The 72,089-nt window shown below is 45.5% G+C and overlaps 1 long non-coding RNA gene across 1 annotated transcript; it reads right to left on the bottom strand.

Annotated features, from left to right (window-relative positions):
* Positions 1 to 34,840: 34,840 nt before the first annotated feature.
* Positions 34,841 to 47,917, bottom strand: LOC139256458 (uncharacterized). The gene is made up of 4 exons (XR_011592175.1): positions 47,851 to 47,917; positions 45,410 to 45,546; positions 40,363 to 40,475; positions 34,841 to 36,625 (listed from the first exon to the last, which is right to left on the bottom strand). It is a non-coding gene; the product is annotated as an uncharacterized lncRNA (long non-coding RNA).
* Positions 47,918 to 72,089: the final 24,172 nt, after the last annotated feature.

The following is a 72,089-nucleotide window of genomic DNA, read 5'->3' on the forward strand; positions in this document are numbered from 1 at the left end:
CAGTCCCCGGAGGCCTGGCGTGGCATCGATGGTGAAGTGACGGGCGGAGCCAAATGCCTGCGCCGAAAACACTGCCGGCACCTTCGCGCATGCGCAGTAGGGAGAGCAAACTTGGCACTCGGCCATTTTTAAACAGTGTGAAACCCGATTAAAAGCACAGCAGCTTTTCAGCTTCTCCAGTCGCTCGGCGGGCTCTCCCCCCGATCCTCCCCGTTAAAATGCACAGCTCCAGCAGCTGCAACTTCTCTGGTCAACAAATTCACACTTCTCCGGTGTGTCTTCCCTCCCCTATCCCAGGGATACAAGGACCGAGTGTAATGGATCCAAGTTTGCTGATGACACAAAGATGGGTGGGAAAGCAAATTGTGATACAGCAAAGTAAATCTCAATTCCGGGAGAGCAATAACGAAATGTACAGTGACCCCGACGTGTTATAAACACGCAGCCTTCTGATATGGAGTCAGACACACGACCGTTGCATTGTGAGGTCCAGAGTGCAGAGTTTCCATGTTTGTGTACATGAAGGTTCCTGAAACACAGTTTAAATTACCCTGCATTGTTGCAATGAAAGTGCTTTAAAATCCCCGGCCACTCCAACCGTGGGTCAGACAGCATCAGAATCAGTGCCCACCTGTCACTCACCCTCTCACTCCTGCTTTCAGCACCTGCTGCCCGCGGACTGCAGCAAATCCAGTTCATCATCATCACAGGCAGTCCCTCGAAGCGAGGATGACTTGCTTCCTCGCCAAAAAACAATGAGTTGTCAGGTGTTTCAATGATGGACCTAATATTCCATGTCCCGAAATGCATGTTGAAGTGTGGAAGATGCCTGTGCGTGGATTTTTTTAAAGTGTGGTGGCCGTTGCACCCCAACCATCACACGGGCTTGTCAGAGCGAGGTCGTGGTCCAGTGCCAAGATCTATCCAAGACGACTGCTGAGCAGCTCTGCTGCACGGACCCAGTGCACACATATCGCAGTGTTGGCTGGCCCATGCTGCCGCTGGGCCCCTGGCCCTGAGCTCACGCCATCCCTGGGCCCCGATCATATCCCTCCACAGTCTCTCGCTACTCCTGCTGTACCTGCCCACGCTCCAATCACCGACCTGGACTTTGATGACGTCACTCTTCGCTGCCGTCGCTCTCTTGCACCAGCTCGCGCTGCACCTTGCCGTGGTGCAACACCACGCTGCTCCCAGGCCACCGCTCACCGCTCCTTTTATGGCCCCGACCTGCCGCTGGTGTTCTCAGGCAGATCGGGGCCTCCACGCTGCAGTCTAGTTGCGTGCAGCACATCCAGTTGCACGCCGTGTTACCGCACAATTCTCAGCTATGATTGTCAGCTGACTATATTAAAAGCGATCGCAGAGAAAGAAAACAGTATTCCCTAGTAGTCTGTTGGTTAGGATTTGGTGTTTTCACTGCTGTGACCTGGGTTCGATTCCTCGTTAGGAAAAGCATATTAAGAGAACAAGTTGACAAAAATATTTCAAGTCTGTGAAATACTGAATAATTGTTTCAATCATCATTAATCCATCCACATGTATTGCGCAATGAAGCAAATACAAATACGTTTGCTGAGCGACTCTCAAATTTTAATAACTTTTTATACAACCGTAGAATCAACAGTAACACAGGATATTCGGCACATAGTACCTAATATATAGCCCACAGTACAAGAGTAAGGAAGTCTTGTTACAATTGAACAGGGCCCTGGTGAGACCACACCTGGAGCACTGCACACAGTTTTGATCTCCTTATCTGAGGAAGGATAAACTTGCCTTGGAGGTGGTGCAACAGAGGTTCACCAGATTGAATCCTTGGATGAGAGGACTGTGCAATGGTGAGAGATTATGCAGAATATGCCGATACTCTCTAGAGTTTAGAAGAATGAGAGGTGATCTCATTGAAACGGACAATATTCTGTAGGGGATTGACAGGTTAGATCTTGCGAAGCCCGGCTACCTCAGTCGGTAGAGCATGAGTGTTTTACTTGCAGAGTCGTGGGATAGAGCCCCAACGTTGGGCGATTACTTTTCCTGAAAATTTTATGTTGCTTTATCAGGAAAACATCATTGAAATACCCATGATCTTCTTTTGCACGATGATAAAAATGCGAACTGAGGGAGAGTTGATAATTTAATCAAATAATGAAAGCAGCGCCTGAGATCGCTCGACCATCTTTACTGTTCGATGCTGAAGTTTCGTTATTATTCTGGAAAATTTCAGACCGGGTGCTTGCTCAGTGTTGCTGGAAGGCCCAGTGACCAGGATATCCTCTCCTCCGGGGTTTTCCTGAGCCTGTGCTCGATGCAAGGGGAGCTTGGCCCGGGTCCGAGGTAGTTTCTATCCCAGCGATGGAAAATAACAGTCTGAGCTCTGGAACTGGGGAAGAGCGAATAATTAATATGTCGTCGGCGTGTTTCAAATGCAGCTTAGAGCTGCTGGTATAAACCGATCGTGTTGTTTCAATGAATGAAAGAAATGCGAATAGAGACAGTTGAAAATTCAATAATTAATGAAACTTTAATCCTTGATGAAGTTTTATCTCCTATCTGATTTTACACACTCTGTATTTGAGGAGACTGGTTTTAAATGTTAATTGCTCATGCAACAAGGTATCCAAAACAACTTTTCTTCAATTTTATTGCAGACACGTTTTGCTTGAGAAATAATGTTCCTGCCCATGCTTGATCCAGGAACTTTTCACGTGTGAGGGAAATGTGATAACCACTGCACTGTAAAAACTGCTGCTTAGCTCAGTGCCCAGAGAGGTGTTCAGCAATAAGTTGAAATGTTCAATCCGTCACTCTGCAAAAACTTCCTTTCACAAACAACAATGTTGTCTTTTTAAAATCATTAAACTCCCCAATTTCCACATCTGCAATTTTAAGAACAAGACTGAAAACTCTTTGCGATCAGAAAATTGCCGGAAACCCCTGTGGTTAATGACAGGGCTTTTGATGGTTGATTTCTGCATACACCTTGTGTTATGTATTTAACCCTTGGCAACCTGTATCACACAACCACCAGAAGGCCTACCTGGTGGGGTCCCAAGTGATCCCAGCATCCCTTGGGAGCACGGTATATAAGCAGGCCACCCATGCTGTACTTGCGCTCTGGAGTCTTATTAAAGGAGCTAAGGTCACACTTATTCATTGCTCAAATACTCAGTTTCATCCTTTATTATGAGCATATCAATTGGTGGCGAGACAATGAACAACCACTCAAAAATGCATGGAACAGTTGATATCCTGGAGAAGTTCTCAGAAGTGTACGATTGCGAAGCCTTCATGGAGAGACTCGATCCATACTTCGTGGCCAACGAGCTGAAAGGGAACGTGAACGCTGCCAAATGAAGGGCGATTCTCCTCACCGTCTGTGGGACAGCAACCTATGGCCGCATGAAGAATCTTCGAGCTCTGGTGAAACCAACAACTAAATCCAATGAAGAATTGTGTACGCTGGTCCGGGAGCATCTAAATCCTAAAGAAAGAGTTCTGATGGCGAGGTATCGGTTCTACACGTGCCAACGGTCGGAGGGCCAGGAAGTGGCAAGATATTTCGCTGAATTAAGGCGCATCGCAGGACATTCCAAATTTGACGGATTCCAAAATGAATACTGAAAGACTTTTTACTTGGCATTGGCCATGATGTAATCCTTCGCAAATTGTTGACTGTTGAAACTCAGTATCTGAGCAAAGCCATAACGATAGTTCATACAATTTCCACCAGTTCCTTTAAACCCAATAACGTAATTTATTTCTGTTGGACTGGATGGAGGAACATGATCCAGGTATAAAATTGTTTTTCCATTAACTGAATGTTCATAAAAGTATTGGAGTGGGAACTCACTTGATAACAGCACAGCTGGCAATGTTTACGGAATATATTTGTGCAACCAAAACGCACAATAACAACCTGAACTATGCGGCACCGAATCCGCGGGGAAAAAAATAGTAAAAAGCTTCGTCCCTGGTTGGACTCAAAGCACCAGCTTTTCGTTAAACAGCCGAACACACGAATCCATTGCACCCCAGAGACTAACTTAAACGGACATTGCAAGACATCCCACACCACGGTGTCACTCAGTTGAAGCACAGATTGCTCCGACCAGGATGGAACTTGTCCACTCTCAGTTGTACTTTCCCCAAATAAATGGAGGGACATTCATTGTGGATGTGTGGAGGCAGTCATGTCCCGCACACTGCAGACACTTCCATGTCACCACCAACCAGCGCTCCCGCAACCGGTGTGATCTACCTTGAAGCCTTCCAGTGCCTTGTCTGTGACAAAATATACTGATTGTCCCGAAGACGGTCTTATGATTTAATTCCTTTTCAGCTCCTGACTGCAGATATTCCTGTATTTAAATCCAAACAAATAGCTTACAGGGACAGTTGGATTCATCATATCTTCGTTTGGTGAAATTTCAAAGATTGAAAGCGACACACATCAATCCCAAACCTCGTCACCTACTCGCTCACCACAACACGCTGCTCCCGTGCGATGGAAGCCCAGTTGCTGTTTCAAACTTGAATGCAGGTACAAGGAGAACTCATTCAAAGACAGTCCAAGTCCCTGAGGCACCTGATTATTTGCGCCGAACTCCTTCGCAAAGAGTTGATGTTCGTGTGGGGTCATTTGGGCACATTTTTCCCCACACTACAACATTTTAAACATGACTCAACGGCTATAAAGCGCTTTGGGGCGTCATGAGTTCCTAAGAGGCGCTGCAGAAAAGCAGGTCCTCCATTGCAAAAGTTCTATGCATTTTCAAAATTCGCGGCAGAATAATGGGCTCGACCGGGATCTCTCGCAAATTTCAATTAACAATCCAGAAACGAGAATCAAACCCCTTGACCAACGAGCTCACTTTTTGACAAACCTGGAGATAAGTTGTAACTTTTATAAAAGCATTTTTTGTGTGTAGCTTTTCTTGGCAGAAGGAGCACATGAGACCGAATCAGTGACTTTGATTTTTCGACCTGTCTTCTGAAGCGCCGCACGGTGAGCGCAGCAGAGGGGTTTCTGCATTAGTTCTGGGTGGGGATAGTATGGCACCTTCTCTCTTCCTCTTGTCTGTATCCCTCTGCTTTGTTTTCTGTAGTTACTCACCGGCCTTATTTTATGTGTTTAAAAGGGAACAAAAGATGATGTGGGCGACATTCTGGAACAATTTCTCTCACCCAAATATATCTATTTAGTGAAGTGAAATAAAGAGCAATTAAAGAATAAGGGAGAAGCCACTGTCGCCCTTTTGACAGGAGAATAAACTCGCCCATGGCTGTTCATCCACAGCAAGTTTAAACATAATCGTCCTGCACGGGAACTTTCGCGTGGAACGCAAACGTGATAATGGCTGCACTGCGGAAACCGCTCTGACCAGAAGTACAGCAGAGGGCAGCTGACCAGTGAATGCCTTCTGTGCTGATCGGGAATGTGTTGGCTCGCCTTAAACAACTTCTGTCCCTCACTGACAGCGGTCAATCCTTCTCCTCCACTGCCTTTACACAAACATGTCACTGATCCACACCCACCACCCGACATCCCCATCGTGTTATCTTCCATGTTAGCACAGTGGGGCCGCGGAGGCACCTACTCTCTCCCCGCGGTTAGTGAACTCAGTCAGTCTGTAAAATTAAAGGGGAACAAGTGTCCCGCAAATGGCAGGGGAAGAAAGAGATTCTGTAACCTCGGGTTAACTTTTTGTCAAAGGCGTCCCGTCCTGTTGTGTATTTCCAGCAGTTTCCTACTTTCACAGGTGGAGATACCGGGGCTGGACCTTGTTCCTAAAATACAATGGGATAGGGATAAAATTTCCTCACGTGCTCAGGGCTAAATAAATGATTGAAGTTCTACAATGGATTAATTAATGAAGTTTAAATCAATGAATCTTCTTTTTCCACATGAGATGCATGAAACCCTTTCTTATAAGGTTTTAATTTTGATGGAAGTGTAATTTCCCTGGCCGGAAATCGACCCAGTGTCGCGGTGGTGAGAGCGCCGAATCCTAATCACTGGACCACCAGGGAACGCTGCATTGCTGCATGGATGCATCGTAATGCTTGATGTGATGAATTTTTATCCCTATCTCATTTACACGCTGTATGAGAAAGGTTTAAAATTGTAAGTGCTCATGACTCAGTTATATAACCATTGATTTTGTGTGCGTCTACTCTTGATAGGAGGTGCACTTGAGTCCGAAGTTCCAGTTCTTTTTATGTATCATGAGAATCAATTTTCCCCAGTTTCTTTAAACCCAATAAATTAATTTATATTGAGAAGGCTGGATGGAGGAACATGATCCATGTAAAAAAATTGTTATAGCTTTAATTGAGCTGAATGCTCATAAAAGTATTGGAGTGGGAACTCACTGGATAACAGCACAACTGGCAATGTTTGTGGAATATATTCGTGCAGCCAAAATGCACAATGACAACCTAGAACTGTGCGGCACTGAAACCTCGCGGGAAAACTGTTGAATGCTTCGCCCGTATGTGGGGTTGAACCACCCACCGATTAGTTACCAACCAAATGCTCTAAACCATTCCGCCACAGATACTCACTGCAAGACATCTAAAACCAGGGTGTCAGTCAATTAAAGCTTCAGATTGCTCCGTCCGGGATGGAACTTGTCCGCTCTCAGTTCTACTTTTCCCAAGTAAAGTGTGGGACATTTATTGTGGATGTGTGGAAGCAGTCTGGTCCCGAACACTGCAGACACTCCCATGTCACCGCCAACCAGCTCTCCCGCAACCGTTGTAATCTACCATCCAGCCTTCCGGTGCCTTGTCTGTGACGAATAATGTTTCAAATGTTTTGGCATGCTTGCTTCCATGGTGTAATGGTGAGCACTCTGGAGTTTGAATCCAGTGATCTGAGTTCAAATTTCAGTGTAATTCAAGTTCATGTTGTGCCAGCTGCTGAACATTTAGGACACAGAAGTGAAATGCACCTGGTGCTGGTGGTCAGTTTTCTTGACTTTGTCACTGATGCTTGATCGACAAGTCGAGTTGTCAAATTGTGTGCTCAACCTTCAGTTATCTGCTGCAAATCAGCGGAGGAGAAATCACTTCGTTGTCTAATGCTGCCTTTGCCTGCACAATGTGTGCTGAGATTATCTGTGCAACATGCATTCCGTAGGATGAATAAAAGCAATGCTTTTTGAAAGGCATGCACTGCATGTTTTGCACTCGACAAAAAGTTGCATTTTCTTTTCATTAATTTTAAATTAATGCATTGCAATGCCAACGCACTTTTTACGTGTCAAGATCGATAATTAGCAGAGCGTAATAAAGAGATCGCAAAGTTTCTGTTTTAGGAATGGACTCAGTCGAGAATATTTTGTGGATTTTATTTTTCGGAGACTATTTTCCCTATGCTGGGGTCATCCTGCGCAGACATGTGAAAAAGCTGGTTTTGTAAAAACTACAGAGACAGCAAGCAGTGAGCTGGGGCAAAAGACCACTCAGTCATCCATTGACAAAAGAGCTGTCAGCCAGGAAGGGGGGCAAAGAACAAAGCCACTCTAATTTGTAAAAGCACTTCTCACCTCCATCTCAGAAGGAGACACAGAACAATGAACCCACCAGCCTGGCCAGCCAAGGAGGAGCTGGGTCTTTCCCAACAGAAAGACTCAGAGAGATGCCCAGATTAAGGGCCATTAGCCCAATGCATGGGTGGGATGGCCCATCACTGACTAAGTACCCATGCTGAGAAACAAAGGGGTTTTAAAGATTGGTGTGAAAGATAGGGGTAGCAAGACTCCCAGAAAGACAGGGTCCTTTCCACTTTATTTTTTGCTTCGAGCTTGGTGTGAAGCTTTGAGCTTGCAGCTTGCAGCTTCTGTCCAGAGAGAGCTATCTCTCGCTCTCGCTCTCGCTCTCGCTCTCGCTCCACCGATCGATGTGCCAGAGGAAGGGGCTGCAGTACTGCAGAAGAAGCCACCGAGACTGAAGACCAGGCAGTGACTTCCCACAGCTGAGCAGAGCAAGGAAACGGGCTGCGTGTGGTGGTGAACATGTTCGCGAGTGTCCCAAGCCAGTAACCAGATATCCAAGGCCAGCTGGGTAAGGGCTCAGGGTTTACTCAGAAGTGATGCTTTTCTGGGCTATTCTGGGGTAGGGTAATTAATTGGTAGGGGTGGGGTTAGAATCCACCAGGGAATTACTGCGTGTTACTCGGTCTCATTTCTGTACTGTATGTATGTTGTTTGTAATCTGGATTTTATTCTCCATAGAGACAATGATTTCGTTTAGTAGAGCATGTTTTAGCCAGTGTATGCTGGAACAAAAAAATATACGATGATTTATCACCGAAGCATTCTTTCCCTGACTCATTTAATTTACACTCTGATTAATAATTCCCGGATCTAGAACTTTCGTAAGGTGGGGACGAATCAAACCGTCCGTCTGGCAATTGGGCGAGGATCACAAACACTTACAATATTTACCACAGGATATATTTGCTTTGGAAGCAGTTCAGGGAAGGTTCACTGGGTTGACTCCGGAGATGAGGGGGTTGACTTATGAGGAAACGTTGAGTAGGTGGGGCCTCTACTCATTGGAATTCAGAAGAATGAGAGGTGATATTATCGAAATGTATAAGGTAATGAGGGAGCTTGACCAGGTGGATGCAGAGAGGATGGTGCCACTGATCGGGGAGACTAGAACTTGGGGGCATAATCTCAGAATAAGGGGCCGCCCATTTAAATCTGTGATGAGGATGAATTTCTTCTCTCAGAGGGTTATAAATCTGTTGAAGTCACTGCCTCAGAGAGCTGAGAAAGCCACAACATTAAATAAATTTAAGAAACAGATAGCTTCTGAACTGATAAGGGAATAAGGCTTATGGGGAAAGGGCAGGGAGGTGGACTTGGATCCAGGATCGGATCAGCCATGATCATATTAAATGGCGGAGCAGGCTCGAGGGGTCATATGGCCTACCCCTGCTCCTAGTTCTTAAGTTCTTATGTCCTGAATAGCGACACATTAAAAAATGATTTTATCATGGTTACACCTTATCTGAACGTTTGTCAAACAGTTGGCTCATTGGTCTAGGGCTCTTATTCTCCGTTCGGAGTTGTGAATTGTAATTTACGAGTGGTCCCAGAGGAGCCCTTGTATTGCTCACAAATTTTGAAATTGCATCAAACTTTTGCAAAGAGGGACTTGCATTTCTGCAGTGCCTTTCAGGAACTCATGACGCCCAAAGTGCTTTACAGCCGTTGAGTTATGTTTGAAGTGTTGTAATTTGGGGAAAGATGTGGCCAGATCACCAAACATCAACCTCAACTCTTTGCAAAGGAGTTTGGTGCAAATAATCAGGCGTCTCAGGGATTTGGACTTTCTCTGAATAAGTTCTGCTTGTTTCGGCATTCAAGATTGAAACAGCAACTGGGCTTCAATCTCACGGGAGGTTTGGGGTTGATGTGCGTCGCTTTCAATCTTTGAAATTTCACCAAGCAAAGAAACGGTGAATCCAACTGTCCTTGTAAGCATTTAGCTCCCGTTTAATCACAGGAATGTCCGCAGTCAGGAGATGAAAAGGAATTAAAACCTAATACCGGCTTCAGGACAATCAGAATACTTTGTCACAGAAAAGGCACCGGAATGCTGGAAGGTAGATCACACCGGTTGCGAGAGAGCTGGTTGGTGGTGACATGGAAGTGTCTGCAGTGTGCGTGATCAGATTGCTTGCACGCATCCACTATGAATTTCGCTCCATTTATTTGGGAAAAGTACAACTGAGAGTGGACAAGTTCCATAACGGTCGGAGCAATCTGAAGCTTCAACTGACTGACACCCTGGTTTTGGATGTCTTGCACCGTATATTTCCGTCAGTCTCTGTGGCGCAATGGGTTAGCGCTTTCGGCTGTTAACTGAAAGGTTGATGATTCGACCCCGCCCAAAGTCGAAGTCTTTAACTGTTTTTCCCCGGATATTCAGTGCCGCAAAGTCCCAGGTTGTCATTGTGCGTTTTGGCTGCACGCATCTATTCCTCAAATGTTGCCAGCTGTGCTATTATCCAGTTAGTTCCCACTCCAATATTTTATGAGCATTCAATTCAAGTAAAACGTTAAAAATTTTTACATGGATCATGTTCCTCCGTCCAGCCCACAAGAAATATATTATGTTATTGTGTTTAAAGAAACTGGTGGAAATTGATTCTATTGATACATATATCGAACTGGAACTTCGGTCTCAAGTGCTCCTCCTATAAAGAATCGGCACACACACAATCAATGGTTTTACAACTGAGTCATAAACACTTACAATTTTAAACCATTCTCATACAGCGTGTAAATGAGATAGGGAAAAAATTTCATCACATGTAAAGAGAAAATGAATGATTGAAGATACCACTGTTCCTCAGTCATTATATTCTTATTTATTTCATTCTGAAGAAGGTTATCGGCTAATTAACGGTGATGAAAAGAATTCTTACTTTTGCACGTTGGCTGCATGTCGTCAATTTTAAAGGTTTTGAATTTAAAAATGGTGTTACAAAAGTTATTGCCGAGACCTGGAATCAAAGCTGTTTTTCGGTGGCACACGGAGCGGTTTTACCCAATCATTTAAAGATGATTTCAAAGAACCACGTGGCGTTAAGTTCACATCACTGTTAACATTTGTTTTGGTGTGAAACAAGTGGATTGAAAAGGCCAATAATGTTAAACACAGAGTAAAGCTACCACTACACAGTCACATCAAAGCCTCCCAGTGCAGGTACAGTACGCGTTAGACACAGCGTAAAGCTTCCTCTACATTGTCCCATCATACTCTCCCAGGAAAGGCACAGCACGGGGTTAGATACAGAGTACAGCTCCCTCTACACTGTATAATCAGACACTCCCAGGTTAGGTACAGGGGATTAGATACAGTGTAAAACTCCCTCTATACTGTCCCATCAAACACTCCCAGGGCAGGTACAGGGGTTAGATACAGAGTAAAGCTCCCTCTACACTGCCCCATCAAACACTCCCAGTGCAGGAACAGGGGTTAGATAGAGAGTAAAGCTCCCACTACACTGCCCCATCAAACATTCGCAGGGCCGGTACACCTTTAATCAGCTAACGTTAAATTAGGGAATAGTCGGTCTCTGTAATCAATCCCCCAGTGTTAACATAAAATGGCGACCATTAACAAATGTAAAATGGATGACTGAAGATCGGTGTGTGCATTGTCACTGTGGTTCTGGGAGAGTTTCAAAGAGACAGAGGGAGAGAGAAGGAGAGAAAATCAGAGAGAGACAGAGAATGAGAGACCCAGAGACAGGGAGAGAGAGACAGAGAGTGAGAGACAGAGAATGAGAGACAGAGAGTGAGAGATAGAGAGTGAGAGATAGAGAGTGAGAGATAGAGAGTCAGGGAGAGAGAGACAGGGAGCGAGAGACAGGGAGAGAGAGACAGGGAGTGAGACAGGGAGAGAGAGACCTGGACAGAGAAAGTCAGAGAGAGACAGAGAGACAGAGAGAGATAGAGAGTGAGAGATAGAGTGTGAGAGATAGAGAGTGAGAGATAGAGAGTGAGAGATAGAGAGTGAGAGATAGAGAGTCAGGGAGAGAGAGACAGGGATCGAGAGACAGGGAGAGAGAGACAGTGAATGAGACAGGGAGAGAGAGACCTGGACAGAGAAAGTCAGAGAGAGACAGAGAGAGAGAGAGAGCGAGACAGAGAGAGACAGAGGGAGACAGCGTGAGGCAGAGGGAGACAGAGGGAGACAAAGGGAGACAGAGGGAGAGAGGGAGAGACAGACAGTGAGAGACAGAGAAAGAGACATAGAGAGAGAGAGACTGAGAGAGAGAGACAGAGCGAGACAGAGAGAGAGACACACAGAGCCAGAGAGACAGAAAGACTGAGAGAGATACAGAGGGACAGAGAGAGAGAGAGAGATAGACAGGGAGAATGAGACAGAGATAGACAGAGCGAGTGAACGAGACAAGGAGAGAGAGAGGGACAGAGATACAAAGAGGGAGAGAGACAGGGAGACTGAAAGAGAGAGCGAGAGAGAGAGAGCAACAGACAGAGAGAGAGACGGACAGAGAGAAAGCGAGAGGGACAGAGAGAGTTGGGCATTTAATCTCCCTCCACACTGTCCCATCAAACCTCCGCGGGCAGGTAAAGCACGGAGTTAGATACAGAGTCCCTCTCTCTCTCGCTCTCTCTTTCAGTCTTCCTGTCTCTCTGTTAATCTCTCTCTCTGTCTGTTCCTCTCTCACTCTCGCTCTCTGCACTATCCCGTCAAACACTGCCAGGGCAGGTACAGGCGGTTAGATACAGAGTAAAGTTAGCTCTGCACTGTCCTATCAATCACTCCCAGGGCAGGTATAGCTTTAAGCAGCTAAATTTGAATTAGGGAGTAGTCGGTCTCTGTAATCAATCTCCAGTGCGAACATAAAATGACGACCATGAACAAATGTAAAATGGTGACTGAAGATCGGTGTGTGCATTGTCACTGTGGTTCTGGGAGAGCTGCAGAGAGACAGCGAGAGAGAAAGAGAGAGGGAAAGATATACAGCGAGACTGGAAAAGACAGAGTAACAGAGTGGGAGAGAGACAGAGAGAGAGAGAGAAATTGATCGGGAGAGAGAGCGAAATGGAAAGATAAAGACATGGAGAGATAGAGAGAGTGAGAGAGAGACAGAGCAAGAGGGAGAGAGAGACAGATAGACAGAGAGAGAGGGAAAGATATATATAGAGAGAAACAGAGATGGGAAGCGAGAGAGAGAGAGGGAGAGGGAGAGATAGAGGGAGGGGGGAAAGACAGATAATCACAGGAGGGGCAGAGAGAGAGAGAGACAGAGAGAGAGAGCGCGAGGCAGAGCAAGACAGAGAGATAGAGAGACAGAGAGAGCGGCAGAGTGAGAGAGACAGGGAGACAGAGGGGAAGAAAGAGAAAGACAGAGAGACGGAGATATAGAGAGAGAGAGAGACAGAAAGAGAGAGAGAGCGGGAGAGAGAGTGAGCGAGCGAGAGGTAGAAACAGATAGAAAGAGATAGAGAGAGACAGAGATATATCGAGAGGTAAAGAGATACAGACAGAGAGAGAGACCGGGAGAGACAGAGAGCGAGAGAGGGAGAAAGATAGAGATAGACACAGAGAGAGATATAGAGACAGAGATATATAGAGAGGCACACAGGCACAGAGAGAGAGAGAGACATAGAGAGAGCGACAGAGAGAGAGAGAGAGAGTGACAGAGAGAGAGAAAGACAGAAAGACAGAGAGAGAGAGAGATGGAGAGAGAGAAAGAGATACAGAGAGATAGAGAGAGAGAGAAAGAGATGGAGACAGAGAGCGAGAGGAAGACAGAGTCAGTGACAGAGAGAGATAGAGACAGAGAGAGAGAGAGACATACAGTCAGAGAGCGCGGGAGAGAGAGATAGCGAGAGAGAGAGAGGGAGAGACAGAGTGAGAGAGAAAGAGACAGAGAGCGACACAGCGAGACAGAAATAGAGACAGAGTGACAGGGATAGGCAAACAGAGATAGGCAGACAGAGGGAGATAGAGAGAGAGAGAGACAGGGAGAGAGAGACAGAGTGAGACACAAAGATAAATACAGAGCGAGAGAGAGAGACAGAGAGAGACCGAGTGACAGAGGCAGAGAGACAGGGATAGAGAGAAACAGAAACAGAGAGAGAGAGAGAGACCGAGAGAGAGACAGAGAGACAGAGAGAGAGAGAGAGAGAGAGAGAGAGAGAGACAGAGAGTGAGAGAGACAGGGAGACTGAACGAGAGAGGGAGAGAGAGGGACAGAGATACACAGATGGAGAGAGACATATAGACTGGAAGAGAGAGCGAGAGAGAGCAACAGATAGAGAGAGAGACTGACAGAGAGAAAGCGAGAGGGACAGAGAGAGTTGGGCATTTAATCTCCCTCCACACTGTCTCATCACACCTCCCCTGGCAGGTAAAGCACGGGGTTAGATACAGAGTCCCTCTCTCTCGCTCTATCTTTCAGTCTCCCTTTCTCTCTGTCAGTCTCTCTCTCTGTCTGTTCCTCTCTCACTCTCGCTCTCGACACTAGCCCATCATACACTCCCAGGGCAGGTACAGGATATTAGATACAGAGTAAAGCTCCATCTACACTGTCACATTAAATACTCCCTGGGCAGTTACAGCACGGGGTTAGATACAGAATAAAGCTCTCTCAACACTGTCCCATCATACACTCCCAGGGCAGGTACAGGGGGTTAGACACAGAGTAAAGCTCGCTCTACACTGTCCCATCAAACCCCCCCCAGGGTAGCTATAGGGGGTTAGATACAAAGTAAAGCTCCCTCTACACTGTCCCATCAAACACACTCAGAGTAGGTGCAGGGGGTTGGATATAGAGTAAAGCTCCGTCGACACTGTGCCATCAAACACTCCCAGGGCAGGTACACCTTTAAGAAACTAACGTTAAATTAGAGAGTCGTCGGTCTCTGTAAACAATCTCCCAGTGTTAACACAAAATGACGACCAATAACAAATGTAAAATGGATGATTGAAGATCGGTGTGTGCATTGTCAGTGTGGTGTTGGGAGAGCTTCAGAGAGACAGAGAGACAGAGAGGGAGAGATGTACAGGGAGACTGAAAGAGAGAGAGAGAGAGAGAGAGGGATAGATGGAGATACAGAGTGAGAGAGAGAGAGAGATTGATAAAGAGAGTGAGGGAAAGGCAAAGATAAAGACATGGAGAGATACAGAGAGAGAGAGAGAGAGACAGAGCAAGAGGGAGAGAGAGACAGATAGATCGAGAGTGAGGAAAGATAGAGAGAGAGAGAAACAGAAACGGAGAGCGAGAGAGGGAGAGGGAGATAGAGAAGGGTGGGGAAGACAGAGAGATACAGAGAGAGAGAGGCTGAGCGAGAGTGAGAGAGAGAGAGAGAGAGCGAAGGAAAGATGGAGAGAGAAATAGAGACGGAAAGAGAGAGAGGGAAAGATAAAGGCAGTGAGAAAGAGAGAGACAGCGACAGAGAGAGAGAGAGACAGAGAGAGAGAGACAGAGACAGAGCGAGACAGAGCGAGAGAGAGAGAGAGAGAGACAGAGTGAGACAGAGTGTGACAGAGGGTAAAACAGAGAAAGACAGAGATAAATAGACACAGATAGAGGGAAAGAAACAGAGAGAGAGAGAGATCGAGAGAGACAGGGAGAAAAAGAGAGAGAGCGAGAGAGAGACAGAGAGGGAAAGATAGAGAGAGAGAAACAGAGACGGAGAGGGAGAGAAACAGAGACGGAGAGAGAGTGGGGGAGAAAGACAGAGAGAGACAAAATGAGAGACAGAGAGAGAGACAGAGAGAGAGAGTGGGGCGACAGAGACAGAGAGAGAGAGAGATAGAGTGAGAGGGAGAGAGGGCGAATGAGAGAGAGACAGAGAGAGAGACAGAGCGAGAGAGACAGACAGAGAGAGAGACAGAGAGAGCTAGTTTGGGGATTGATACAGGGCTATGGGGAGAGAGTGGGGCAGTTGGATTAGTTTGGGGATTGATACAGGGCTATGGGGAGCGAGCGGGGCAGTGGGATTAGTTTGGGGATTGATACAGGACTATGGGGAGAGCGCGGGGAAGTGGGATTAGTTTGGGGATTGATACAGGACGATGGGGAGAGAGCTGGGCAGTGGGATTAGTTTGGGGATTGATACAGGGCTATGGGGAGAGAGCGGGGCAGTGGGATTAGTTTGTGGATTGATACAGGACTATGGGGAGAGTGCGGGGAAGTGGGATTAGTTTGGGTGAAATTGAGCACCCATTTTACATAAGATGCGTGGTGACCATTTTACACCAGAACACGTGTCTGGGTGATCTGTGAACAAACCTGGTTTGCCTGTCTGGGCTCGGGGCTTTGTGTATTGTTCCTAGTCTCTGGGTCCTTCGTGTATTGGAAGAGTTTGAAGTCCGTCACACCTTGTTTAACCATTTCATTCTTTCAGGGCATTGATGGTAAACAGCTTAAATCCTGTGTATCTGTGACGGGGCAACACAATCGAATTTACACCTTATTCAAACCAACAAAACTTGCTTCTCCATTTCCTGCCGTGCGAATATATCCTCCCATCAAACTCTCCCAGGGCATGTACAGCATGGGGTTAGATACAGATTAACGCTCCCTCTACACGGTCCCATCAAACACTCCCAGGGCAGGAACAGCACGGATTAGATACAGAATAAACCTCCCTCTAAACTGTCCCATAAAACACTCCCAGGGCAGGTATAGCACGAGGTTAGAATAAGAGTAAAGCTCCCTCTACTCTGTCCCATCAAACAATCCCAGGGCAGGGACAGGGGGTTAGATATAGAATAAAGCTCCCTCTACATTTACACTGTTCCAGCAAACACTCCCAGAGCAGGTACAGGGGGTGAGATACAGAGTAAAGCTCCCTCTAGACTGTCCCATCAAACAATCCCAGGGCAAGTACAGCACGGGGTTAGATACAGAAGAAATCTTCCTCTACACTGTCCCATCAAATACGCCGAGGACAGTTACAGGGGGTCAGATACAGAGTAAAGCTCCCTCTACACTGTCCCATCAAACACTCCCAGGGTAGGTACAGGGGGTTAGGTACAGTGTAAAGCTCCCTATACACTTACACTGTTCCATCAAACAATCCCAGGGCAGGTACAGGGGGTTAAATACAGAGTACAGCTCCCTCTACACTGTCCCATCAAACAATCCCAGGGCAGGTACAAGGATTAGATACAGAGTAAAGCTCCCTCTACACTGCCCCATCAAACACTCCCAGCGCAGGTACAGGGGTTCGAGACAGAGTAAAGCTCCCTCTACACTGTCCCATCAAACACTCGCAGGGCAGGTACAGGGGGTTAGATACAGAGTAAAAGTCCCTCTACACTGTCCCATCAAACACTCCAAGCGCAGGTACAGGGGGTTAGATAGAGAGTAAAGCTCCCTCTACACTGTCCCATCCAACACTCCCAGGGCAGGTACAACTTTCAGCAGCTAACGTTAAATTAGAGAGTAGTTGGTATCTGTAATCAATCTCCCAGTGTTAACATAAAATGGCGACCATTAACAAATGTACAATGGATGACTGAAGATCGGTGTGTGCATTGTCGCTGTGGTTCTGGGAGAGCTTCATAGAGACAGAAGGAGAGAGAAGGAGAGAAAAACATAGAGAGACAGAGAGTGAGAGACCCAGAGACAGGGAGAGAGAGACAGAGAGGGAGAGAGAGAGTTTGACAGAGAGAGAGAGAGAGAGTGAGAGATAGAGAGTGAGAGATAGAGAGTGAGAGATAGAGAGTGAGAGATAAAGAGTCAGGGAGAGAGAGACAGAGAGAGAGAGACAGGGGGAGAGAGACAGGGAGAGAGACAGGGAGAGAGAAACTTGGAAAGAGTGAGTCAAAGAGAGAGAGAGATACAGAGGGACAGAGAGAGAGAGAGACAGGGAGAATGAGACAGAGATAAACAGAGCGAGTGAACGAGACAAGGAGAGAGAGAGGGACAGTGAGAGTTTGTGTGACAGAGAGCGAGAGTGGCAGAGAGTGTCAGAGAGAGGGAGAGACAGTCAAAGAGAGAGAGGGATAGAGAGAGATAGGGAGAAAGAGAATGATAGAGAGATACAGAGAGAGAGAGAGAAACAGAGAGAGAGACCGAGTTAGTGAGAGAGAGATACAGAGAGAGAGAGAGAGGGGCACAGAGGAGGGACAGAGAGAGAGATAGAAATGAAAAGAGAGAGGAGAGAAAGACAGAGAGACAGAGAGAGAAACTCAGAGATACAGAGAGTGAGAAAGGCAGAGAGAGAGAGAAAGAGAGAGGGAGACAGGCAGACAGACAGAGAGATGGTGAGAGAGAGAGAGACAGAGAGAGAGACAGAGAGCGAGACACAGAGAGAGAGAGATAGAAAGAGAGAATGAGAGGGCGGGAGAGATATAGAGAATGAGAGACAGAGAGAGAAAGACAGAGAGATAGAGAGACAGAAATACAGAGAGAGAGAGAGAAAAACACAGAAATAAAGACAGAGAGAGAGAAACACAGCGTGACAGAGATAGTCAGAGAGACAGAGATTGATAGAGAGAGGGAAAGAGAGATATAAAGACAGGGAGAGATACAGAGAGCGATTGACAGAGCAAGGGGGAGAGGGAGACAGAGAGAGAGGGAAAGATATAACGAGAGAGAAAAAGAGACGGAGAGAGAGAGCAATAGGGAGAAAGACAGAGAACGACAGAGAAAGACAGAAAGACAAAGAGAGAGTGACATCGGGAGGGAGCGAGAGGCAGACACAGTGAGAGAGAGAGAGGGAGAGCTAGAAACAGATCGAGAGAGATGGAGATATATCGAGAGGGAAAGAGATCCAGACAAAGAGAGCCATATAACGAGAGAGCGAGAGAGACAGAGACAAGAGACAGAGAGAGAGAGAGGGTGAAAGAGAGAGAGAGTGACAGAGATAATCAGACAGACAAAGCGAGAGAGAGATAGAGAGAGATAGAGAGAGCCAGAGAGTGAGAGAGCGAGACAGAGAGAGAGAGTGAGAGAGAGAGAGAGAAAGAGAGAGAGAGAGAGAGAGAGAGAGAAAAAGTGAAAGAGAGAGATCGGCAGACAGAGAGAGATAATGAGAGATAATCAGACAGACAAAGCGAGAGACAGAAAGAGAGAGAGCGAGGGACAGAGACAGAGAGACAGAGAGAGACAGAGAGAGAGACACAGAGAGAGACAGAGACAGAGAAAGCGAGAGTGAGAGAGCGAGAGACCGAGAGAGAGACAGAGAGACAGAGAGAGAGAGGGGGAGAGAGACAGAAAGATAGACATAGACAGAGAGAGAGAGAGAGCGAAAGAAACAGATGGATAAAAGTAGAGGTATAGAGAGAGGGAAAGAGATACAGAGGTGGAGAGAGAGGGAGACAGATAGAGAGAGAGAGAAAAACAGTGACAGAGAGAGTGACAGAGAGAGAGCGAGATAGAGGGGAAGACAGAGAAAGACAGAGAGATAGAGAGAAAGACAGAGGGAGAGAGAGGAAGAGAGAAAGACAGAGCGAGCGAGAGAGACAGGAGAGAGAGAGACAACTAGAAACAGATAGTAACATAGAGATATATAGAGAGGGAAAGAGATACAGAGAGAAAGAGACCAAGAGAGACAGAGAGAGAATTAGTTTGGGATTGATATAGGACTATGGGGAGAGAGCGGGGCAGTGGGATTAGTTTGGCGATTGATTCAGGGCTATGGGGAGAGTACGGGGCAGTGGGATTAGTTTGGGATTGATACAGGGCGATGGAGAGAGAGCGGGAAAATGGGATCAGTGTGGGGATTGATACAGGACTATGGGGAGAGAGCGGGGCAGTGGGATTAGTTTGGGATTGATACAGGGCTATGGGGAGAGAGCGGTGCAGTGGGATTAGTTTGGGATTGAAACAGGGCTATGGGGAGAGAGCGGGGCAGTGGGATTAGTTTGGGAATGATACAGGGCGATGGGGAGAGAGCGGGACAGTGAAATTAGTTTGGGCAGTGATACAGGGCTACGGGGAGAGATCGGGCAGTGGGATTAATTTTGGGATTGATACAGGGCTATGGGGAGAGAGCGGGGCAGTGGGATTGACAGCAAAGAATGACAAAAAATGCAATAAACAAAGGAAATATAGATTACGAAGGTAAACTTGCGCAAAACATACAAACAGATAGTAAAAGCTTTTAGAGATATACAAAACGGAAAAGACTGACTAAAGTAAATGTTGGTCCCTTGGAAGATAAAAAGGGGGATTTAGTGATGGTAAATGTGGAAATGGCTGAGACCTTAAACAATTATTTTGCTTCCATCTTCACACTGGAAGACACAAAAACTATGCAAAAATTTTCAGACCACAGGAATGTGGGAAGGGAGGACCTTGAGACAATCACTATCACTAGAGGGGTAGTGCTTGACAGGCTAATGGGGACTGAAGGTAGACAACTCCCCTGGTCCTGATGAAATGCATCCCAGGGTATTAAAAGAGATGTCGGAAGTTATAGCAGATGCATTCTTTATAAACTGTCAACATTCTCTGGACTCTGGGGAGGTAGCAGCGGATTGGAAAGCAGCTCATGTAAAAAAGGGGGTAGGGAAAAGGCAGGTACTATAGGCCGGTTAGTTTAACATCTGTAGTGGGGAAAATGCTTGAAACTATCATTAAGGAAGAAATAGCGGGACATCTAGATAGGAATAGTGCAATCAAGCAAACGCAGCATGGATTCATGAAAGGGAAATCATTTTTAACTAACTTATTGGAATTTTATGAGGATATAACGAGCATGGTGGATCGAGGTGTACCGATGGATGTGGTGTATTTAGATTTCCAAAAGGCTTTCGATAAGGTGCCACACAAAAGGTTACTGCAGAAGATAAAGGTATGCGGAGTCAGAGGAAATGTATTAGCATGGATAGAGAATTGGTTGGCGAACAGAAAGCAGAGAGTCGGGATAAATAGGTCCTTTTCCGGTTGGAAATCAGTGGTTAGTGGTGTGCCACAGGGCTCAGTGCTGGGACGACAACTGTTTACAATTTACATAGATGACCTAGAAGAGGGGACAAAATGTAGTGTAACAACATTTGCCATGGACACTAAGATTAGTGGGAGAGCGGGTTGTGTAGAGGACTCAGAGAGGCTGCAAGGAGATTTGGATAGGTTAAGCGAATGGACTGAGGTTTGGCAGATGGAATACAATGTCGCAAAATGTGAGGTCATCCACCTTGGGAAAAAAAACACAGTAAAATGGAATATTATTTGAATGGGGAGAAATTACAACATGCTGCGGTGCAGAGGGACCTGGGGATCCTTGTGCATGAAACTCTTTTGTGCATGAATCCCAAATGTTAGTGTGCAGGTGCAGCAGGTAATCAGGAAGGCGAATGGAATGTTGGCCTTCATTGCGAGAGGCATGGAGTACAAAAGCAGGGAGGTCCTGCTGCAACTGTATAGGGTATTGGTGAGGCCGCACCTGGAGTACTGCGTGCAGTTTTGGTCACCTTACTTAAGGATGGATTTACTGGCTTTGGAGGGGGTACAGGGACGATTCACTAGGCTGAGTCCGGAGATAAGGAGGTTACCTTATGATGATAGATTGAGTAGACTGGGTCTTTACTCGTTGGAGTTCAGAAGGATGAGGGGTGATCTTATAGAAACATTTAAAATAATGAAAGGGATAGACAAGTTAGAGACAGAGAGGTTATTTCCACTGGCCGGGGAGACTAGAACTAGGGGGCAAAGCCTGAAAATACGGGGGAGTCAATTTTAAACCGAGTTGAGAAGGAATTTCTTCTCCCAGAGGGTTGTGAATCTGTGTAATTCTCTGCCCAAGGAAGCAGTTGAGGCTAGCTCATTGAATGTATTCAAGTCACAGATAGATAGATTTTTAACCAATAAGGGAATTAAGGGTGACGGGGAGAGGGCGGGTAAGTGGAGCTGAATCCACGACCAGATCAGCCATGATCTTGTTGAATGGCGGAGCAGGCTCGAGGGGCTAGAAAGCCTACTACTGTTCCTAATTCTTATGTTCTTATGTTCTTATAAATTAATGACCCTGGCTGAGTTTTCCCGTCCTACTGGTTGCACACGGGAGAGTGACAGCTCCTTGCACCAATCACCGTGCCGCTTCCCCACAGAGACCCGCCCAGAGGACTGCAGCAGGAAGCGCGCGGGGTGGGGAGGGCGGTAACGTGGCTCCTGAATTGAACCTGCGGCAGTTGAACTGTCGCGCTCAGCACGGAAGTGGTCGGGACATGGCCCCGCCCACCGTGTATGAGATCAGGGCACCGCCCACACAGCCCCTGAGCCCAGCAGCGGGAATGCTGCAATGTGAGAGATAAAGAGAGAAGGTGCTAGGAACAGTCAGCCTGAGAGCTCAGGCAGTGTGTGTGGGGGGAGAGAGAGAGAATGGAGCTGAGGGAATATCATTGTCTTTGGCCTGACATTCAGGGGCACGGGGCTTTACCTGCTGCTGGGGGCAGTGCAGCTGAAAGATTGAGTGACAATATACAGCACTGTTTCCTGACACAACATGTGAATGCAATAACTGGGGAAAACCAGAGATTGGATCTGGTGTTTAGCAGTGAGCCTGACCTCGGATTGAGAATGCATACTGAACATGGATATTAAATGAATACAGACATTAATGTCGAGAAGTTGAGAACGTGGGAATTATATATGGACAGTATAAGCTAACAAAGAATTCATGGAGAATAGCCATGAAAATCTCAGACTCGAGACTGCAAAATGTTACAACACTAACACAGCTTGAACAAAATCCCACAGCTTGCAAAAAACCTCAAAGTCTTATGTTATTAACCTGAAATATTAACAGAAGGTCTTTGTTTAAAATCAGACCATATTAAGGTCGGCTTATGAGTGGACAAAGGGAAAGAGGGATCAAAGGGGAGAGGCTGAACTAGAATGTCACTCTAATTGTATCTTGTTATCTTTTACCGAAAATGTATAACCGTCGTCCATTTACAATGTATCGTCACTTTGTCCGTAGGAAGTGGGTTCGATCTATCAGAGTTGCATTCCTTCTGTCTGATAAGGTCCCCGATCGGGATTTGCTTTTTAAATAAAAGCTTGCTTTGTTTAAAGTACAATCAGTATTCGACTCAGTGATTTCACTGAAACAGATTGAAGGAAAAGAATCCAGAAATCAACATTTGGTGTCAGAAGTGCGATCTCAACGGACGACTGCCGAAAACTTGCGAATTAAGAGCCAGACTAGCGTTGGACGAGACGAGGGGAAAGTGGCCACTGGAGTAAGTATACTTACAATACTACTCCAGTTTTCCCCGGTTTGAAAAGTCTGAGGAAAGTTTAGCCACTCGCTGGTTCTCAGGTAGTGTCCGAACGAGATCCAGGACAATCTGGTGAATACCTTTCAAACTTAGAACAGGGATATAGATAGGAAAATTGCGCGATGACGCAAACCAAGCGGCGACTTGGAAAGATAGGTTAGAATAGGTAAGTCTGCCTGGGTTCGAGGCCCAGAGCCTGCTTGGGTTCGAGGCCCAGTGTCTGTGTGGGTTCGAGGCCCAAGTAAAACCGCGCGGCAACACGGAGAGAGAGACAGAATCGCGCGAACCACATAGGGAAATGCAGAGGTTAGGGAATTACGTAAAATTAAGCCGCGGGACGACGTGGTACTGTGTAAATTTTAAATTGTACTCACGCCACATACGGTGTCGATCTTGTATATCACTTGTTCCACCTCGGCTCTGGGTAAGATAACTGAAACCACCACGGGGCGACGTGGAGACAATCAGGACGGATTAGGACCCTGATCCAACGTGCGGCGACACAGGATGGGTAATTTAGATAAAACTACGAATTCCCTGAAAGGTCATGGATCCAAAAATTAATAGGAAAGAAGAGAGACTCTTGTGAACGTCTATTTTAAATGAGAAATGCTTGTGAGATTTTTACTGTGGAAAAGAAAGCCAGGGAGTTGTGGTTTGTTTTAGCTCCACCCACTTTTTCAAACAGAATGAAACTTTTTTTTAACCCTTCGTAGTGTTGTCCTGTATGTGGGAAGTTTAAGAGTGTGAACCTTATTGAATTCCGTATATTCGGATGATAAGTTACGGAGCCAAGAAACGCACAATGGATAGGTTTGTTGAGTAAAAAAAAAGAAACACTTGGTCCCAGTGGTTAAAAAAGGATTTGACATGCTCACTTACTTGTCGAAAGAAAACATGCAATGATTTATTACATTACAAAGCTTGAATCGGGATTTTGAAATATTCAGAGAAGGCACAGCAAAACAACTGAGATGGATTCAAATGATTCAAAAAAAGTATTGTATTAAATCTGCAGATTAGAAGAAATAGTATAACATGACCTTGAGGCTGGAACAATTGAGATAACGAAAAGCAGTCCACAGCCTACGTGCCAGACTTCCCTCTAGTTATGGAAAAGACGAAAAACAAGACGTAACGTACAAATTAGGTGCTGAAAAAAAAAATGTTCTGAGATTTTAAATTATGAGGAAAGTTCCACTGCAGTCTGGAAAAAAATGCATCACTCCTGTCGAGTTGGCAGAAAACTTCCATTAAATTAGGGTTTTCATTGACAGAAGGAGGACATATTAAAAACCGTAGACATCTTGAAGAAAAAGTGCGCACACGAGAAACGTACTCAGAGTTCCACTGGGACCTCTGAGAAAGGTATCAATAGACTACGTATTTAAAATGGTTGGCTTTGCATTGACCGAGGCTGATGAAGAAATTAAATTTCAGTAAACAAATAGGTATTAAAAATGTGTGGTCTCGTTCTAAATCAATTAAAAAAATATCTTTGGCAAGTACTTGAATAAGAAGTTAAAAAATATTGCAGTTTAATCAAATGCTGCCTTTCCTGATGAAAATATTTTTTTTTCAGATGGTTACGTGAAGTCACGTAATGAAATCAGGTCTTCTTACAAGCCTGTAAATGAGTTAACCCTTTCCATTGACAGCCGTTTCATACTAAACATTAATAATTTGGATTTCTTAATCGAAAAAAGACTCACCGAACAGAAGAATGGTGCGATAGTCAGAATAAAAATAATACTTGCCTGACACAATAAAGAAATAGATACTCAAACAAAACAAATTGAAGAATTAAAAGGCTAAGATAAATAAGCTGAAAGAGATCCACAAACCCAACTTAACCCTGACCTCCGATTTCACGGAGTGACCTCGACATGCATGGATATAATGCAGAATCAAGGGACCTGAGGGCCCTGGTAAAGCAAACCCTGAGCCCAACTGAGCATGCCCGATTTCTAATTCACCTCGGACGTGCTACTCATGATGCATTGGTGGTTGCTCACCCGAAAGATGTCCAGGATCGCCGAAACGCTGTCTTTAATGCTCTCACCACGACCCTTCAGAAGCCCATCAGTATGGCCGCAGTATGAGAAACTAAACCCAAACGGGAATAAACTGCCGATGAATTCATGGAAAGATTTATTGAAATATACGGAAGTCAATCAGGAGATAATGCCTTCAGGGCAGGAGAGGATGCTCCTCAATTCTGCGCTATCCGACTTCAGTGCCTGCCCTATTTGATTGCTCACGCTATCCGGACAAATAATATGAATTGGGCAGATAACAATGAAGCCCAGATGGAAAGGGCGGTTAAATATTATTGGCAGGAAAAGAAAGGAGAGGTGGGAGGTGCACCCCCAACCCGGGTCAAGGCTGAATACATGACGAGAAAGGAAGAGCCGCCTCGGGTGGAAGGACCAAAACCCGAACCAAGGGGATACCAGATGGAACCGCAGTATTGTGTGCAGGGTTGGGTGGATAAACAGGGATGTGGTTATACCAACCACCCAAATGGCCCGGGCCCTGCTAATTACGGACCGCTCTACTGTCCCCGGCCTGGTATGGGAAGAGTTCGGGGCTGGGAAAGACGAGATGGATGCTTTAATTGTGGGCAAGAAGGACATTGGAATAGAAATTGTCCCTCCCGTCGGCACAAAGGAGGAAGAGGAGGGAGGCAAGAGGGGAGAGGACGGGGATCTTACACTAACTTCTCCCAGAACAACCACTTTGTCCAACCGTACCCCGATTCGTATTGACTACGCAGCTTGATTGTGCAGGGACCCTCCCCGGATGACGAACCGATGATATTGTTAAAAATTCGGAATGAGTGGCAACCCTTCTTGATAGATACTTGAGCCTTCATGTCTTCTGCACAATCAAAGCTTAAACTCCCCGCCTTCACTGAAACACAGGGACTGTCAGGATTCCTGGGACAAGTCTCCACATTCCCGGTGTCAGAACCGGTTAAAATGGGTTACCAGGAAGAATCGGTGGAACATCGATTTGTTATCACAACCAATCTGGACTGTAACTTGATGGCTAGAGACCTCCTCTGCAAATTCCAGTTGCATTTGGAGTGTGGAGATGATGGGATTATTGTAAAACAGGGAACCCTTAAGCGGCAGTATTATACCACTAGAACCCCTCAGTTGTGGTCTTTGGACCTGCCGCAGGCACCATATCACGTGACCCTAGCATACGATCCCAGTGCAAAGAATCAGGACCTGCAGAATTTTTATCATGGTCACGAAGGGGAAGTGAAGGAAATTCTATTGAGGACTAGAGTTACTGAATTGGAAGGTAAGGCAGATGGACAGCCCCCAACGGTGGCACCACATATTACTCGTGAAGTATTACCTCCCCACCACGCTAAGGATTTGGGAGTTATGGTGCGCTAGGCTATAGACGAGGATGACTCTACCAACCAGGATGTGCAAATTGTAAAACATGGCCGATCAGTCCAATTCCACGGGGAGCCCGAGAAGGTCTTAACAACTCTGCAGCATCATTCTGGCTCTGACATCCCTGACTATGTGGAGCCTCATGTGTGGGCAGAGGACGCCTCCCAAGTGGATTATACTCCCATTGATCCGAATGACATCCCAGTGCAGGGCAATGTGGACTGGCCCTCTATCCGACAGTACCCACTGAAATCACAGGCAATACCGAGTATCCACCGAGCTTTGGAGGCTAGCCGAGTCGAACCAAAATATTAACCGGCATCTACAATAGCCTTCAATCCGCTGTCAACATCACCTTCCAGCAGGATATTGTTGTGTACACCTCTCACTCCGTAGCTGCCCTCCTGTGCCAACTGCAGACTCAACACCTTACCATGTCCAGGCAAAGCAGATATGAGATCGACATGCTCAACAAACTGACCTTTTGGCACTGTGCTGCAATTAATCCGGCCTGTTTTCTTACTGAGCCACCCAAGATGAGGAAGGACCCAGTCATGATTGTTTACCTTTAATTCAAGAGGCCTCATCAGTCAGGGAAGATTTAGTTGATGTACCAATGGAAGATCCAGACTGTAATATGTATGTTGATCGAAGTTCTTCTATTAATCCAGAAAGTACACGAATCTCAGGATATGCCATAGTAAAACAGGAGAATCAGGTCTTGGAATCTGCCGCCTTTGAAACCGCCTATTCTGCCCAACAAGCTGAACTATTCGCCCTCACCCGAGCCTGTATCTTGGCCAAAGACCTCAAAGTCAATATCTATATCGACTCTCGGTATGCCTTTGGGGTAGCCCATGATTTCGGACAATTATGGAAAAATAGGGGATTCTTAACCTCACAGGGAAATGAGATATCCCATAAGCAACTAGAATCTGATTTGATGCAAGCCCTCATGCTCCCCAAGCGCATTGCCATTGTTAAATGTACCGCCCACACCACCGGAAAATCCCCGGTTGATATAGATAACCATTGGGCTGACGAAAGAGGCCAAACAGGCCCTCGTGACCAACAGATGGTAGTGCCCAAAATGATCAGTCAGAGTAAAAATACTGCAAGGTTAAGTTAGCCTCGGTAAAACAAATGCCAACCATCCAAGATGTTATTAAAGCACAGGAGGCCACTCCTGAAAAGAAAAACTGTTGTGGAAAAATTATGACAATGTTTCTAAACTCTGGACCACTCCCGCGGAACAGACTTGTATGTCTCACAAATTGGCTCTATGGGTTATCGAATGTATACATTTTGCTACTCATTGTGGAGCAAGGACCACGAGTGACACACTTTTGGCTACTTGGTGGCACCCTATACTCCAGACGCTCGCCCAGAACATCAGTAGTCGTTGCCTGGTTTGCCAGCAACATAATCCAGGGAAGGGAGTCCCCTGTGATTGGGGTAAAACGCCTCTACCCGAAGGTCCCTTTGAGATATTTCAGTTGGACTACATTGAGTTGCAAAAAGTTCAGTGTTACAAATATGTGTTAGTAATAGTAGATGTGTTTAGCAGAATGATTGAAGCCGACCCTACCCTGGACAGTAAGGCTCAAACTGTTGTTAAGGTGTTAATGAGGGAAATTGCTCCTAGATATGGTATCTCAGCTCGACTGATGACCATTTATGTTCTTTCTCTGACTCAGGCTCTGCGACTAGCTCTCAACCAGGTTCGAGAGGCTCACCTCAACCTCCCAGTTTTACCCGAATCGTCCCTCGTGGTACCTGGGATGTATGTCCTGAATAAGAAATCGATTCGGAAGGGATTAGAGCCACGATGGGAGGGGCCTTTTCAATTGTTACTCACTACCCCCACTGCAGCCAATTTTGAGGGGGAAAGTGCCTGGGTTCACCTGCACCACTGCAAGCTCACCACCCTCTAATGAACCTATTTTACTGGTTATTCTAATTCCTGTTTCTGTTCCAGATTTCCTCTTCTCCATAGCTGAACAAGACCATTGGCATCCTAATTGGAAAATGGGTCCCGAGGAGACCAGTTTCAACTTCGACCCGTAGTGATAGACAAGCAGCTACACCGACGGTGACCTGAGAAGAGAGACGAGAAAACCGAACTCTTTTAATCAGCAAAATATCCTAAGGGTTATCATGGAATGATAAAAGGGGTGAATGAGAATGCATACTGAACATGGATATTAAATGTATACAGACATTAAAGTCGAGAAGTTGAGAACGTGGCAATTATATATGGACAGTATAAGCTAACAAAGAATTCATGGATGAATAGACATTAAAATCTCAGATTCGAGACTGCAAAATGTTACAATAGTAACACAGCTTGAAAAAAAACCCACAGCTTTCAAAAAACCTCATGGTCTTATGTTACTAACCTGAAACATTAACAGAAGGTCTTTGTTTAAAATCAGACCATACTTAGGTCGGATTATGAGTGGACAAAGGGAAAGAGGGATCAAAGAGGATAGGCTGAACTAGGAAGTCACTCTAGACCTATCTTGTTATCTTTTACCGAAAATGTATAACCGTCGTCCCTTTACAATGTAACGTCACTTTGTCCATAGGAAGTGAGTGCGATCTATGAGAGTTGCATTCCTTCGGTCTGATCAGGTCCCCGATAGGGATTTGTTTTTTAAATAAAAGCTTGCTTTGTTTAAAGCACAATCGGTATTCGACTCAGTGATTTCACTGAAGCAGATTGAGGGAAAATGATCCAGAAATCAACAGGATCAGGCCTCCGTGTGGGGAACATCTGGGCAACACTGATCGCATTATACCATCCCGATTGGCCGGCAGAACCAAAGGGACTGAGAACCTGCGACACGGTCCGCAGTTCAGGGCAAACGTCTCCAAACTGGCAGAGGACTTGTAACAGGTAAGTTGGCCAACCCTCCTCGGTGGTGATGTGACCGCTGTTGAATATAAATGGAAAGGTTTTAAGAACAAGTTTAAAAATGTGGTAAACAAACGTGGTCAAAATTAAAAGACAGAAATATGGTAAGAAAATCCAAGGTGGCCGACTGGCTCTGTACAAAGATGTAAACAGAAAGGTTTACAGTAATTAAATAATTTTAACACTTAAATAAATAGGGTGAATACAAGGAACAACTAATGAAAACGAAGGCTGCTATTCAATCAGGAAAAAGTATCTCGGATTAAAAGGATTGTAGACAACTGGCCGACGTGGGCAGAGAATTTTCAGTTATGTGGAGAGTGCGAGAACTATCAAAGTCTGTATTGGGCCACTGAAGGGTGTTCAAGGACAGGTTACACAGGACTCACTGAGTATGGCGGGAATATTAGTGAGTACTTTGCATCAGTCTTCACCCTTCAACATCATGCTCAAATGTTAGAATTTAATAACAATACTTTTATCAGTAACATTAACATAGATAAGCATGTTGTTTTAGAAAACATTCAGAAGTTAAAAATAGATAGAACAGCCGGACTGGAGGATATCCATCCAAGGGTCCTCCGGGAGATGGGACATGTGTTGTGTGAGTGTCCTCCGGGAGATGGGACATGTGCTGTGTGAGTGTCCTCCGGGAGATGGGATATGTGCTATGTGAGCCCCTCCGGGAGATGGTACATGTGCTTTGTGAGGGTTTACTGGGAGGTGGGACATGTGCTGTGTGAGTCCCTCCGGAAGATGGGACATGTGCTGGGTGAGGGTCCTCCGGGAGATGGGACATGTGCTGTGTGAGGGTCCTCCGGGAGATGGGTCATGTGCTGGATGAGGTTCCTCCGGGAGATGGGACATGTGCTGTGTGAGTGTCCTCCGGGAGATGGGACATGTGCTGCGTGAGTGTCCTCCGGGAGATGGGATATGTGCTGTGTGAGCCCCTCCGGGAGATTGTACATGTGGTTTGTGAGGGTTTACTGGGAGGTGGGACATGTGCTGTTTGAGCCCCTCCGGGAGATGGGACATGTGCTGGGTGAGGGTCCGCCGGGAGATGGGACATGTGCTGTGTGCGGGTCATCTGGTCGATGGGACTTGTGTTGTGCGAGACCCTCCGGGAGATGGGACATGAGCTGTGTGAGTGTCCTCCGTGAGATGGGACATGTGCTGTGTGAGGGTTCTCCGGGAGATAGGACATGTGCTGTGTGAGCCCCTACGGGAGGTGGGACATGTGCTGTGTGAGCCCCTCCGGGAGATGGGACATGTGCTGTGTGAGCCCGTTCGGGACATGGGACGTGTGCTGTGTGAGGTTCCTCTGGACGATGGGACATGTGCTGTGTGAGTGTCCTCTGGGCGATGGGACTTGTGTTGTGTGAGCCGCTGGCATGCATGTTTATAGCTCACACTGAAATAGTTCTTACAGATTGGAAGGATGCGAATTAAGTCCCCATTTTAATAAAAATTTGACAAGGCAGACCCGGGTAACCAGAGGCCCATTAGATTAATATCAGTAATAGGTAAGATGATTGAAAGAATCATAAGGGATGCAATATATGAAAATTGGATAGGGAGGGACATATTAGGGACACCATAACAAATTAGATAGAGTTTATGTCTCACAAATCTAATTATATTTCTTGAAGAAGTTACAAAGTTGGTGGATGAGGGAAGCCCTGTTGACATTGTCTACTTAGATTTCCAAAAAACTTTTGACAATGTACCACACAAGAGGCTTCTCGATAAGATCGGAGCCTCTGGTACTTATAATATATTGAGCCAAATACAGAACTGGCTGGCAGGATGTAGGTAAAGAGCAGTTATAGATGGATTTGGATCTGTTTGGAGATCGGTCACCAGTGGTGTCCAGCAGGGATCAATGTTGGGACCATTGCTTTTCACTATTTTTATTAATGATCTGGATTTTGGGTTGGGGCACAATTTTGAAATGATACCAAGATCTGTGCGACTGCTCGAACTGTAGAAGAGGCTCGTCTGATTCAGGGAGATCTTGAAGTGTGGGGGACTGGCCGCATGACTGGAAAATGATGTATCACTTAGATAAGTTCAGTGTTATGTATGTGGTCAGGGCAAATGCTCAACATTCATACACCCTCCAGGGAAAGGCATTAAAGATGGTGGAGATAGAAAGAGATTTAGACATTCTAGTGAATACATCCTTAAAGGTACATGAGCAATGCAGTGTAGCGACAACTAAAGCAAATAGGGTGTTGGGGTGTATCCATAGGACAATTGAGTGTATGACCAGGAGTACAGTTTTGTCCTTTTACAAGACCTTGGTCAGGCCACACTTGGAATACTGTGTCCAGTTTTGGTCTCCTCACATGGTGGGTGATACAGGTTCTGGAAAGGGTCACTAGACTAATTCCAAGTCCAAAGCATCATAGTTACCAAGATAGGTTAAAAGAGTTGGGACTCTTTACCTTAGAGCAGCGAAGACTTAGGGCGATATGATTGCGGTTTAAAAGATAATGAAAGTGAAAGAGAGTGTTCTATCTGACTGTTTATTTCAATTAAATACGTTAGGCAGCACCAGGGGACACAAATTTCAGTTGTATAAGGATAGATCTAGGTTAGACATCAGGAGGTGATTCTTTTCCCAGAGAACAGTAGACCTCTGGAACAAGCTGCCCTCTCATGTGGTGGATGCAGACTCACTGAATTCCTTCAAGTAAAAGCTGGATTTGTTTCTGGCTGCGGCGGAGATTAACACTTACAGAATGTAGGTACTGCAGGGAGTTTAATGGCCAGAGTGATCTCCTGGACTAGTTTCGATCACTTCGATGGGTTGGAGAGGAATTTCCCAGATTTTATTTTACAAAATTGTCCTAGGTTTTTTTTAAAATCTGTATTTTTGCCTCTCCCAGATTATCACATGGATTCGGGTGGAGTGGAGTGTATACCCTGTGATTTATCGCAATTTTGTGGGACAGGCTTGATGGACCAGATGGTCTTTACCTGTCCGTCATTTTTAGTATGTTTTAAAATGCTTCCTCTACACTGTCCCATCGAACACTACCAGAGCAGGTACAGCACTGATGCGATACAGAATAAATCTCACGCCCCGAATTAGAGCGTACTGACAGGCCCGGGTGAGCGGGGTCACTGGCCGCCATCTTGCACAGGGCGGGATCAGGGCGCATGCGCGGCCTTCTTGGTTTGGGAACAGAGAGTGGGTGGGGCTTCAGAATCTCTGTTCCCATCTGGGTCCCAGTGCCCGGGAGATGGCGCATCCTGGGCAACACACTTTTCATCATCTTAGAATCAGAGACTGGTTACAACATGGAAGGAGACCATTTGGCCCATCGAGCCCATGCCGGCTATCAGCAAGAGCTTCGACTAATCCCACTCTAGCTACTCTGTCCAGACCACTCATGATTTTGAACACCTCTGTCAAATCTCCTCTCAATCTTCTCTGTTCTGAGAATAACCCCAACTTCTCCAGACTATCCACGTAACTAAAGTCCCTCATCCCTTGAATCATTCTTGTAAAACATTTCTGCAAGCTCTCAAAAGGCCTTTGTCTACTTACCAAAATGCAGTAGCCAGAATTGCTCCAGCTCAGTGAACAAGCTCCCCGCTGGAGTGGAACTAAGCTACAGAACCAGTGGGAACTTGTTCAACCTTCGTCGTCTCCAGGCCAGGTCCAAGACCACCCCAATCTCTGTCGTTGAGCTACCGTACGCGGACAATACCTGCGTCTGCGAACATACAGAGGCTGAACTCCAAGTCATAGTCGACGTATTTACTGAGGCGTACCAAAGCATGGGCCTCACATTAAACATCTGTAAGTCCGAGGTCCTCCACCAGCCTGTCCTCGCCGCATAGCACTCCCTCCACCCACCCGCCACAGTCATCAAGATCCATGGCAGGGCCCTGTACAACGTGGACCATTTCCCATACCTCGGGAACGTCTTATCAACAAGAGCAGACATTGACGACAAGATTCAACACCACCTCCAGTGCAACCTTTCGGCCGCTTGAGGAAAAGAGTGTTTGAAGACCACGCCCTCAAATCTACCACTCAGCTCATGGTTTCCAGGGCTGTAGTAATAACCACCCTCCTGTATGGCTCAGAGACATGGACTATGTACAGCAGACACCTCAAGTCGCTGGAGAAATACCACCAACGATGTCTCCGTAAGATCCTGCAAATCCCCTGGGAGGACAGACGCACCAACGTTAGCGTCCTCGACCAGGCCAACATCCCCAGCATTGAAGCACTGACCACATTTGATCAGCTCCGCTGGGCAGACTACATTGTTCGCATGCCAGACACAAGATTCCCAAAGCAAGAACTCTACTCAGAACTCCTTGACAGCAAATGAGCCAAAGGTGTGGCAGTGAAACGTTACAAGGACACCCGCAAAGTCTCCCTGATAAAGTGCAACATCCCAAATGACACCTGGGAGTCCCTGGCTAAAGACCGCCCTAAGTGGAGGAAGAGCATCGAGAAGGGCGCTGAGCACCTATCGTCTAATCGTGCAGAGCATGCAGAAATCAAGCACAGGCAGCGGAAAGAGCATGCGGCAAACCTGTCCCACCCACCCCTTCCCTCAACGACTATCTGTCCCACCTGTGACTGGGACTGTGGCTCTCGTATTGTATTGTTCAGCCGCCCAAGGACTCATTTTTAGACCGGAAGCAAGTCTTCCTCGATTCCGAGGGACTGCCTATGATGATGATGATGACCCAGAATTGGACACAATACGCCAGTTGAGGCCGAACCAGAGTTTTATGTGCATCAACATAATATCAACACTTCTGTACTCTATACCTCTATTCATGAAGCCTAGGATCCCGTAAGTCTTTGTAACTACTTTCTCAACCTGTGCTGCCACCTTCAGTGATTGGTGCGTACATACTCCTGGGTCTCTCTGTTCATGCACCCCTTTACAATTGTACCCCTTAGTTTATATTTCCTCTCCTCTTTCTTCCAAACAAAATGTATCACTTTTGAACTTTTCTACGTTAAATTTCATCTGCCACATGTCCACACATTCCCCAAGCCTGTCTATGTCTTTCTGAAGTCTATCACTCCCTCGTCACTGTTCACTGCACTTCCAAGTTTTGTTTGAGCTGCAGATTTGGAAATTGTGCCCTGTAAACCCAAGTCTTGGTCATTAATATAGATCAAAAAAAGCAGTGGCCCGAGTACCGACACGTGGGGAACACCACTTCCTCCAGTCTGAAAAACAACCGTTCACCACTACTCTGTGTGTATCACTTAGCCACTTTCATATCCATGCTTCCACTGCCACTGTTATTCCATGGGCTTCGATATTGCTGGAATTGGTAACACGCCTCGGATCACTAAACACAAAACCCAGTCTGTTAATCACTTTCAGCTACTGGACTAAGCATGTCCCCCACAGCATCTCTTCTCCCCTCAATATGTGAATGGAGCATCACATCTGTAAACCTGGTTAAATTTATATCCACTCAGCACATCTACTTAAGAAAAGCCTGTAGGTCAATGACACATTGTTAAGGTGCCAGTGTGCTGCTGGTTTATTTGGCATTTTGCCTGTAATGTACTCCGTATTTTGGTATTTGTATTTAAGGAAGGATATACTTGCATTGGAGGCAGTTCAGAGAAGGTTCACTCGGTTGATTCCGGAGATGAGGGGATTTACTTATGAATATAGCTAGAGTAGGCTGGGCCTAAACATATTGGAGTTCAGAATAATGAGAGGTGATTTTCTCGAAATATAAGATATGAGCGGGTTCGACAAGGTGGATGCAGAGAGGATATTTCCACTTACACGGGAAGCTAAAACTAGGGGACATAGTCTTAGAATAAGCGGCCACCCAATTAAAACTGAGACGAGGAATTTATTCTCTGAGGGTTGTAAATCTGTGGCATTCTCTGCCCAGGAGAGCTGTGGAGGCTGGGTCTTTGAAAATAGTTAAAGCGGAAATAGACAGATCTTTGAGCGATAAGTGAGTAAAGGATAATGGGGAGTGGGCAGGGAAGTGGAACTGAGTCCATGATCAGATCAGCCATGACCTTATTGAATGGCGGAGCAGGCCTGAGGGTTCAAATGACCTACTCCGGCTCCTATTTATTATGTTCGAACTGAACATTTCTCCCAGTGTAACCTTGTCTGTAATGAAATATTTGTCATTTAATTAGCCTCAGGTCCTTGCTCATATCTGCTGCAGATTCCAAATTTGATTCCAGAGATGAGGGGATTGACTTATGGTTGAGTAGGTTGGACGAAACATATTGGAGTTCAGAAGAATGTGGTGATCTCTGTGTGGCCCAGAAGGTCAGTGTCCAGGCTGAAGTTCTGTTCCCCCTGGAAGATCCTCCCCACAGAATGTCCTTTCTCAGCTCTAGCCAGGTGATGCTAAACACTCAGGTGGGAAAGATAAAAATCCACAGCAATGTGTTCAAAGCAACACTAATTTATGTGTCTATATCCCAAATATTAAACTCCCATCGATTTCAGAAGTTATTACCATCAGTGTTACAGGAGTTATAAACCCCAACTGTCAGAATGAACACGATTCAGTCCGGGATGTGATTAACAGCAGGTTCCAACCCCTGCAGTCACTTGTGAACTCGCTGATGTCTCAGCAGGTTGCCTGACAGAGAGAATCCCTTGCCACACTCATAGCAGGTGAATGGCCTCTCCCCAGTGTGAACTCGCTGGTGTGTCTGCAGGTAGGATGATGTAGTGAATCCCTTTCCACACTCGGAGCAGGTGAACGGCCTCTCCCCAGTGTGAACTCGCTGGAGTTTCAGCAGGTGGGATGATGTCGTGAATCCCTTCCCACATTCAGAGCAGCTAAACGGTCTCTCCCCAGTGTGAACACGCTGGTGTGTCAGCAGGTGGGATAACTGAGTGAATACCTTCCCACATTCAGAGCAGCTGAACGGCCTCTCCCCAGTGTGAAGTCGCTGGTGTGTCAGCAGGTTGGATGATGTCGTGAATCCCTTCCCACATTTAGAGCAGCTGAACGGCTTCTCCCCAGTGTGAACTCGCTGGTGTCTCATCAGTTGCTTTTGCTTTTAAAACTCTTCTCACAATCAGAAGATTTACAAGGTCTTTCCTCATTATGAACTCGCTGGTGTGTCAGCAGGTTGGATGATGTAGTGAATCCCTTCCCACAGTCGGAGCAGGTGAATAGCCTCTCCCCAGTGTGAACTCGCTGGTGCCTCAGCAGGTCGGATGATGTAGTGAATCCCTTGCCACAGTTGGAGCAGATGAACGGTCTCTCCCCGGTGTGAACTCGCCGATGTATTTCCAGCTGGGACGGGGAGTTGAATCGTTTCCCACAGTCCCCACATTTACACGGTTTCTCCCCAGTGTGACTGCACTTGTGTCTCTCCAGTTTTGATGATTGCCTGAAGCCTTGTCCACACACAGAGCACGTGTACCGTTTCTCCCCACTGTGAATGGTGCCTTCTGCTTCCATGGTCAAAAGCTGATGATATTCCAGTCCCGATGTAGCGAGTGACTGTCAGATTTTGAGGTGATGTTTGGTTTGAGCTTCCGTCTACAAATCCTCCCCTTTTAACATCCTGTAAAGTGAATTTCAAACAGGAAAAGGGAGTGTGAGAGAGAACCTACAAAAACACAAAGGCAGATTGTGAAATTGAGCTTAATGAATCTGGTCATTTGTGGGGCCGTCACAAGAAAAAAGTGACCAAGAAAGCTGCCGGATTGACGTAAAAACACATCTGGGCCAATACTGTCCTTCAGGGAAGGGAACCCACCTCCCTCGACAGGCCCACATTGGAAATTGTTGCTCCCACTGGGCCCAGAATTACTGGGGGTGAAACCCAGCAGCTTCTCCCTCCTGTCCATCCAGCTCAAATTGATGCAACAAGCAGACCCACACAGGAGGCCTGTGAGTGCCTTCCACATCCAGCGCCCACCTGATAGAGCGGCTGGGAATTGCTGGGCCTGCTATATAAATGTAAGTTGTTGTTTTCCTGGTGTGGGGGAGGTGGTGCCCCCGTGGGTTGCTGGTGTTGGCCCGGTGGCTCTGACTCAGGCCCCGAGAGCCGCACTCGGTTTTACCCGGTGACTGAGAGCCACACTCGGTGTTGCCCAGGGACTGAGAGCCGCACTCGGTGTTGCCCGGGGATTGAGAGCTACACTCGGTGTTGCCCGGGGACCGAGAGGCACACTCGGTGTTGCCCGGGGACTGAGAGGCACACTCGGTGTTGCCCGGGGACTGAGAGCCATACTCGGTGTTGCCCGGGGACCGAGAAGCACACTCGGTGTTGTCCGGGGACCGAGAGCCACACTGCGTGTTGCCCGGGGACTGAGAGCCACACTCGGCGTTGCCCGGGGACGCAGAGCCGTACTCGGTGTTGCCCGGGGACCGAGAGCCGCACTCGGTTTTGCCCGGGGACCGAGAGCCGCACTCGGTTTTGCCCGGGGACTGAGAGCCGCGCTCGGTGTTGCCCGGGGCCCGAGAGCCACACTCGGTGTTGCCCGGGGACTGAGAGCCACACTTGGTGTTGCCCGGGGATTGAGAGCCACACTCGGTGTTGTCCGGGGACTGAGAGCCTCACTCGGTGTTGCCCGGGGTCCGAGAGCCGCGCTCGGTTTTGCCCGGGGCCCGAGAGACACAGTCAGTGTTGCCCGGGGACTGAGAGTCACACTCGGTGTTGCCCGGGGACTGAGAGCCACACTCTGTGTTGCCCGGGGACTGAGAGCCACGCTCGGTGTTGCCCGGGGACTGAGAGCCGCGCTCGGTGTTGCCCGGGGCCCGAGAGCCGCGCTCGGTGTTGCCCGGGGCCCGAGAGCCGCACTCGGTGTTGCCCGGGGTCTGAGAGCCACACTCGGTGTTGTCCGGGGACTGAGAGCCAAACTCGGTGTTGCCCGGGGACTGAGAGCCACACTCCGAGTTGCCCGGGAGCCGTGAGCCGCACTCGATGTTGCCCGGGGGCCGAGAGCCGCACTCGGTGTTGCCCGGGGACTGAGAGCCACACTCGGTGTTGCGCGGGGACTGAGAGCCACACTCGGCGTTGCGCGGGGACTGAGAGCCACACTCGGTGTTGCCCGGGGCCTCGGAGCCGCACTCGGTGTTGCCTGCGTACTGAGAGCCGTACTCTGTGTTGCCCGGGGACTGAGCGCCGCACTCGGTGTTGCCCGGGGACTGAGAGCCATACTCGGTGGTGCCCGGTGACTGAGAGCTGCACTCGGTTAAAAATGAGGCAGACAAAAAGCAGGAAACTATAGGCCAGTTCGCCTAACATCTGTGGTTGGGAAAATGTTGAAGAGTTCATTCTTAAAGAAGCAGTAGCACGACATTTGGAAAAGCATAATTCGGTCAGGCAGTCAGCATGGATTTATGAAGGAGAAGTTCAGTTTGATAAATTTGCTGGAATTCTTTGAGCATGTAACGAACACGTTGGATAAAGTGGGTGTGGTGTAATTGGACTCCCAGAAGCCATTTGACAAGGTGCCACATAAAAGATTACTGCACAAGATAAAAGTTCACTGTGCTGGGGGTAATATATTAGCATGGATAGAGGATTGGCTAACTAACAGAAAACAGAGAGTTGGGGTAAATGGTTCATTCTTGGGTAGGCAATCAGTAACTAGTGGAGTGCCGCAGGGATCAGTGCTGGGATCCCAACTATTTACAATCTATATTAACGACTTGGAAGAAGGGACCGACTGTAACGTAGCCAAGTTTGCTGGCGATATAAAGATGGGAGGAAAAGCAATGTGTGGGGAGGACACAAATAATCTGTGAAAGGACACAGATTGGCGAAGTGAGTGGGCAAAAATTTGGCAGATAGAGTATAATGTTGGAAAATGTGAGGTCATGCATTATGGCAGAAAAAAAATCAAAGAGCAAGTTATTATTTAAATGGAGAAAGATTGCAATGTGCTGCAGTACAGCGGGACTTGGGGGTACTTGTGCACGAAACACAAAAGATTAATATGCAGGTACAGCAAGTGATCAGGAAGGCCAACTGAATCTTGGCCTTTATTGCAAAGGGGCTGGAGTATAAAAGCAGGGAGGTCTTGCTACAGTTATACAAGTTATTGGTGAGGCCACACCTGGAATACTGCGTGTAGTTTTGGTTTCCATATTTATGAAAGGATATACTTGCTTTGGAGGAAGTTGAGAGAAGGTTCACTATGTTGATTCCGGAGATGAGGGGTTGACTTATGAGAAAAGATTGAGGAGGTTGGGCCTCTACTCATTGAATTGAGAAGAACGAATGAGAGGTGATTTATCGAAACGTATAAGATAATGAGGGGGCTTGACAAGGTGGATGCAGAGAGGATGTTTTCACTGATTGGGGAGATTAGAACTTGGGGGCATAATCTTAGAATAAGGGGCCGCCCATTTAAAACGGAGATGAGGAGGAATTTCTTCTCTCAGAGGGTTATAAACCTGTGGAATTCGCTGCCTCAGAGAGCTGTGTAAGCTGGGACATCGAATATATTTAAGACAGAGATAGACATTGTCTTAACTGATAAGGGAATAAGGGGTTATGGGGAGCGGGCAGGGAAGTGGAATTGAGTCCATGATCGGATCAGCCATGATCGTATTAAATGGTGGAGCCGGCTCGAGTGGTCGTATGCCCTACTCCTGCTTCTATTTCTTATGTTCTTATTTTCTTATATATTGGATGTCTGGTATGGGAGTGTGGATTTGATTCTGTATCTGTCCATCTCTGGTATATGAATGAGGGTTTTACTCTGCATGTTAGTTTCTGATACGAGAGCATGGATTTTATCCTGTACCTGTGAATTTCTGGTAATTGCCTATGGTTTCATTCTGTATCAAAAAGGGCCACATTACAACATAATTCTAAAAGGACAAAGAGTGTTTATAAAAACAAGCCTGAAAGCTCTGAGTCTCAAAGCGAGAAGCATTCGTAACAAGGTGGACAAATTAACTGCACAGATAGCTGTTAGCGGATATGATGTAATTGGGATTACAAAGACATGGCTCCAGTGTAACCACAGCTGGGAACATAACATACAGGGGTATTCAATATTCAGGAAGAATATCCAGAAAGGAAAAGGAGGTGGGGTAGTGTTAATGGTTAAAGAGGAGATTAATGCAACAGTAAGGAAGGACATTGGCTGGGATAATGTGGAACCTATATGGGTAGAGCTGCGAAACACAAAAGGGCAGAAAACGTTAGTTGGAGTTGTGTACAAACCACCAAACAGTAGTAGGGAGGTTGGGGATGGCATCAAACAGGAAATTAGGTATGCGTGCAATAAGGGTACAGCAGTTATCATGGGTTACCTTAACCTAGATATTGATTGGGCTCACCAAACTTGTCGCAATACTGTGGTTGAGGATTTCCTGGAGTGTATAAGATATGATTTTCGAGACCAATATGTCGAGGAACCAACTGGAGAGCAGGCCATCCTAGACTGGGTCTTCTGTAACGAGAGAGGATTGATTAGCAATCTGGCCGTGCGTGGCCCCTTGGGGAAAAGTGACCATAATATGGTAGAATTCTTCATTAAACTGGAGAGCGACACGGTTAACTCAGAGACTAGGGTCCTGAACTTAAAGGAAACTTCAATGGTATGAGACGTGATTTGGCTAGGATAAACTGGCGAATGATACTTAAAGGTTTGACGGTGGATAACCGGAAAGGTGGCTCAACCATGGCTAACAAGGGAAATTAGGGACAGTGTTAAATCCAAGGAAGAGGCATATAAATTGGCCAGAAAAAGCTGCAAACCTGAGGACTGGGAGAAATTTAGAATTCAGCAGAGGAGGACAAAGGGTCTAATTAGGAGGGGGAAATAGAGTATGAGAATAAGCTTGCAGGGAACATTAAAAACTGACTGCAAAAGCTTCTATAGATATGTGAAGAGAAAAAGATTAATGAAGACAAATGTGGTCCCTTGCAGTCAGAATCAGGTGAATTAATAATGGGGAACAAGGAAATGACAGCCCAATTGATCAAATACTTTGGTTCTGTCTTCACTAAGGAAGACACGAATAATCTCCCGAAATTACTAAGGGACCGAGGATCTAACGGGAAGGAGGAACTGAGGGAAATACTTATTCGTCAGGAAATTGTTGTAGGGAAACTGATGGGACTGAAGGCCGATAAATCCCCAGGGCCTGATAGTCTGCATCCCAGAGTAGTTAAAGAAGTGGCCCGAGAAATAGTCGATGCATTGGTGGTCATTTTCCGGAATTTCATGGACTATGGATCAGTACCTATGTATTGGACGGTAGCTAATGTAACCCCACTTTTTAAAGAAAGGAGGGGGAGAGAAAGCAGGGAATTATAGACCGGTTTGCATGACATCGGTGGTGGGGAAAATGCTTGAAGCAATTATTAAAGATGTAATAGCAGATCATTTGGAAAGTAGTGACAGGATTGGTCCAAGTCAGCATGGATTTATGAAAGGGAATTCATGCTTGACAAATCTTCGAGAGTTTTTTGAGGATGTAACTAGTGGAGTGGATAAGGGAGAACCAGTGGGGATGTGGTGTATTTGGAATTTCAAAAGAATTTTGACAAGGTCCCACACAAGAGATTAGTGTGCAAAGGTAAAGCACATGGTATTGGGGGTAATGTATTGACGTGGATAGAGAACCGGTTGGAAGACAGGAAGAAAAGAGTCGGAATAAACGGGTCTTTTTCAGAATGGCAGGCAGTGACTAGTGGGGTGCTGCAAGGTTCAGGTCATTGATCCCAACTAATTAAAATATATGTTAATGATTTAGACGATGGAATTCAAGGTAATATCTCCAAGTTTGCAGATGATACTAAGCTGGGTGGCAGTGTGAGCTGTGAGTAGGATGCTAAGAGGCTGCAGGGTGACGTGGACAGGTGAGGTGAATGGGCAATTTCATAGCAGATGCAGTATAATGTGGATAAATGTGAGGTTATCCACTTTGGTGGCAAAAACAGGAAGGCAGATTATATGAATGGTGATAGATTAGTAGAATGGGAGGTGCAAAGAGACCTGGGTGTCATGGTACATCAGTCACTGAAGGTAGGCATGCAGGTCCAGCAGGCAGTAAGGAAAGCAACTGGCATGCTGGCCTTCATAGCGAGGGGATTTGAGCAGGGAAGTCTTACTGTAGTTGTACAGGGCCGTGGTGAGACCACACCTTCAGTATTGTGTGCAGTCTTGGTCTATTAATCTGACCAAGGACGTGCTTGCTATTGAGGGAGTGCAGCGAAGGTTCACCAGAGTAATTCCCGGGATGGCAGGACTGACATTTGAAGAAAGACTGGATCAGCTAGGCTTACACTCACTGGAATTTAGAAAAATGAGAGGGGATCTCATAGAAACATCTAATATTATGACGGGACTGGACAGGTTAGAGGCAGGAAGAATGTTCCTGATGTTGGGGAAGTCCAGAATCAGGGTCACAGAGTAAAAGATAAGGGGTAAGCCATATCGGATAGAAATGAGGAGAAACTTTTTCACCCAGAGAGTGGTAAACCTGTGCAGTTCTCTACCACAGAAAGTTGTGGAGTCCAGTTCTTTGTATATATTCAACAGGGAGTTAGATGTGGCCCTTACGGCTTAGGGGATCAGGGTGTATAGAGAGAAAGCGCGACTGAGGTACTGAAGTTGCATGATCAGCCATGATCATATTGAATGGTGGTGGAGGCTCGAAGGGCCGAATGGCCTGCTCCTGCACCTATTTTCTATGTTTCTTTCCATTCTTGGTGTGTGAGTGTGTTCTGTGCTGTATCTGTCCATCTATCTTATGCGAATGTAAGCTCCACTCCATACCTGTCATTCTCCAGTATGTAAGTACTGTTTTACTGTATACCACCAATTCATGATAGAGTTTTGGTTTTACTTTTATAACTGTCAATTTGTGTTCTGGAGGTGAGTTTTATGCTGAATCTGTCGGCCTCTGGTAAATGAATCTGAGTTTTACTCTGTATCTATCTGTCTCTGCTATGAGTGTGGGCCTTTCTCTGTATCTCTCCCTTTCTGTTATGAGAGCCTGGGTTTTATTCTGTACCCGTCAAGTTCTGATATGTGATTGTGGGCCTTACTCTATACCTGCCAGTTTCTGTTTAATTGTGAGTGGGCTTTCCTTTGTTCCTGTCAGTTTCTGGAATGAAAGAGAGATCTTTACCCTGAACCTGTCAATTCCTGGTTCGTGAGTATGGGCATGTCACTGTATGTCAAATTATGTTATGGGAATATCGATTTTAACATGTCAGCCTCTGATATGTGAGTATGGCTTTTATACTGTATCTCTCAGCCTCTGATATGTGAGTCTGGGTTTTATAATGTATCAATCAGTCTCTAAGATATGTGAGTGTGGGTTTTATACTGTATCTCTTAGTCTCTGATATGTGAGTGTGGGTTTTATACTGTATCTCTTAGTCTCTGATATGCAAGTGTGTGTTTTTTCTGCAACTGTCAGGTTTTGGTGTGTGTTGAGATTTAATCTTTGCCTCTCAGTTTCTGCTGTGGTAGTTTGGGTTTAATCTGTATTTGCCAGTCTCTGGTATGTGAACGTGAGAATAAATGTTACTTTTTACCTGTATTTCTCTAATGTGTGAGTGAAGATTTTGCCTTCTGTGTCATTTTTCAGATGTGCGGGTGTGGGTCTTACTCAGCCCCGATCAGTTTCTGCGATGCAAGTTCCAATTTTACTTACTGCCTTTCAGTTTTCCGATATGTGCACATGGGATTTACACTTTACCTGTCACTCTCTGGTATGCAAGTGGGGATTTTAATCTGTTACTGTCACTTTCTTATATGTGGGTTTTTGTTGTATACTGTATCTGTCAGTCTATGGTACGGGAATGTGGGTTTTATTCTGCACCTGTCCTCTTCTGGTATGTTCGGGGGTTTAAATACTAAATCTGTCAGATTCTGAAACACGAATATGGCTTTTGCTCTGTACCCATCAGCTTCTGATATGCGAGTGTAGTTTATACTACCTGTTTGACATTTTTTCTGATAGATGATTGTCTTTTATTGTCTACCTGCCAGTTTCTGGCAAGTGAGTGTGGGTGTTTAATGCACCTGTCAGTGTGAGCTGTTTCAATGGTGAAACAGCATCTGATTCTACTGCTCAATTTGGCGGTAAGATTCACAATTTAACTCTGCCACTTCGGATCAATGTGGGACTGACAGCTTCTGCTGCCTGTGAAAATAGGATTGAGGCCAGTTCTGCTTCTCTGTGCTCTGTGAGTGATAATCTACTTACTGTTTATGTGAGAAGGAGCTGCCTGCACTGTTCCTTGTATTCTGGCTGGAGGAAAGATCACATTTGTTCTGACTGAAGAATTTTGCTATGAGATTAATCATACGAGAACATTATTAGTTCTAAGATATGGATGCGCGGAGAATATGATGTATCTGAGGGAGTGACAATGTATCTCTCAATCATCAGCAACATGGTTCTGGAGAACGCAGCTCACCGAAACAACATAACCCGTCTTTAAAATATCTTCCCCCACACTCCTTTCCTGATGCCTGCAATAGATGCACTTTGTGAAACTCCTCACATCCTCACTATTGGGCTGTGTTTCCACTGCTCACTGCCCAAGAACAACAGACACGTTGAGATTGGAACTGAATCAGGAACATTCACGACTGATTTGGGGAAAGAAAGCTGCAATGATTTGAAACAGCGAGGTGATTTACTTTCTCTGTTACCTTACACTGTCCACGCACAGCCCGAGAATGGACTCTTCCTTCCCCCACTCACATCATGTCCCGGAACTAGATCCTGCTCCACTCTGCCTCTTACACACAGCCCCCAATGGAACTAAACCAGGAACGTTCACGACTGGTTTGGAGAGAGAAAGCAGCAGATTGTAAATAGGTGATTCTGACCATTCTGTCTCTCTTACCCTGGACACACACTGTCCACACACAGCACGAGAATGGCCTCTCCCTTCCCTGATTCACACCATGCACTGACACTGGTTTTTGGTGCAGTCTGCCCCATACACACATCCCCCGACTCCCCCTAAACTGCCCCCGGACTCAATGCCGATCTCTGAGCCCATCTGCAGACATGCTTCTAAAGCGCTGCGCTGCTGTAAGGAGGCTGCTGCTCACTGCCTTACCCCGGGGTCACGGTGTCTCCATTCCCGGCTGTTTCAAACCATCTTCTTCCACTCACTGAGTGAATGGTGATCACAGGCAGGGCTGGGGGAGGGGAGGGCGCATGTGCAATTATGCTCACTTGAAATCGACACAGGAGTCTGGGCTGAACTGCGCATGCGAAGCTCTCTTCAATAATTCAGCCTTTAAAAATCAAAGTGCACTTTTCCCAATTTACTTTTATCAGAATCTGATCAAAGGAACTGGGCCTGGGGGTAAAGGACAGAAAATTATTAAAGCTAGGAGCCTTGTACCTTGGAAATTCTCAATTTGGGATTATTCCATGCAGGGTGTTTCTCTCCATGAGCCCGTCTTCACAAAGCAATTCGGCAGAAACATCAGAGGGACGAGGGAGTCGGAGTGTTTGCTGGGACCGTGCAGGAGTTAATATCTGACAGAAAAAATCAGAGATCAGTTTAATTACAGTAAATCACTCGGTCACTGAGAGTAATACTGAAGTGGATAATCAAGGGGCGAAAGTGAGGGAGTAACTTAATACAATCACTATTCATAATAGAACTCAGAAAAATAAAGGGACTAAAGGCAGACTAGTCACCTTGCCCTGATGGCTTACATCGTAGCGTCTTAAGAGAAGTGGCTGTCGAGATAGTGGACACATTGTTTGTAATCTACCTAAATTCCCTGGATTCTGGGGCGGTACCAACAGATTGGAAAAGCGAAAATGTAACGCTTCTATTTAAAAAAGGAGGCAGACAATAAGCAGGAAACTATAGACCAGTTAGCCTAACATCTGTCATTGGGAAAGTGCTGGAGAACATTATTAAGGAAGCAGTCGTGGGACATTTGGAAAAGCATGATTCAATCAAACAGAGTCAGTATGGCTTCATGAAATGGAACTCATGTTTGACAAATTTGCTGGAGTTCTTTGAGGATATAATGAGTAGGATGGATAAGGAGGAACCAGTGGATGTGGTGTGTTTGGATTTCCAGAAGGCATTTTATAAGATGGCACAGAAGAGGTTACTGCACGAGATAAAAGCTCACTGGGTTGGGGGCAGTATATTAGCATGGATAGAGGATAGGTTAACTAACAGAAAACCGAGAGTCGGGATAAATTGGTCTTTTTCTGGTTGGCAAATGGTGACTAGTTGGGTGCTGCAGGAATCGGTGCTAGGTCCTCAACTATTTACAATCTATATTAATGACTTGGAGAAAAGGACCGAGTGTAATATAGCCAAGTTTGCTGATGGTACAAAGGTGAGTGAGAAAGCAAGTTGAGGACACAAAAAATCTGCAAAGGGATATAGACAGTTACAATGAGTGGGCAAAAATTTGTCAGATGTAGTATTATATGGGAAAATGTGAGGTTATCCACTTTGGCAAAAATAATAGAAAAGAAAGTTATCATTTAAATGGCGAAAAATTGCAAGTGCTACAGGACAGATTGACTGAGGCTGTTTGTGCATTAAACACAAAACGTTAGTATGCAGGTACAGCAAGTAATCAGGAAGGTAAGTGGAATGTTGGCATTTATTGCAAGGGGAATAGAATATAAAAGCAGAGAAGTCCAGCTATAACTGTACAGGGTATTGGTGAGACCACACCTGGAATACTACATTCAATTTTGGTCTGCATATTTAAGGAAGGATATACTTGCATTGGAGGCTGTTCAGAGGTTAATTCTGGCGATGATGTGGTTGTCTTATGAGAATATGTTGAGAAGGTTGGGCTGATACACTTTGGAATTCAACAGAGTAAGAGGTGATCTTATTGAAACATATGATAACGAGGGGACTTGACAAGATGAATCCAGAGAGGATATTGCCACTCATTGAGTAACCTAAAACTAGGTTGCATCGTCTCAGAATAAGGTGTCACCCATTTAAAACTGAGATGAGGAGGAATTTCTTCTCTCAGAGGGTAAATCTGTGGAATTCTCTGTCACCGAGCTGTGGAGGCTGGGTCATTGAATGTATTTAAGGCAGAGATAGAAAGATATTTGAGCGATAAGGGATTAAAGGGTTATGGGGAGCGGGCAGATAAGTGAAGGTGAGTCCATGATCAGATCAGCTATGATCTTATTGAATGGCAGAGCAGGATCCAAGGGCCAAATGATCCACTCCTGCTCCTATTTCTTATATTATTATGTTATTATGAGATAATAACCTGGGACTGTACATGGGGACTCTAACCCTGGGACTGTACCTGGGGACTCTAACCCTGGGACTGTACATGGGGACTCTAACCCTGGGAGTGTACATGGGGACTCTAACCCTGTGACTGTACATGGGGACTCTAACCCTGGGACTGTATATGGGGACTCTAACCCTGGGACTGTACATGGGGACTCTAACCCTGGGACTGTACATGGGGACTCTAACCCTGGGAGTGAACAGCTCTGGGGCTTACCTGTTACAATTGCCTTGGATGTAACCAGAAGCTTAGCACTGAGCAGCACCTTCAGGAGATTGTGAGAAATCCGAGGTGTCGAGATTAAATAACTGAGCTGTTACTTTACCAAGATGGCCACGCATGCGCTTTGCTGCTCACTGAACCAAGATGGCGGAGGACTGGCCCTGCCTTCCTGTACAAAAATGGCCGCCGTTACCTTGGCCTGTGACCGGGAGAAAGCCTCGAGGCTGCATCCGCCGATATTCCGGTTATTATACCGGGCTTCCGGCGGGCTCCAGTTGTTTATGAAGTTTCCCCGCCCACCCGCTGGTCCTTTACTCACCTCCACTCTGCTGAAATTGAGCTGTTTTGCGGAGCTCATTTCACCATCCCTGCTCCGCCATTGCACACACCGCGCATGCTCCGAATAAGCCAGTTTCGGCGCCTGCGCACTCGGTGCCTGAAGTCTGTGGTCGGCAGGAATGCTGGGTAAATAGGAACAGCCATTCAGTGAATGGGACAGGATTTACTGGGCCCCCATTGGCCACTGAACCATGTTCATTCTGGCACTTGGACTTTGTTTCTGCTGCTCTGAATAACCCTGTCCCTGAGCTGGAGATTAATGTTCTGTCTCAATATTGTTTCAAACATCGTGTGTCCAATATTTGATTTCTCCATAACCATCATCATCATCATATGCAGTCCCTGGAAGCGAGGATGACTTGCTTCCACGCGAAAAAAGATTGAGTTCACAGGTATTTTAATGAAGGACTTGATATTGCAAATCCCGAGCTACATTTTGAACGGTTGAAGCTGGCTGTGTTTGGATTTTTTTAACGTGTGGTGACCGTTGCACTCCAGCCACCACACTGGCTTGACAGAGCTCGGTCTTGCTCCAGTGGCAAGGATTACCCCAGACGACTGGAGACCAGCTCTGCTGCACGGACTGAGCGAACACATGTAAAGCAGTCTGGGCTGGGCCATGCTGCCCCAAGGCCCTTGGCCCTTCTGGGCCCCAGACTCATGCCTCTCCTGGGCCCCGGTCACGTCCTTCTATAATCTCTTTCCGCTCCTTCGCCCCTCCTGCTGTGCCTGCACGCACTGCAGTTAGCGACGTGACTTTGCAGCCGTCACCATCCTACAATAGAATGCCACCGCCGCACACTGCTCCCTCTGATGGCCCCGACCTGCTAATGGTCATGCAGGCCGGGACCATGCCGCTGCACGGGAGATCAATTCATGTTCCCTTCCCTTCCATTTTGGGCCTTTTCTTACTGTAGATTATTTCACTTCTCACGCAGTTCATCTTTTGCCACATCAAATCCCAAGCTTATTTTGTTTGAGCATACGGCTTGTGGTTGTCATACACTGAACCGGCGTGTCTCACTTTACAGACATGTGACGTTCTTTGAAAGAACTATCTTGCTTAAGACTGGAACTCTCTTATTTTCTATATTGTTTAACGATTTTTGAATGCGGTTAACAGATCTCCACACATACTGCATGTGATTGATTTGAATACCTGGTCTTTGTAATTGTCTTTGCTAATTTTTATGGGTTAGTTGATTATAATTACTTCTTACGAACATACGTTGCAGAAATTTTTTGCATCAAAATAATTGTTTAAACACTTCCTTTATCGGGTCTTTAGCTTCCCCACTGATCACTGTTTCCTCTTGTGGGGGGAATCGAGAACTAGGTGGCGAAGTCTGAGCATAAGGGGTCGCCCATTTATAACGCAAATGAAGATGAATTTCTTTTCTCAGAGAATCGTGAATCTTTGAAATTCTCTACCCCAGAGACCAACGGACGCTGGATCATTGAATATATTTAAGTTGCAGATGGACAGATTTTTGAAAGATAGGGAAGTCAAGCGTTATGCAGAGAGAGCAGGGAAGTGGAATTGAGGACAAGATCAGATCAGCCATGATATTATTGAATGACAGAGCGGGCTCAAGGGGTCAGTTGGCCTACTTCTGCACCTATTTCTTATGTTCTTAACATTGATTAGGGGCTGGGTTTAGATGTAGGTTTAGTGGTTAGTGGGTGTGGTTTGTGGCTATGTTTTAGGATTGGGATTAGTGATTGGGATTGTCAATATGATATTGGGCTTAGGATACATTGTTTAACGTAGAAAGCACTATTGGCAATTTAAGTGTCACTGAACTTGCCCTTTTCCATTTCATGTTTTAACCTCTCACAGACGAGTCACAAAACAGCCTCACAATGTGTTAATTCAAGGAACCTTCGTTTCTGCGCAAGCCTCATTTCCTCCCTTATTTTACATCTCTACATTTCTCACAGAAAAATCAATTAGTGACATTAGATTTGGGGATTTTGGGACAATAACAGACGGATACAGTTGTTGTGCTGGTTACATTTAATCATCAGCCTGCTTGAAAAGGGCTTCTGACAATAATCTGACACCAGGCCTCACAGTCACCGTCTGATTCCACCGTCATATCTTAATTCATTACCCACCTTTCCCCCTAACTAGAGCTGCTTTCAGTGGCATGGCCATTCCCCAAACTGAGGCTCTCTAATTACCGAGCAGAGCATGAACACCGGCACAGACTGGTTAGCCCAAATGGCCCATTTCTGCCCATATATCTGATGTAATTCTATAGTCTCAGTGTAATGGTCCAAGGATTTGGTGCCTCAGTGTTATTGGTCCCTGGATTTGTTGTCACGGTATTAGTAATCCCTCAATTTGGTGTCACGATGTAATTCATCATGGATTTGATGTCTCATTGAAACTGGTCCCTGGATTTGGTGCCTCAGTGTAAGGGTTCCCTGGATTTGATGCCTCAATGTAAGTTTTCGCTGGATTTGGAGTCACAATGTATGTGGTCCCTGGATTTGGTGTCAACAACACCTCATCACTGGGACTGAGGGCAAACCCGCCGCCCAACCACGCATTCAGCACAGAATGATCCCACTCAAATCTATTCCCAATTAACACTGCCAACATTAATTCACCAGAAACAGTCCAGTGCCTGCAAGGAACTGCAACCCCACGTCTAACTTCAGTGAAACACACAATACAAAACATTTGAAAGGAAAAATAAACCCCATCATAGTTCAACAAAGGCAATTAAAGGGCTGTAAATCCCATTCACTCATACACCTTCTTCACCCCTTCTCTCCACCTCCCCCTCCCCAACTACTCTTTCAACCCAACTACCCAACCCCTCACCCCAACTCCTCTATCATCGCATTTCTCTCAAACCCTCAACCCAACACCTCTTTTACGCCTACTCACCAAACCCTCCTCACCCAACTCCTCTTTTAACCTACAATTTAATTTTTAACATCACTTACACAATTCATCCACACTGGAGGTAAATCTCAGGACTATCTGTGATGGTGAGGTGATCACTGGGCAATAAAATGCAGAGACTGGTGGGAGGCTGCTTATTACCCTCGGTGAGATTTACTCCCCTTTTCCACAGTATACTGCGGACAAGTGGTCACCTTGGTAAAGGAATGGTCAGTGTGACATCACTTTCGAATCAAGAGCACACAAGACAATGGGTCATCAATAAATGGTAAAGGGATTAAACACTCTGCAATTACATTGTAAATAAGAGCAAATAAAATGCTGGAAAATAACTGGCGAAGACAATAGCTTATCTCTGTGGAATTCACTGTCAAAAATTAAGAATGATGTGTTTTGTTTACACACACGCTCACACAGACGCATATAGGGCAAATACTTTTTGTGTGCACGTTTCAGTTGTTGTGCATAACCAGAAGCGTAATTTTACTTCGGCCTTTAGGACCTTGCAGGAGCCCACCGGCGGTGCTTGCTGTGTGAGGATACAAGGAGACCGCGCGCGTTTGCTCCTCCCAAAACTGGGGGAATGGAGCAGATATTTAAAGGGACCCGGATTCCCTTTCACTGCCTGTTTATACTAAAAGGAACAGTGCAGTTTATCTCGGAGTGTCGGGAGACTTCACGAACCAACCTCCCATTAACAGTTGTTCCCTTCTTTACTGTGCAGTGATTGAAAAGCTGTCGATTTCAGTGACTTGCGCCTTTCTAAAATGTCACACTCTTTTTGATGATCCATTTGACTTGAATTTGGAAAGACTTCAGAATTGTGCAGTGTGACGAAAGTTTCGTTTAAAGCTGGAGTAAAATGTGTTTCAAAATATTATTTCTAACTCTCCCCCCAACCCCAAATTTTCGAACACTCTGCAATATTGACTGGGAAGTTCCCAAGTTCGTTCCTTGATCTGTGCTGTTAGTGGATCTCAGCCAAGGCAGCAGTTCAGGGGTTATAATTGTCCTCGGTACCAGTGGGCTAAATATGATTAAAAATTAGCCAGTGCTCCTGCTCTTGATACCGATCCAATGACGTTAACTGGATAATCACCTCAACTGGGAAGTGTGTGGTTGTAATTTGAGGGCAGGACTGGACTCGACTCTGATGCCTAACACAGTGGAAATGTGAATCCTGTATTTAAAGTAACAACGTTTGGAACTTCAATTTGCAGGGTATTTGAAGGTGAGGGTCTACAGCTGGGAAACTGAAACCAAACATCACGGCAAGATTTGAGAGATTCACCGGATTGACCAGGATCAACCTTTCATCAGCCTTTGGAAAAACACCAATCACAGCGGTGAGAAACAGGACACATGTTCTGCGTGTGGATGCACCTTCAACCAATCGTCTAGCCTTTGAGACTCGTGTGGCCACCTGACTCAACACTGTAAATGTAGGGACAGTGGGAATGGATGCAGATGCTCGTTGGGTGGAAAGACATCAGGGAGAGACCGTTTACCAGCTGAATGTGGAAAGATTCAGTCTTTCATCTCAGCAACTGACATTCGAGGACTTAGATAACAGACTTTCTCCTGTGAATATAGAGCTGGGTTACTGGGCCGTGATATTTTTACTTGTTCATCTTCTTGACTGTAAACCTTTGCCAATTACTTAATGTGATGGGTTTACTTGTACATTTTTTTTTAAATACATTTACTGAGTGGATTCAAATTTAAATTGAAACCATATTTGCACGATTCTCTATTCATACATCGAAGGTGAGAGAGATGCTGTCAGGAACGCGCTAAGTCCTGGAGTAGAAACGGATTTACAGACTGTATTTTGTGTTTAGTGATCCCATGCGTGATAGCTATCTCTACTCTGGACACCAAGGCAAAGAGCGGCACTCTGGAAGGTATAAGGAACTGAGACTTCTCCCTGAGAGTAACCAAAGGCATGAGAACTGAAACAATCTCGAGATAGAAAGGAGAAAAGGACCAAAATATAACAGGACATCAATTAGTCTCCTCTTATCATGGATATTTCAAATATCGAAACATTGTATTACTTGAAATATCAAAGTATTAAACTCCATCCCAGTTTTCGGGGTTAGTAATATCAGCAGAAACAAATCCCAACTGACAGAACGAACACGATTCAGTCAGGATGCGATTAACAGCAGTAATAACAGTAGAACATTACCTCTGCAGTCACTTGTGAACACGCAATTCAGATGACTGAGTGAATTCCTTTCCACACTTCCCCAGTGTGAATTAGCTGGAGTTTCAGCAGGTTGGATGACTGAGTGAACCCCTGCCCACACACAGAGCAGGTGAACGGCCTCTCGTCGGTGTGACTGTGACAATAAATTTCTCGATCAGACGGGGAACTGAATCCCTTCTCACAGTCTCCACATTCCCACGGTTTCTCCATGATGCAGGTGTCCTTGTGTCTCCCAGGTTGGATGATCAGTTGAAGCTTTGTCCACACACAGAACACGTGTAATATCTCCCTGCAGTGAATGGTGCAATATTTTTTCAGCTGTTTATCTGATTGAAGCTCTTTCCACAGTCAGTGCACTGGAACACTCTCACTCGGATGTGTGTGTGCTTTTTCAGTCACACTAATGTCTGAAATATTTTCCCACAGACATGTTGTGGAAAAATATTTGCGAGACTGTATAATATATAAAGAGAGGTTTATTAAATCGGAGACATAGCTTTGGGAGAAGTGTTGGAGACCCCTGTCTCTAACCAGCTTCTCAATTTGTTATCTCCAGTGAGGTTCTTTTATCTTACAAATTACGTCACTTTACATCACATGATTTAGCACTAGTCCTTAAGTCTAATCATCGCATTACAAGGTTTACAAAGCTTTTCATACAATTACTATCCAAGGCTGGGCTCTTGATATAAACCATCCTTGCATTGCGACAGTGCATTATAAACAAGTGCAGGATTTTTAGCACCGGTATAGACAAACATACTGCCACTTATCTCTCCAGTCTTTCATTATCTCACTTTCCTATCTCCATAACGCAAGGCCAGCATACCTTGAAGTCTAACTGTTTTTTTTTATATAAAGCATAATGCATCAGTATTGTCCCTTACAAAATTCATTAAAGGGGAGAATAAAAACAAATGTTTGGTCCCGTATACTAGTCAAGTATATGTCCAAAAATCCGCTCCAACAATATTCCCCCTTTTGGTCCTGGAGGATGTTAACGAAATCCAGATGACCACAATGATAGTATCATGGTGTCATGTATTCGTCCTTTGAGGTATGTTACTTCCCTGATGTTCCGTATGTCCACCTTGCCTGTAGCTCTAGGCTACCCTTCAATGATAGTGGTCGGTGTCATCGTCATCTGTTTCTTCATCCTTGGTGTCTTCAAGTATTTCCATCAGGTGTGCTTCTTCTTCGGCGATTATACTGGCTACTTGCATCAGTCAAGCCATCATAACATTACAGCAGATATTAAAACACCCTATAATCAGACAGCAACTAATTATTATTACAACCAGAATAATTACTCCATGCAAAAGGTAGGACCCACAGGATTCCCCTAACAGCCAGTCAAACCAGCCAGATCCTCCTGCCGTCGTGGATAACTTCTTTACGTCCCTTCTTATGTGATCAGCGAGGTTGGTGATGTTTTCTTAATTATCGGGAATGTAAGTGCAACATTCAGCTCCAATTAAGGCACATGTGCCTCCACTTTGTGCTCGTATATAATCTAGGGCCATTCGATTCTGGAGTACCATTGTGCGTATGGCTGCCATTTCAGCCGTTATGCCCTCCATTGCTTCAGCAGGGTCGTTAACTATCTGTTCCAGTACCCTCTCTAGGTTATATAATTCATCTATGGTGCGCCCTATCCCGAATGTGAGCATCATGACCCCAAATAGCCTCTCTACCGGGGTAAGATATCGTCTTAGTCGACCTGGTGTCTGTATTTCTGCTAAAGTACGTACCCCTCTGACAAAAGGGGACCACATATCCCAAATAACAGGACCCCCTTCAGTCCTCTGGCAACCATGGGTAGGCCGTATGCCCGCACACAAATAACTGCCATTGTATGCTGTTAGATTCGATCGCAATCTCTCTCTCAGCCCCCGTCACCACCTAATCTTAGGGTCCCAGTTCTGACTACTTGTCTGATTCTTCAAATCCTCTATTTCCAAGAACCCCTGGTTTGTGGTTTCGCTGGCTATTATGTTCCACCAGGTGAGGTTAAAGTATCCTGCTACAAAACCTGTTTCCTCACCAGTCAGGGTACAAGTGAAACAAATGTCAGCAGTGGGCCTTCCAACTCCTAAGGTGTTGCTCAAAACCAGGAATGGTGGACGTACCGACCTATTGTATTCCGGCTGGTACCATCCGTCAATGCATCGAAAAGGTAACACCCCGATCTCCACGTTTCTTTATCCCTACTCTGGTTCCAAGGTGTAATTTACTTCCCCTGTATCGTTTTGTCGCATTACCCACTCCATTCCGAGAAGTTAATTGAGATTGACCTCAAAGGGATGCCTCCTTTGCTATGTATGGGGAAGTGCGAACATACCCAGAAACTGGAAAAGTTCTCAATTTGCGCATAAACATAAGACATGTACAAAAAGTTATTCACATGTAACTCTCGTTTCGGTCTAGCTAGCAGGCCGGACCTAATATGAACTATGATAATCTCAGCGATCGCAATATATAGTTTCATCTTATTACTCGATAATTAACAAATAGTCAAAGGCAAAATGGCCGTAGGCTTTGAAGAATCTCTCGCTGTCAATCTGTAAATCGACAAACAACAACAACTAATACGTGTGCTAAACGGCTGGTTCAAAAACCTTAAGCTGGGTCCGATGTTTCCTTTGTCCATTCCCTTTAACATCGATGCAGGCACAAGTAGCTCTGCTGATTATAACCTCATACGGTCCTATTCATTTTTGGGGCAAACTCCGGTTTTCCCGGGAGGACCCTTACCATAACGCGACTTCCCGCCAACGGGACTTCAGGGAGCTTTGTAAGCTCTGCTTCCGCGTCTCTTTCTTCCTGATTGTCCCTAACTAATTTACACATCCCTTTTAATTGAGTACTTAGTTCCAAAACATACCGTTTTATTTTGTCTTTTAATGGGCCTACATCGCCCCCCCCCTGTTATGATGTTCTCTGGTAATTGCATCCTGTCATTAGTTCATAAGGGGTTAATCCGGTTGTCCGGTTTGTCGTGGTTCTTAACTTCATCAATATAACGGGTAATACTTCTGTCCACGTTTTTGCTGACGTTTTCATGGCCTTTGCCAGGAAGTTCATTAGGGTATGGTTCATGCGATCTACCATCCCAGAACTCTGCGGGTGGTAGGGGATGTAGAATGTTTGTTTTATTCCCATCAGCTGGCATATTCTTTTTACAATTTGTCTTTTTCCGGTGAAGTGGGTGCCTTGTTCATAATATCCTTGCCACTGTTGAGGCAGTGCAATCACGTGTGGGGAAAGCTCCACCCACCGGGTAAATTGATCTATAATCACAGGGCAATACCTTTTTCCATGGAATGGGCGCAAAGGACCTGTGAAATCAATTTGTACGTGTTCCCATGGCCCTCGTGGACGGGGCTGGTATCCCATTTTAATTTTAATGGGCCTGCCTGGATTATATTGTGCGCACGTAACACATTGATGGCAATATTTGGAGATATCTCTCCCGATCCCTATCCACCACCAATCTCTTCCAAGACACCCGCACATGGCCTCTCGTCCGGAATGAGACAGGCCATGATACAACTCCAGTAAGGTATTCTGTATGCATTCAGGCGCCATTACCTTGTCGTTTCGTCTCCAAACGTTATCCTTCCTTTGCGTTGCGCCCTGCTTTGTCCACATACCTATTTCCTCCTCAGAAGTATCCTGGTGCAGTTTCTCAATACTTATCTGTTCGTTCCGGGCCCCAGCGGCACTGACTGAGGCTTCCTCACACTCTTCCTGCTCTAATGCCTTCTGTGCATATCCGTCTGCAGCCTTATTTCCCTGGTGACTCAGCCAATCTGTATTGTTTCGGTCCGGCTCCCTCCTATGGGCTTTAATTTTAATAACCGCTACCTGTTTTGGTTTATTACTGGCTGTTAAAAGAGCTTCTATTCTCAGCTGATGCTTTATGGGATGTCCGCTAGTTGTGATAAAACCCCTTCTCCCTCATGCTGTCATATAATCGTGTACTACCCCGAATGCATATCTACTGTCCGTATAGATATTAACAATCTTATTTTCCGATAATTCCAGTGCCCGGGTGTGGCCTACCAGTTCTGCCACTTGAGCTGACGACGCCCCATTAATTCTCCCTGATATAACTGTCTCTAGATCCTGGTTAACTACGGCCAATCCGGTATGAGGTAGTCCCTCCACATATTTACCTGAGCCGTCCACAAACAAGGTTTGTTCTACGGTTTGAAGGGGGGCGTCATTTATTCTATCCTCTTCCATATCCTCACATACCTCTTCACAAAAGTGGGGTTCTCCTTTACCCATCATTCCTTCTGCGGGTTTGTTTCCGACATCGCTAATTATGGTACCGCTTTGTTGGGTGTGAAGAGGACTGCTTCCCACTTTGCCCGTCTCATATTAGATACGGGTCTCAGTTTTCCAGTTTTCAACATTTCTACCAATGTGTGTTTAGTGTGCAGAATGATGTTTCCAGTCATCACCACAGGCTCGCTTAATTTTTACCGCCCAAGCTGCGCAATCTAGCACGGCTATACATCTGGATAACCCAGTCACCACCGAGCTTTTGGTGGTAGAGTAATAGGCGAAAGGTCTCCTTTTATCCCCGTGATATTGGGTGAGCACGGCCATATAGAACCCACCTACATTGTTACAGTGGATGTGGAAATCCTTACCCATGTCAGACAGTCCCAATCCAGGCGCGGAGACTAGTTCTGACTTGATTTTACTATACGCCTGTTCTTGTTCAAGGCCCCAGTCTATGAGATCTAGGGCCGGTTTCCCACCTTTCACTGATCTTTGTATTGGCTCAGCAATTTTTGCAAAATCAAGGATAAAGTTCCGGCTGTCATTAAAGAGGCCCAGTACCATCCTCACCCGCCTTACCGTTACTGGTCTGGGCAAGTCCTTGTCAGCCTTTTTCCTATCCGAGGGCATTTCTTTCAGCCCCTTTGAGAGGCAGTACCATAGGTACAGGGCCTGGGATTTCTCTACCTGGGCCTTTTTGTTGTTAACCTTAAGGCCCGCCGTTTCCAGAGCCCTTTATACTAAGTATATGTTTGCCTGATGTCTCTCCTTGGTTTCTGAGGCTATTAATACGTCGTCGACATATTGTAAAATACTATTTCTTGCCGGTACCTCTATTTGTTTTAGTATATCCCTCATGACTCGATGGAATATGGCAGGACTATTATGGAATCCTTGCGGTAATCGGGTCCAAGTATATTGTTTATCCTCCACCGTGAAGGGAAATTTTTCTTGTGATTCTCGGTCGAGGGGAAGGGCCCAAAAACCATTGGCTATGTCTCGGACTGAAAAGATCTTATGTTCAGGGGATAATCCATTAATTATTGTGGAGGAGCTGGCCACTCTCTGGTGTAATTTGGGGGTGACCTTGTTCAGGGCAGTGTAGTCGATTGTGAGTCTATAACTCCCATCTGGTTTCTCTACCGGCCATGTTGGGGAGTTAGTGGTGCTAACTGTTTCTTTTACGATACCCTTTTCCACTAGCCCTTTTACTATTTCTACAACCGCTGTTCTAGCTTCAGGTCTAATAGGGTATTGTCGGTGTGGTTTAACAGATGGTCCAGGGAATTTAATAGGGTCCATCTTCGCCTTCCAGTGTCTAATTCTGTCTGTGCCCAGACCCCGGGCACACTGGCACATATGCCTCCATACCCTCCAGTCCCGAAAAGCCAGTCAGTGTTTGTGGCTGTAGCAACACCTATACTTTCCACATGGTGGGCTATCTGTCCTAAATCTCCCTTACTGCTATCCGCCTTTGGCCATGTCAGTTTCCCCTTGCCGCAATCAATCAGGGCCTTAAATTCCCTCATTACAACATTCCCCAATATTGTTCCCTCACGACTCTTGCATACGTAAAATCTCATGGGTATATATAAGTTATCAATTTCCACCAATTGGGTGGTGCTCAGGTAGGCCAGTGTGGGCCGTCCATCTATTCCGTTTATCAGAGCCTTCTTGTCGGTGACGGGAAGAGGCATATTGGTAATGGATATTGAGGCTCCCGTGTCCACTCGCCTTTCACACTATCGGCCCCCTACTAGTGCAGACACATATTTCCTTCCCTCCTTTTTACTATGTACATGGGCCGCCGGACATCACCGGGTGGCTTTGTACACCTGCCACTTCTGGTATTCTTGTTCTGACAGGGTCCTTGCCTTATTAGGATAGCCATTTTTACCATAGCATGTCGCTTCCAGGTGCCCTTTCTTACCACAATACGTACATTGCTTTTCACTGCCTTTCTCTTTGTATTCCCTGGCAAAATGGTCCGGTTTTCCACAATTATGGCAAGTCCCCCTTTTCTGCCCTCCTCCTGTTCCCGTGGCAGAAACCTTTTCCTGCTTTATCTTTGTCTGAGATTTTTCATCGCCCCCTCCCTGGACGCCACGAGCCCACTCGACCAGTTCATCATAATCCTGGGTTACAATTGCTCCCAATTTTTATAATGGTCTGGTGTGCAGCGGATAGTCCGTCCTTGAATGCCTGGATAAATGCTCGGTCACCGCAGCCTGGCTTTCCCTGTCCAGAGCATTCTTGATATATCTGGAACAATCGTCCCCCATATTCTGAGTCTCCTTCCCCTTTTTGCTGTTTGGTTGTAGTAATTTTACCCCAATCAGTAGGGGCATTGCCTAAAACCCGTTGGATCTCGGTTTTAAAAGGGACAAAGGCCGCCTGTTGACCATCTACTTGGGTGGTTAAAGATACCGTGTGTGTCCAACGTCCCCCTGAAAAGGCGGCATTGGCTGCTACCGCGGTTCCTCCGGCCACTACTCCCCACCGATCTGCCGGGCAAGCCTCTCGGACTAGTTGGTGGATATCTCTGAGGTGTAGTTGGTGGCACACCCAAACTGTATCCAGCTCTGCCAAAAATTTAATATTCGCACATCGGGACTGTAATTTACCGAGGGAAGCCATTATCTGCTGTCTTTCGCCGGGGGTAAAGGGCTTATAGGTCGCAGTGGGATTTACGGCCGTCCCCCCTCTCGTTACCGGCACCACCGGGAGGGTTTCTAAATCTTCCTGACCCGGGGCGGTTGCTTCGCATTGATAATTCTCGTAAGGGGGCAGCGATCCCCCCCATTGAGATCGATCCTGGATCTGTTGTTCCAGCGCCAGGCATTCCTTTTCCCACTCTAAATTTTGCGTTTTTGCCTGTTTTAATTGTTTACTTGTTTCATCCATTTTCTCTTTAACCTCCTTAACCTGTTCAATTAGTCCACCTAACTGACGCACCAATAATACTCCGGCTTTTTTAGTTTTATCTTTCTTTTGTTTAACTATCCAACTTCGCTGTTGTTCTAACGTCTGGGATACATCCCAACCGTACTTTTGCATTTTCTTGATTAAGACCTGTCGATCGGTCATATAGGAATTAATTAACGACCCAGGAGGCCCGTGTTTTACATTCCCTTCCTTACCTTCCATCTTTGCCAATCTCGGATGTTTCCCTTTGTTCCTGTAATACTCACGGCCACGATTACTCTGTGGGGACTCTTTATCTTCACAACAAAGCTAGCGTGTTTCCTTACCACCAGAGTTTTTCGGCTCTCGGTTGGTGTGATCAGTTCCCTTCCGCAACAAACTTATTTAACAAAGGGTAAAATCAAATTGTTATTCAGCCTCTTCCCGCTATCTACTTACTCGTATCGTATACACGATCCATTCGTGCCAGTACACCTCTCTTTTCAGTCTCTAACACCAGATTCCAGATACTGTCTTAAGTGATCACGTCTGATCGGACATTATCATGTCGTGACGCCAATTGTGTTGTGGAAAAATATTTCCGACACTTTATAATATATAAAGAGAAGTTTATTAAATCGGAGACAAAACTTTGGGAGAAGTGATAAAGACCTCTGTCTTTGAACCAGCTTCTCAATTTGGTATCTTCAGTGAGGTTCTTTTATCTTACAAATTACATCACTTAACATCACATGCCCTATCATTGCATTACAAGGTTTACATAGCTTTTCCTCCAAGGCTGAGGTTTATTTGATATAAACCAGCCTGCATTGTGATGGAGAATTATAACCAAGGGCAGACTCTTTGGCACCGGTATAGACAAACAACCCACATAAATATCTCTCCAGTCATTCATTATCACACTTTCCTATCTCCATAACTCAAGGCCAGCATACCTTAAAGTCTAACTGTGTTTTTTATATAAAGCATATTGCATCAGTATTGTCCCTTACAAAATTCATTAAAGGGGAAAATAAAACAAACGTTTGGTTCCATATACTAGTCAAGTATATGTCCAAAAATCTGCTCCAACATCCACTGTAAGGTTTTAATTATTTTCCTATCTAAGAGACAATTATACCCCTTGACCACCGAGCTGATTAGCTGAGACAAGTAGGGAGTGCAGTTTATTTTCCGCCTAAAGTGATTCAGCCTATCCCGCATTCTACTGCGTAATACAGCGACATCAAGTTGTACTGTCAGTCTCGGATTAGTCTTTGTCTGTTTAAAATGGTTGTGCTGTCAGTGCTGCTTCACTCGGTGTGTGTTTAAAAATGCAACGTGCTATCTGCAGTGGTAATGTGCTTAAATCGTTGGATTCGGAATTTAATGGAATTGTTTCCGACTAGGTTAGAGCCCTACTCGTAGTGAATCAGTAGTTGTAGGCATTTGCTCGTAATCCGCTCTGATTGGAGTTAATTTGAGCTGAAATTCTTCTGAATTATTTTGCTGTAACTTTTAGGCCACCTGTTACGTCTCACTCCCCCAATCATCCACTCGTGTGATTCCAGAGGATTGGGACATTTTTAAAATCCAACCAAGAACTACTAAAAATATGATTAAAAGTAGATAGATTATGAATGTTACCTTACACGAAATATACAATTAGATCGTAAGAGATTCTACAGGTGTATAAAAAGGAAAATTGTGGCTAAAGTAAATGTTGGTCTCCTGGAGGATGAGAATGGGGAATTAATAATGGAGAACAGGGAAATGGCAGAGACTTTGAACAAATATGTTGCATCAGTTCTCACGGTAGAAATCACAAAAAACATCCCAAAAGTGGATTATCCATGGGCTATCGGGAGGGAGGCACTTAATACTATCATTATCACTAATGAAGTAATCAGAGGTAATATCATGGGACTAAAGGTGGACAAGTCCCCTGAATCTGGTGGCTTATATCCTAGGGTCTTAAGAGAAAAGGCAGCAGAGATACTGGATGGTTTGGTTGTGATCTACCAAAATTCCCTCGATTCTGGGTTCGTCCCAGCGGATTGGAATACCACAAACTTAAAGACGCTATTTAAATAAAGAGGCAGACTCAAAGCAGGAAACTATAAACCAGTTAGACTAACGTCTGTCGTTGGGAAAAAGCTGGAGTCCATTGTTAAGGAAGCAGTAGCAGGACATTTGATCAAACATGATTGAATCAAGCAGAGTCAACATGGTTTTATGAAAGGGAAGTCATGTTGACAAATATCCTTCAAATCTTTGAGGATATATAGAGCAGAGTGGATAAGGGTGAACAAGTGGATGTGGTGCATTTGGATTTCCAGAAGGCATTCGATAAAATGCCACATAAGAGATAACTGCACAAGATAAACGCTCACGGGGTTGGCGGTAATATATTAGCATGGATAGAGGATTGGCTTACTCACAGAAATCAGAGTGTCAGGATAAATGGGTCATTTTCCGGATGGGAAACAGTGACTAATGAGGTGCCGCAGAGATTTATGCTGGGTCCTCAACTATTTAAAATCTGTATTAATTACATGGATGAAAGGACCGAGTGTAAAGTAGCCAAGTTTGCTGATGATACAAAGATGGGTGGGAAAGCAAATCGTGAGCAGCACAAAAAAAATCTTCAAGGGATTTAGACAGGCTAAGTGACTGGGCAATAATTAGGCAGATTGATTATAATGTGGGAACATGTGAGGTTATCAACTTTGGCAGAAATATTAGAAAAGCAAATATTGGCCCTGAAATTCCGGCTTCCCCGGGTCTGTATGGAGTTCCTATGGACCCGGGATGGCATAGGAAATGCTGGTTTTCAGTGTGCAAGTTTCTGACATGACAGATGGCCGTATCTCTGGAGCAAGGACACTTGTAAGTGGAAATTTTCGATATTTATTCTTACTAATGTGCTCAAAAATCTTACGCCTGAAAAAGCAGGTGCATAGCCGACTTTAACAGGCGCAAATGTTTTACAAAACACAAAAACATATAAAAACAAAGTTATTAAAAAATATTTTATAATTAAAAACCCTCCCCACAACGGTAAGTTTGTTGAAGAAAATGTTAAAAAATTGTGAATTTTTTAAAGATATTATTAACTTTAATTTAAATAGAAGTAGTGTAATTATTTTTTTTATAAGTGTTTTAGCTGTTTGGGTCTGTGTTTTTAGTGTTTCAGGCTGTATCACAATTATAGCAACAGGAGTATTGGATCCTGCGGAACTCCTATTACTATGATACCTCACATGATTGGCTGCCCAAAGCCATGTGACTCCAGCTCTAGGCCGTGCACACGCTGTGAAGCGCAGTCGAAGGAGTCCTCAAGAAAGTCAAACGTGGTCAACAGCTTAATGTAGATGCGTATGTTTTCTCTAAAATGCCCGCGGGAAGGCCAAAACGGCATTTCATGGCCCACAATTTAAATGGAGAAACGTTGCAAAATGATGCAATAAAAGGAGACCTGGGGGTCCTTGTGCATTAAACATAAAAACGTTATTATTCAGTTACAGTAAGTAATCAGGAAGGCATATAGCTTGTTGGCATTTATTGCAAGGGAGATAGAGTACAAACACAATGAAGTCCTGCTGCAATTGTGCAGGCCACCACGTGGAGTACTGCGTACAGTTTTTAAATAAGGTTATACTTGCATTGGAGGCTGCTCAGAGAAGGTTCACTAGGTTCATTCAGGAGATGAGGGCGTTGATTTGAGGATAGGTTTGGAAGGTTGGCCCTATAAACATTGGAATTCTGAAGAATGCGAGGTGATCTGATTGAAACGTATAAGATCGATAGGGAGCTCGATCTCAATATCGTAGATTTTTTGTGGAATGTTTCATGCCTCTGTTCTTTTTTCATTGTACTTTTACCTTGAAGCTCATGTCCAAATTCATCTTTTTCTACTAAGCATGTTACACTCAGCTCATGAAATTTCTCAAATTAATAAGCGAGCCTCGATGGCTTTTCGATAAAAGTAAATATAAACTTATGAATTTGCTCCATTTTCCCCACATTTTCCGAAATGTCAGAGCTTCACATGAAAACTAATGAAAACTAATCAACTGAGTAAAGTTAAATGTTTCCCGGTGTATGCGGCGCTGAGTGGACTTGACGTCTGACACCCGTGTTCCATTCAGCACGCAGGAACTCGCCTGAATTTGGTTACATTTAAATTCAGCGTCAATCTCAAAATAATCTTGAATAATCCTCTGCACTGTATTTTAGTTAGTGCCCATTCTGTAGTGCTGAAGGTTTAAAGGAGCTGGCCTTTGAATTAGTATAATGTGTGCCGAATGCATACGATTATATAGGATATATAGAGCAGGAGCAGGCCATTCGACCCAACCAGTCGATTCCCACCTTTATGATCCACTGGACATCCTCTCATCAGAATAACGCTATATTCCTTTTTCGCACATATACTTATCTAACTGTCCTTTAAATGATTATATCCTACTTGCTTCAACAAATCCCTGTAATAGTGAGTTCCACATTCTCAATCTATGATAAATAAGTTTCTTGTGAATTGTTTATTGGATTTGTTGGTGACGTTCTTATATTGATACACTCCAGTGACGGTCCTCCCCACATGTGGAAACTCTCTCTCTGTGCATTTAACCTATCAAACCCTTTCATGTCTAGCAGACCTCTATTAGGTCACCCTCAGACTTCTCTTTTCAAGCGAAAAGATACGCGGCCTGTTCATCCTTTCCTGATATATATCCTCGCATTTCATGTATCCACCTTGTAAATCCTCTCTTTACCCTCTCCAGTTCCATTATATCAATGTTGTAAATAATACGGCGACCAGATTTGCACACAGTACGCCAAATGTGGTCTATCCATAGAGGATTCTGTAATGACTGGGGATCAAACCGGCGTCGCCAGGCTGTCTGATCAGAGTAAAAGGCTTCATTCGATCAAGTAGTTGATCGCATTCCTGAAGGCATTTTATTTGCAGAATCTAATTCTACATTTTGAACTTTGTCAATCTGGTTGCACGGGCAGGACTTTGAAGGTGAGTGGGGCATTCTAGCAGAGTATTTCTGGTTGAAGACTAACAGCACCAGATTGAATGGCTGAGTTGTGTTAGACAGCAGACGGGACGTTAAGGCGATGGCCGCCTAAACCGTTGTGCTCATTTTTTGTGGTAAACTTTTGATGCTGATGAATCATCCTAGAATTTGACTGAAACTTACATGCAATAGGCATTGAAATCACATCTCCTTAAAACCACTGGTCTCTGCCCCAGCATTGTTCACGTCTTGTTAAAATAAACACTGACTATTGGAATTCTTCACTTCTTGAATGAAGGAGGAACAGAGATCCGGATCGGAGATGGAACATTTTCTCACTTCTTCCTTCAGATCATTCGTCTGGAGTGATGACAAAGATTTTTTAAGAAACGACATTCAAAGAGAAAACGTGCATGACAGTTATCTTTATCACAAGTCCTGCCCATGCTCCCCGATCAACAATGTGAAAAACTGACAGTGAGCTTCTGTGAGCAAAATTAATTTCGCTAACTCCGTTATTTAAGGTCATACACTGTTAAAAATGGTCGGGTAAAAACAGTTCCTTTCCACGTTGGAAGCCACTGGGCAAACCGACCTCAACAGACTCGAAACCGCAATGTTATTTTCCATGAGGAGAGGTTGAGTAGACTAGGCCTATATTCTACAGAGTTTAGAAGAATAGGAGGTGATTTCATTGCGGAGCAGGCTCCAAGGGCCGAATGACCCACCCTTTCTACTAATGCTTATTTTCTCTGTTCGTCGCATGCCTTGCGAATGCCCCCAGATCGACAATATGGAAAACGCAGAATCAGTCTCTGTAAGCAGGCGTTTCCATAACTTCAGTTGAGTAACTTTGAGAATTGGTCGCTTTTAGGGGAGATTCGGAACACAGAAGAATAAGTTTTTCCCGGTGAGTTAAACAACCGGAGCACAACCCGAACCTGCAATCTTCTGACATCACGATTAAAACTGAACGCGGATGCCTCATCCATTCGGCAATGTGTCCACAGCTGGTCACTTTGTTGTGGAGAGAATTGGGAGCTTTTACAGGGCTTCAGCTCTGATTAGAGAAAGGGTTTTACTCAAATATAAATACACTTTGAATTATTTAATAGACGCACTGTCAACTGGGTTCACTTCTACGCAAGGAAACCCATTTCGCTTTCAAATATATCCCTCAGAAATTCGGTCTTCACAGCTGTAATCACACTAATATTAAGCAGACACACGCACAGAATGATCCTGGATAGAAAGCACATCCCTTTTATACTTCAAAGAATGAACTGAACTGACAGCATATCCATTTAAAGAGACACAGAATGATCCGGGACTGACAACATAGACATATTTAAACACATATTGGTCTACTTTGCTAAATCCTAAAATTCCCCCATCATCATAGGCAGTCCCTCGGAATTGAGGAGGAATTGCTTACACTCCCAAAGTGAGTTCTTTCATGGCTGAACAGTCCGATTCGAGAGCCACAGACTCTGTCACAGGTGGGGCAGACATTCGACGGGGGAAGGGGTCGGTTGGGATGGATTGCCGCGCGCTCCTTCCGCTGCGTGCGCCTGGTCTCTTCATGCGCCTTGCGTCAAGCGTTAAAGAGCTCAACGCCCTCCCGGATGGACTTTCTCCACGTCGGGCGATCTGCGGCCAGGTCTACCAGTTGTCAGTGGTGATGTCGCAGTTTACCAGGGAGGCTTTGAGGATGTCCTTATAACGTTTATGCTGTCCTTCTTTGGCAAGATTACCATGAAGCAGCTCTGCCTAAAGCATTTGCTTCGGAAGTCGCGTATCTGGCATGCGTACTATGTGGTCTGCACAGCGAAGCTGATCGAGTGTTGGCAGTGCTTCAATACTGGGGATCTTAGCCTGGTCGAGGGCACTGATGTGGGTGTGCCTGTCCTCCCCGGAGATTTTCACGATCTAGCGGAGATATCGTTGGTGATATATCTCCAGCGACTTGAGGTGCCTTCTGTACATCGTGCATGCCTCAGACACATACACGAGGGCGGTTATTTCTTCAGCCCTATGAACCATGAGTTTGGTAGTAGATTTGTTAAGATCTGATCTTAAAACACTTATTTCCGCAGACGGCCGAAGGCTGTTCTGGCGCACTGGAGGCGATGCTGAATCTCTGCATTCACATATGCCTTTGTTGATAAGAGGCTGCCGAGATATGTGAAATAGTCCACGTTATCTAGGGCCATGCCTTGGGCCTTGATGATTGGAGGGCAGTGCTCTGCGGCGATGGCAGGCTGGTGAAGGAATTTTGTCTTATGGATGTTCAGCGTAAGGCCCATGCTTTCATATGCCTCAGGGAATACAGTGATTATACCCTGGAGTTCAGCCACTGAATGTGCACAGATGCAGGCGTCGTCCGCATAGAGCAGCTCAATGACAGTGGTAGGGGTGATCTTGTACCTGCCCTGGAGGCGGCGTTGTTTAACCAGCTTCCGACTGTTCCTGAGTTTAAATGGAGAGTTTGTTGATTTTGAGGTGGAGCATGGCGGCGAGGAAAATTGAGATACGCATATGAGGGAGAAGGGAATCGAACATTAGGCTGATAGAGTGGCGAGGAAGGACAGGATAATGTCATTTTAATTCCAGATGTATTTAATGAATTAAATTCAAATTCCACAGCTGCCATGCTTTAATGTGTACACATGCCTCTGAATTACTAAACCAGTAACATCACCACTGTGCAACCGTACTCTTAACTTCATCCTTTACCTATGCAAATGGGTCAAGGGGATGAATAGCCTCCTTCAGCTCCGATGTAACAGACTTGAGAGGCTGAATGGCCTGCTGTGTTTCCTAAATAGAAGGGACGAGGGCTTGAATCGTCTCGTCCTGGATCGACTGGCTTATATTAATTGGAATTTAGAAGAATGAGAGGGGATTGCATAGAAACAGATACAATTCTGACGGGATTGGACGAGTTAAATGCAGGAAGAATGTTCCCGATGTTAGGGAAATCCAGAACTAGCGGTCAGAGTCGAAGGATAAGGGATAAGCCATTTAGGACTGAGATGAGGAGAAACTTCTTCACTCAGAGAATTGTGAACCTGTGGAATTCTCTATCACAGAAAGTTGTTGTAGCCAGTTCGTTAGATATATTCAAAAGGGAGTAAGATGTGTCACTTACTGCTAAAGGGATCAAGTGGTATGGAGAGAAAGCAGAAATTGTGTACTGATTTTGCATGATCAGCCATCATCATATGAATGGTGGTGCAGGCTCGAAGGGCCAAATGGCCTACTCCTGCATCCATTTTCTATGTTTGTATGTTTCTATGTATCCTGCTGATGTCTAATAGGCTGAACAGCGTTTAATCATCCCCTCTATTCCAATGTAAGTGTTTTGTAGGGCCGAATAGTTTACTTCTGTGTAATAATTTATGGGGGCTCAATGACGTCCTCTTGTTCCATTGCCACAGGCTCGAAGGACTCAATCGCCTCTACCCATTCCAGTGTAACAGGCTCAAGTGGATGATTGGCCTCCTCCTATTCTTGTGTAACAAACTCGAGTGGCTGAATGCCCTCCTGCTGTCTTGTCTAACAAGCTTGAGGGATTGAATGAACTCCTCCTGTTCCATATTAACCAGCCTTTGTGGGTTGAATATTCTTCTCCTGTTCCTATGTAACCGGCTCGGGAGATTGAATGTCCTCCTCTTTTTCTAGTGTCTGAGCATCTATGGGCTTAATGACAACCTCCTGTTCCTATGCAACGGATTCGAGGGGCAGAATTGTCTTTTCCTATAACTATGAAACTGTTGGAAAGTGCTGAATCGCCCATCTCCTGTTCTTATTTAAAACGCTTGAAAAGTTGAATGGTGGCCACCTGTTACTATTTAACATGTTGAGGGGATGAATAGCCTCCTCCTGCATACAAGTTTCAAGGTACTGAAAGTCTTCTTCCTGTGCAATCGCCTCACATCCTCATCATCATCATCGTAGGCAGTCCCTCGGAATGGAGGAAGAGTTGCTTCCACTCTTAGCATGAGTAGGTAGGAGGCTGTACAGTCTAATACGGGAACCACAGTCTCTGTCACAAGTGGGACAGACAGTGTTTGAAGTAAAGGGTGGGCGTGGAGTCTGGTTTGTTGCACGCTCTTTCCACTGCCTGCGCTTGATGTCTGCATGCTCTCGGGGATGAGACTCGAGCAGCTCAGTGCCCTCCCGGATGCACTTGCTCCACTTAGGGCGGTCATGGGCCAGTGACTCCCAAGTGTCAGTGGGAATGTCACACGTTATCAGGGAGGCATTGAGTGAGTCCTTGTAACGTTTCCACTGCACACCTTTGGCTCGTTGGCCGTGGACGAGTTGTGAGTAGAGCGCTTGCTTTGGGTGTCTCGTGTCTGGCATGCAAACTATGTGGCCTGCTCAACGGAGCTGATCGTGTGTAGTCAGTGCTGCAATACTGGGTATGTTGACCTGGACGAGGCTATTAAAATTGGTGCGTCTGTCCTCCTAGGACATTTGTAGGATCTTTCGGACAAATCGTTGGTGGAATTTCTCCAGCGACTTGCGGTGTCTACTTTACATGTTCCACATCTCTGAGCTGTACAGGAGGGCAGGTATTACTACGGCCTGTCGACCATGAGCTTGGTGAAAGTATTGAAGTTCTGGTCTTCAAATATACTTTTCCACAGGCGGCCGAAGGCTGCACTGGCGCACTGGAGACGTTGTTGGATCTTGTCGTCAATGCCAGCTATTGTTGATAGGAGGCGCCCGAAATAATGAATTGGTCCACGTTTTCCAGGGCCGTACCATAGATGTTGATGACTGGGGGGCAGTGCTGTGCAGCGAGGGCAGGTTGGTGGAGGACCTTTGTCTTTCTGATGTTTAGCGCAAGCGCCATGCTTTCGTGTACTTCAGTAAATACCTCGACTGTGTCCTGGAGTTCAGCCTCTGTGTGAGCACAGACGAAGCCGTCATCCGTGTACTGTAGCTCACGACAGTGGTTGGGCTGGTCATGGACCTGGCCGAACGATGGCGAACGATGAACAGGTTTCCCCTGGTTCTGTAGTTTAGTTCCACTCCAGCGTGGAGCTTGTGGACTTTGAGATGGAACATGGCAGCGAGGAAGAATGAGAAGAGGGTTGGAGCGTTGACGCAGAATGCTTGACCCCCGGTCCGGAAGTGGATTGCGTCTGTGATGGATCCGTTGGTAATGATCACGGCCTGCATGTCACCATGGAGCAGGCGGAGGATGGTGACGTACTTTTGGTGGCGTCCGAAACGGAGGAGGACGCTCCTTAAGCTCTCGTGGTTGAGAGTGGGAAAGGCATTTGTAAGGTCGAAGAACGCCATGTTTCCTGCATTTTTCCTGCAGCTGTCATGCTGCAGAAAATCATGTCCGTTGTTCCCCGGAGGGGACGAAATCTGGTCTGCAACTCCGTGAGGAGCTCCTCGGCCACAGGGAGAAGTCAGTTGAGGAGGAAGCTAGCGACGACTTTCCAAGTGGCTGATAGCAGGGAGATTCCCTTTTAGTTGCTGCAGTCGGACTTATTGCCTTATTAAAGATGTTCACGATCACTGAATCACTAAGATCTCCCGGCATGCTTTCCTCCTTCCAAATGAGAGAAAGAAGGTCATGTATTCGCGCCAGCAGTGCCTCACCGCCATACTTTAGTGCCTCAGCAATGATTCCGTCAGCCCCCGTAGCCTTGTTATTTTTTAGCTTTCTTATGGCGTTTTCTACCTCGTGCAGTGTTGGGGTCTCATTGAGGTGGTGGCGGGAATGGAGTCAAGTACACTCCTGTCAAGCATTGGATTACATCGGATATACAGCACTGAAATCGGCCATTCGCCTCAGCCAGTCTTTTATGTTCCATTGGAGCCTCCGCTTCACATTCCTCAATAGCCTAATGCTCTATTCCCTTCACTCTCATATGTCTGTCTAGCCGCTCCTTAAATACTTCCATACTATTCTCTTCAACCACTCCCTGTGGTACCGAGTTACACAATATCACCACTCTTTGGGTAAATAGGTTTCTTCTGAATTCCCTATTTTGATTTCATGGTGACTATCTTTTATTGATAGCGTCTAGTTATTCTGTTCCCAACAAGTTGATACATTCTAACTGTATCCACTCAATCAAAATCTTTCATAATTTTAAATGTCTGTATCAGGTCACGCCTCAGCCTTCCTTTTTCAAGAGAAAAGAGACACTGCCTGATCATCCTTTCCTGATTTGTATACGCTGCCTGTTCTGGTATCATCCTTGAAAATCTTCTCTGCATCCTCTGAAATGCCTTAATGCCCTTTTTATAATATGACGACCAGAACTGTACGTAGTACTCTAAGCGTGATCTGATGAAGGTTAAATACAGGTTTAGCATAATGTCGCTAATTTTCAATTCTTTATGTCTAGAAATAAATCAGCGTGTTTGGTTTGCTTTTTATGGCCTTGCTAACTTATGCCGTTATTTTTTGGAGATTTTGTATTTGTACTCCGATATCCCTTTGTTCCTGTACACCACCCAGACTGGCACCTTCCAATAATAAGTGACCTCACTAAGTCTCCTCCTTAAATGTAACATCTCACATTTAGATGGTTTGAAATTCATTTGCCAATTATATGCCCATTCTGCAAGTTTATTCATGTCCTCTTGTAAGTTGCTGCAGTGTACCTCCGTATTTACTATCCCTCCTAATTTGGTGTCACCCGCACATTTAGAAATGTTGTTTTTGATTCCGACGTCTAAATCTTTAATATTAATTATGAACAACAGTGGTCCCAGCACCGATCCTTGTGGAACGCCACTAACCACCTTCTGTGGCTAAGAAACGCTAAGTTTTATACCTACTCTTTGATTTCTGTCTTGAAGCCAGCTAGCTAACCAACTGCTAGTTG

This window comes from Pristiophorus japonicus, unplaced genomic scaffold (genome assembly GCF_044704955.1).
Source record: "Pristiophorus japonicus isolate sPriJap1 unplaced genomic scaffold, sPriJap1.hap1 HAP1_SCAFFOLD_73, whole genome shotgun sequence".
Classification (NCBI taxonomy): Eukaryota; Metazoa; Chordata; class Chondrichthyes; family Pristiophoridae; genus Pristiophorus; species Pristiophorus japonicus.